The sequence below is a fragment of the Zea mays genome, chromosome 5 (assembly GCF_902167145.1).
Source record: "Zea mays cultivar B73 chromosome 5, Zm-B73-REFERENCE-NAM-5.0, whole genome shotgun sequence".
NCBI lineage: Eukaryota > Viridiplantae > Streptophyta > Magnoliopsida > Poales > Poaceae > Zea > Zea mays.
This window is the reverse complement of record NC_050100.1, coordinates 77,934,706-77,995,653: the sequence shown is the minus strand read 5'-3', so window position 1 is coordinate 77,995,653 and position 60,948 is coordinate 77,934,706. Positions and strand designations below refer to the sequence as shown.

The 60,948-nt window shown below is 47.4% G+C and overlaps 2 protein-coding genes and 1 long non-coding RNA gene across 3 annotated transcripts; 2 read left to right on the top strand and 1 right to left on the bottom strand.

The window, feature by feature from the left end:
* Positions 1 to 13,354: 13,354 nt before the first annotated feature.
* On the top strand, positions 13,355 to 14,448 carry LOC103626585 (uncharacterized). The gene is made up of 3 exons (XR_553014.4): positions 13,355 to 14,031; positions 14,159 to 14,222; positions 14,314 to 14,448. It is a non-coding gene; the product is annotated as an uncharacterized lncRNA (long non-coding RNA).
* A 3,299-nt stretch (positions 14,449 to 17,747) lies between these two features.
* LOC103626584 (cyclin-T1-1) lies at positions 17,748 to 22,904 on the top strand. Its single transcript, XM_008646994.4, has 6 exons — positions 17,748 to 18,234; positions 19,277 to 19,358; positions 20,508 to 20,642; positions 20,732 to 20,910; positions 20,993 to 21,141; positions 21,248 to 22,904. Exons 1-6 carry the CDS (start codon positions 18,044 to 18,046, stop codon positions 22,144 to 22,146), a joined length of 1,635 nt encoding a protein of 544 aa, XP_008645216.1. The 5' UTR covers positions 17,748 to 18,043; the 3' UTR covers positions 22,147 to 22,904.
* Positions 22,905 to 26,189: 3,285 nt separating this feature from the next.
* Positions 26,190 to 28,434, bottom strand: LOC100194105 (putative protein kinase superfamily protein). Its single transcript, NM_001139158.2, has one exon. It carries the CDS (start codon positions 28,330 to 28,332, stop codon positions 26,365 to 26,367), a length of 1,968 nt encoding a protein of 655 aa, NP_001132630.1. The 5' UTR covers positions 28,333 to 28,434; the 3' UTR covers positions 26,190 to 26,364.
* Positions 28,435 to 60,948: the final 32,514 nt, after the last annotated feature.

Sequence of the window (60,948 nt, the reverse complement as noted above, 5' to 3'; positions counted from 1 at the left end):
CCCCCCATGGGGGATCGGATGCCCATGTGGAGGGAGCGCGAGAACAACAAGTGCCAGGAGCGTCGCCGCCAAGATCTTCGCAGGCCTCCGCGCGCACGGTGGCTACAAGCACTAGACAATAACGAGCTGCTTAAGGCGCTATGCAACTAGGTCGGCTGGGTCGTCGAGCCCAATGGCACCACCTACCTCAAGGTATGCCGCTGTCGTTCCCCCGCTGGCAGATCTCGTCTCTTCCCGCAATCACGAAGCCACAACTTTCTAACATTGTCGATAACATTGTCGAGAGGATCTAGGAGTACGTCTTCCCTGTATGCTTGATTCAGTCCCCTATCAGAGAATACATTATTCATTTGTGTCAATCCCGACCTGTATGCTTGATATCATAGATCAATTTTGCTGCCGATACATGATAGCTTAAGTAGCAGATGTGATAGATCACTGCGAGTTTTAGTTAACATGTTGGATATCATTATTCATAGATTAAATAAATGCCTTCCAGTGGTGTGTTTGCTTTGGCTGGAAAGTGATGGTTACATTATGCAGGTTTTTGTTGTTGTTGCTCTAAAAAAGTTTATTAATGCTAACAGCACCCCTAGAGTTGTTAGTTGAAGCAACTGCGCGTTAGGGTGGTCGATGTCGCGCGCATGCTGGCTGTGCACGAAGGAGGGGACATGCTTGATCAAGCAACCGGGCGACACCTATGACGACTTCGCCAGCTCACTACGTCGTCTTCGACTTGGACTTGAACAATTTTTATGCCTGTGGGAGCAGTGGCGTGAGATGTAGTTGCACTTTCGTGGGACGTGTGGAACACTGTTGATCAGTTTTATATAAGCAGTGGCAAGGTTACTGATCCGCAGAGCCTGACTTATGTGAGATGCTAGCGATCTGTTAATTCTGGTGTGAATAGCATTAATTGTTGGGCCATCCATAGAATTTTCGCCTGATAGATCTAGGTTAAAAATGGACCTGTTTATTCCTTCTGTCATCCCAGCCCATGAGTTTATCCCAGAGAGTTCTTTCTTGGCAAAAGTTTGAACCATTTAGTAGTTTCAGAAAAAAGGGCCATGAAGCAGTTCTCTCATATAGGCACATAAACCATGTTAATGCATGACCTATCAGGTGGAAGAACGGTAGCAACATTTTTTTCTTCATTTTTCTGATATATAAAATAAGTTTTTTGCATCTATATAGCTAGGGTAAAGGGTCGTCTTTACCATAGTACTCTGGAAACAATGATTTATTGGAGTTTTGACTGCCATGTTGCATTCACACCCTGGCTCCTGATCCCTGCTGTCAAATTTATTATTCATTCCCAATCCCAGCCATCTGAGATTGTTTTGCTTTCCACAAGAAACTGATATCTTGAAAGGGAATTAGGCTTATACCTAGTTCCTAAATAATTTTGGTGGTTGAATTGCCCAACACAAATAATTGGACTAACTAGTTTGCTCTAAGTGTATAAGTTATACAGGTGTAAAAGGTTCACACTTAGCCAATAGAAAGACTAAAGTATTGGATTCAACAAAGGAGCAAAAGGGGAACCGAAGGCACCTCTGGTCTGGAGGCACCGGACTGTCCGGTGCACACCGGACAGTGTCCGGTGCACCAGAGGACTCCAACTCCGAACTGCTCACCTTCGGGAATTTCCAGAGGCAACTCCGCTATAATTCACCGGACTGTCCGGTGTACACCGGACATGTCCGGTGCTCCAAGGAAGAGCGACCTCCGGAACTCGCCAGCCTCGGGTCTTCACTTCTGCTGCTCCGCTAAAATTCACCGGAATGTCCGGTGTACACCGGACTGTCCGGTGTAACGGCGGGGCAACGACTATTTCGGTGCCAACGGCTACCTGCGACGCATTAAATGCGCGCGCTGCGCGCGCAGAGGTCAGGCACGCCCATGCTGGCACACCGGACAGTGAACAGTTCATGTCTGGTGCGCCACCGGACATCCAGACGGGCCCAGAAGTCAGAACTCCAACGGTCAGAATCCAACGGCATTGGTGACGTGGCTGGCGCACCGGACATGTCCGGTGTGCACCGGACTGTCCGGTGCACCATACGACAGACAGCCTCCACCAACGGTCAAGTTTGGTGGTTGGGGCTATAAATACCCCAACCACCCCACCATTCATTGCATCCAAGTTTTTCAGCTTCCAACCACTATACAAGAGCTAGCATTCATTGCAAAGCACACCAAAAGAGATCAAATCCTCTCCCAACTCCATACAAAGCCTTAGTGACTAGAGAGAGTGATTTGTAGTGTTCATTTGAGCTCTTGCGCTTGGATCGCTTCTTTTCTTTCGCATTCTTTCTTGTGATCAAACACTCACTTGTAATTGAGGCAAGAGGCACCAATTGTGTGGTGGCCCTTGCGGGAAGTTTGATTCCCAAGTGATTTGAGAAGAGAAGCTCACTCGGTCCGAGAGACCGTTTGAGAGAGGGAAAGGGTTGAAAAAGACCCGGCCTTTGTGGCCTCCTCAACGGGGAGTAGGTTTGCGAGAACCGAACCTCGGTAAAACAAATCCGTGTCTCTCACTTCTTATTTGCTTGAGATTTGTTTTGCACCCTCTCTCGCGGACTCGTTTTTATTTCTAACACTAACCCGGCTTGTAGTTGTGTTTATATTTGTAAATTTTAGTTTCGCCCTATTCACCCCCCCTCTAGGCGAATATCAATTGGTATCGGAGCCCGGTGCTTCATTAGAGCCTAACCGCTCGAAGTGATGTCGGGAGATCACGCCAAGAAGGAGATGGAGACCGGCGAAAAGCCCACTACAAGCCACGGGAGCACTTCATCGGAAGAGTCCCGAACCAAGAGGAAGGAGAAGAAGAAGAGCTCCTCCAACAAAGGGAAGGAGAGGAAATCTTCTTCTCACCACAAAGAGAAGGAGGAAAGATCTTCCTCTCACAAGCCGCATCGGAGTGGGGACAAGCACAAGAGGATGAGGAAAGTGGTCTACTACGAGACCGACACTTCATCAACATCGACCTCCGGCTCCGATGCGCCCTCCGTAACTTCTAAACGCCAAGAGCGTAAGAAGTTTAGTGAGATCCCCTTACACTATCCTCGTACATCTAGACATACTCCATTACTTTCCGTTCCATTAGGCAAACCGCCAACCTTTGACGGTGAAGATTATGCTAGGTGGAGTGATTTAATGAAATTTCATCTAACCTCACTCCACAAAAGTATATGGAATGTTGTTGAGTTTGGAGCACAGGTACCATCTATAGGGGATAAAGACTATGATGAAGATGAGGTGGCCCAAATCGAGCACTTCAACTCTCAAGCGACAACAATACTCCTCGCCTCTCTAAGTAGAGAGGAGTATAACAAAGTGCAAGGGTTGAAGAGCGCCAAGGAGGTTTGGGATGTGCTCAAAACCGCTCACGAAGGAGATAAGCTTACAAAGATCACCAAGCGGGAGACGATCGAGGGGGAGCTCGGTCGGTTCCGGCTTCGCAAAGGGGAGGAGCCACAAAACATGTACAACCGGCTCAAGACCTTGGTGAATCAAGTGCGCAACCTCGGGAGCAAAAAGTGGGATGACCACGAGGTGGTTAAGGTTATTCTAAGATCTCTTATTTTTCTTAACCCTACTCAAGTTCAATTAATCCGTGGCAACCCAAGATATACACAAATGACCCCCGAGGAAGTAATCGAGATTTTTGTAAGTTTTGAGTGCATGGTCGAAGGCTCAAGGAAGATCAACGAGCTTGATGATCCCTCCACATCCGAAGCTCAACCCGTCGCATTCAAGGCGACGGAGGAAAAGAAGGAGGAGTCTACACCAAGTCGACAACCAATCGACGCCTCCAAGCTCGACAATGAGGAAATGGCGCTCGTCATCAAGAGCTTCCGCCAAATCCTCAAACAAAGGAGGGGGAAAGACTACAAGTCCCGCTCCAAGAAGGTTTGCTACAAGTGTGGTAAGCCCGGTCACTTTATAGCTAAATGTCCATTATCAAGTGATAGTGACAGGGGCGACGACAAGAAGGGGAGAAGAAAGGAGAAGAAGAGGTACTACAAGAAGAAGGGCGGCGATGCCCATGTTTGTCGGGAGTGGGACTCCGACGAAAGCTCAAGCGACTCCTCCGACGACGAGGACGCCGCCAACATCGCCGTCACCAAGGGACTTCTCTTCCCCAACGTCGACCACAAGTGCCTCATGGCAAAGGACGGCAAAAGGAAGAAGGTTAAATCTAAATCCTCCACTAAATATGAATCCTCTAGTGATGATAATGATAGTGATGAGGAAAATAATTTGCGTACCCTTTTTGCCGACCTAAACATGCAACAAAAAGAAAAATTAAATGAACTAATTAGTGCCATCCATGAGAAGGATGATCTCTTGGATTCCCAAGAGGACTTCCTAATCAAGGAAAATAAAAAGCATGTTAAGGTTAAAAATGCTTATGCTCTAGAAATTGAGAAAGTTGAAAAATTATCTAGTGAGCTAAGCACTTGCCATGAGACAATAGACAACCTTAGAAATGAAAATGCTAATTTATTAGCTAAGGTTGACTCTCATGTTTGTAATGTTTCAATTACCAATTCTAGAAATAATGATGATGATTTACTTGCTAGAATTGAAGAATTGAACATTTCTCTTGCTAGCCTTAGGATTGAAAATGAAAAATTGCTTGCTAAGGCTAAAGATTTTGATGTTTGCAATGTTACTATTTCCGATCTTAGAACTAAGAATGACATGTTACAAGCTAAGATTGTAGAATTGAAATCTTGCAAACCCTCTACATCTAATGTTGAGCATGTTTCTATTTGTAGTAGATGTAGAGACATTGATGTTAATGCTATTCATGATCACATGGTCTTAATTAAACAACAAAATGATCATATAGCATTACTAGATGCTAAAATTGCCGAGCATAACTTAGAAAATGAAAAATTTAAATTTGCTAGAAGTATGCTCTATAATGGGAGACGCCCTGGCATCAAGGATGGCATTGGCTTCCAAAGGGGAGACAATGTCAAACTTAATGCCCCTCCTAAAAGATTGTCTAATTTTGTAAAGGGCAAGGCTCCCATGCCTCAGGATAACGAGGGTTACATTTTATACCCTGTCGGTTATCCGAAGGACAAAATTAGGAGAATTCATTCTAGGAAGTCTCACTCTGGCCCTAACCATGCTTTTATGTATAAGGGTGAGACATCTAGCTCTAGGCAACCAACCCGTGCTAAGTTGCCTAAGAAGAAAACTCCTAGTGCATCAAATGAACATAGCCTTTCATTTAAAACTTTTGATGCATCTTATGTGTTGACTAACAAATCCGGCAAGGTTGTTGCCAAGTTTGTTGGGGGCAAACACAAGGGCTCCAAGACTTGTGTTTGGGTACCCAAAGTTCTTGTTTCTAATGCCAAAGGACCCAAAACCGTTTGGGTACCTAAAGTCAAGAACTAAAATTGTGTTGTAGGTTTACGCATTCGGGGGCTCAAGTTGGATACTCGACAGCGGGTGCACAAACCATATGACAGGGGAGAAAAAGATGTTCTCCTCCTATGAGAAAAACCAAGATCCCCAACGAGCTATCACATTCGGGGATGGAAATCAAGGTTTGGTCAAAGGATTGGGTAAAATTGCTATATCACCTGACCATACTATTTCCAATGTTTTTCTCGTAGATTCATTAGATTACAATTTGCTTTCTGTATCTCAATTATGCAAAATGGGCTACAACTGTCTCTTTACTGATGTAGGTGTCACTGTCTTTAGAAGAAGTGATGATTCAATAGCATTTAAGGTTGTGTTAGAGGGTCAGCTATACTTGGTAGATTTTGATAGAGCTGAACTCGACACATGCTTAATTGCTAAGACTAACATGGGTTGGCTCTGGCACCACCGACTAGCCCATGTTGGGATGAAGAATCTTCATAAGCTTCTAAAGGGAGAGCACATTTTAGGATTAACAAATGTTCATTTTGAGAAGGACAGGATTTGTAGCGCATGCCAAGCAGGGAAGCAAGTTGGTGCCCATCATCCACACAAGAACATCATGACGACCGACAGGCCGCTTGAGCTACTCCACATGGATCTATTCGGCCCGATTGCTTACATAAGCATCGGCGGGAGTAAGTATTGTCTTGTAATAGTGGATGAATATTCTCGCTTCACTTGGGTGTTCTTTTTGCAGGAAAAATCTCATACCCAAGAGACCTTAAAGGGATTCTTGAGACAGGCTCAAAATGAGTTCGACTTAAGGATCAAGAAAATTAGAAGCGACAACGGGACGGAGTTCAAGAACTCTCAAATTGAAGGCTTCCTTGAGGAGGAGGGCATCAAGCATGAGTTCTCTTCTCCCTACACACCACAACAAAATGGTGTAGTGGAGAGGAAGAATCGAACTCTATTGGACATGGCAAGAACCATGCTTGATGAATACAAGACCTCAGATCGGTTTTTGGCTGAGGCGGTCAACACCGCCTGCTACGCCATCAACCGGTTATATCTACACCGAATCCTCAAGAAGACATCATACGAACTCCTAACCGGTAAAAAGCCCAATATTTCATATTTTAGGGTTTTTGGTAGCAAATGCTTTATTCTTGTTAAGAGAGGTAGAAAATCTAAATTTGCTCCTAAAACTGTAGAAGGCTTTTTACTAGGATATGATTCAAACACAAGGGCATATAGAGTCTTTAACAAGTCCTCTGGACAAGTTGAAGTTTCTTGTGACGTTGTGTTTGATGAGACTAACGGCTCTCAAGTAGAGCAAGATGATCTTGATGAGATAGGTATTGAAGAGGCTCCGTGCATCGCGCTAAGGAACATGTCCATTGGGGATGTGTGTCCTAAGGAATCCAAAGAGCCTCCAAATGCACAAGATCAACCATTCTCCTCCACTCAAGCATCTCCACCAACTCAAAATGAGGATGAAGCTCAAGTTGATGAAGTAGAAGATCAAGCAAATGAGCCACCTCAAGGTGACGACAATGATCAAGGGGGAGATGCAAATGATCAAGACAAGGAGGATGAAGAGCAAAGGCCGCCACACCCAAGAGTCCACCAAGCAATCCAACGAGATCACCCCGTCGACACCATCCTCGGCGACATACATAAGGGGGTAACCACTAGATCTCGTGTTGCACATTTTTGTGAGCATTACTCTTTTGTTTCCTCTATTGAGCCACACAGGGTAGAGGAAGCACTACAAGATTCGGATTGGGTGGTGGCGATGCAAGAGGAGCTCAACAACTTCACGAGGAATGAGGTATGGCATTTAGTTCCACGTCCTAATCAAAATGTTGTAGGAACCAAATGGGTCTTCCGCAACAAGCAAGATGAGCATGGTGTGGTGACAAGGAACAAAGCTCGACTTGTGGCCAAGGGATACTCCCAAGTCGAAGGTTTGGATTTCGGTGAAACCTATGCACCCGTAGCTAGGCTTGAGTCAATTCGCATATTATTGGCCTATGCTACTTACCATGGCTTTAAGCTTTATCAAATGGACGTGAAAAGTGCCTTCCTCAATGGACCAATCAAGGAAGAGGTCTATGTTGAGCAACCTCCCGGCTTTGAAGACAGTGAGTACCCTAACCATGTCTATAAGCTCTCTAAGGCGCTTTATGGGCTCAAGCAAGCCCCAAGAGCATGGTATGAATGCCTTAGAGATTTCCTTATTGCAAATGGCTTCAAAGTCGGCAAGGCCGATCCTACTTTATTCACTAAAACTCTTGACAATGATTTGTTTGTATGCCAAATTTATGTTGATGATATCATATTTGGGTCTACTAACGAATCTACATGTGAAGAATTTAGTAGGATCATGACACAGAAATTCGAGATGTCTATGATGGGGGAGTTGAAGTATTTTCTAGGATTCCAAGTCAAGCAACTCCAAGAGGGCACCTTCATTAGCCAAACGAAGTATACTCAAGACATTCTAAGCAAGTTTGGAATGAAGGATGCCAAGCCCATCAAGACACCCATGGGGACAAATGGGCATCTCGACCTCGACACGGAAGGTAAGTCCGTGGATCAAAAGGTATACCGGTCGATGATTGGTTCATTACTTTATTTATGTGCATCTCGACCGGACATTATGCTTTCCGTTTGCATGTGTGCAAGATTCCAATCCGACCCTAAGGAATCCCACCTTACGGCCGTAAAACGAATCTTGAGATATTTGGCTTATACTCCTAAGTTTGGGCTTTGGTATCCTAGGGGATCCACATTTGATTTGATTGGTTATTCGGATGCCGATTGGGCGGGGTGTAAGATTAATAGGAAGAGCACATCGGGGACTTGCCAGTTTTGGGAAGATCCTTGGTGTCTTGGGCTTCAAAGAAGCAAAATTCGGTCGCTCTTTCCACCGCCGAAGCCGAGTACATTGCCGCAGGCCATTGTTGCGCGCAATTGCTTTGGATGAGGCAAACCCTGCGAGACTACGGTTACAAATTAACCAAAGTCCCTTTGCTATGTGATAATGAGAGTGAAATCAAGATGGCGGATAATCCCGTCGAGCATAGCCGCACTAAACACATAGCCATTCGGTATCATTTTCTTCGGGATCACCAACAAAAGGGGGATATCGAGATTTCATACATTAACACTAAAGATCAATTAGCCGATATCTTTACCAAGCCACTTGATGAACAATCTTTTACCAAACTTAGGCATGAGCTCAATATTCTTGATTCTAGAAACTTCTTTTGCTAAATTGCACACATTGCTCATAAGTATACCTTTGATCATGTCTCCTTTATATATATGCTATGACTAATGTGTTTTTCAAGTCTATTTCAAACCAAGTCATAGGTATATTGAAAGGGAATTGGAGTCTTCGGCAAAGACAAAGGCTTCCACTCCGTAACTCATCCTTCGCCGTCGCTCCAAGTCACTCTCCATCTTTGGGGAGAAAGCAAAAGGACTTCGTCTTTGGTATAATCTTAACTCATTTAGTTATGACCAAAGGGGAAGAAAGTACTTCGAGGGCTCTAATGATTCCGTTTTTGGCGATTCATGCCAAAGGGGGAGAGAGTATGAGCCCAAAGCAAAAGGACCGCACCACCACCTATTTCAAAAACTTAGTTTTCCCAAAGAAGTATTTTTTCAATTGGTATCCTTTTTATGTTCAAAAGGGGGAGAAACTAGTATTTCAAAAATGATATATCAAAACCCTCTTGAACACTAAGAGAAGGATTTTATTTAGGGGGAGTTTTGTTTAGTCAAAGGAAAAGCATTTGAAACAGGGGGAGAAAATTTCAAAACTTGAAAATGCTTTACAAAATCTTATTCATCTACCTTTGTCTATTTGCAAAAGAACTTTAAAAAGGATTTACAAAAGAATTTGCAAAAAAAAAACATGTGGTGCAAGCGTGGTCCAAAATGTTAAAAATAAAGAAACGATCCATGCATATCTTGTAAGTATTTATATTGGCTCAATTCCATGCAACCTTTACACTTACATTATGCAAACTAGTTCAATTATGCACTTCTACATTTGCTTTGGTTTGTGTTGGCATCAATCACCAAAAAGGGGGAGATTGAAAGGGAATTAGGCTTATACCTAGTTCCTAAATAATTTTGGTGGTTGAATTGCCCAACACAAATAATTGGACTAACTAGTTTGCTCTAAGTGTATAAGTTATACAGGTGTAAAAGGTTCACACTTAGCCAATAGAAAGACCAAAGTATTGGATTCAACAAAGGAGCAAAAGGGGAACCGAAGGCACCTCTGGTCTGGAGGCACCGGACTGTCCGGTGCACCAGAGGACTCCAACTCCGAACTGCTCACCTTCGGGAATTTCCAGAGGCAACTCCGCTATAATTCACCGGACTGTCCGGTGTACACCGGACATGTCCGGTGCTCCAAGGAAGAGCGACCTCCGGAACTCGCCAGCCTCGGGTCTTCACTTCTGCTGCTCCGCTAAAATTCACCGGAATGTCCGGTGTACACCGGACTGTCCGGTGTAACGGCGGGGCAACGACTATTTCGGCGCCAACGGCTACCTGCGACGCATTAAATGCGCGCGCTGCGCGCGCAGAGGTCAGGCACGCCCATGCTGGCACACCGGACAGTGAACAGTTCATGTCCGGTGCGCCACCGGACATCCAGGCAGGCCCAGAAGTCAGAACTCCAACGGTCAGAATCCAACGGCATTGGTGACGTGGCTGGCGCACCGGACATGTCCGGTGTGCACCGGACTGTCCGGTGCACCATACGACAGACAGCCTCCACCAACGGTCAAGTTTGGTGGTTGGGGCTATAAATACCCCAACCACCCCACCATTCATTGCATCCAAGTTTTTCAGCTTCCAACCACTATACAAGAGCTAGCATTCATTGCAAAGCACACCAAAAGAGATCAAATCCTCTCCCAACTCCATACAAAGCCTTAGTGACTAGAGAGAGTGATTTGTAGTGTTCATTTGAGCTCTTGCGCTTGGATCGCTTCTTTTCTTTCGCATTCTTTCTTGTGATCAAACACTCACTTGTAATTGAGGCAAGAGGCACCAATTGTGTGGTGGCCCTTGCGGGAAGTTTGATTCCCAAGTGATTTGAGAAGAGAAGCTCACTCGGTCCGAGAGACCGTTTGAGAGAGGGAAAGGGTTGAAAAAGACCCGGCCTTTGTGGCCTCCTCAACAGGGAGTAGGTTTGCGAGAACCAAACCTCGGTAAAACAAATCCGTGTCTCTCACTTCTTATTTGCTTGAGATTTGTTTTGTACCCTCTCTCGCGGACTCGTTTTTATTTCTAACACTAACCCGGCTTGTAGTTGTGTTTATATTTGTAAATTTCAATTTCGCCCTATTCACCCCCCCTCTAGGCGACTATCATATCTGAATTGGGTCCTTTGTTGAATGTTGATGTTACTCCCCCTTTTAAAGTTCCTGTCAATTTTTGCAAATGAGAGGTCAAAGACTGATGAGCTTTCCTGATATGCTTGATGATCTCTAAGTTTTCTAGGAAGTTTGCTTTCTCTCATTGCCTTTTTCTTACCATACAGGCTTATTTAGTATTTTGCCTATTGTAGGTCAGTTTGAGTGCATTTGCATTCTTGTTCTCTGAGTTGGTTCAGTACAACCAGACTCAAGTTGACAACATTACTGAGCTAGAACGGAGGTAACTCTATTGTGTATCTATTTTTCTGATCTTGTTTGATGAATCTGTATTGAGGTTGATTGATTATTTTCTACCATGCCCCTTTGTTTATTTTGCTCTAATTGATATGGGGATATGTGGGCGTAGGCGTGTAGCTCTTAGTAGTCACTGGATGCTACTAACTTGTACCCAGATCAGATAAATTCTTTCAGTACATTGATTTATAAATCTCTCTGCGCTACATCTGTTGGTTTTTACTTATAGAAATAGCTTAGAACCCTGCTTTTAAAGGACAACGTATTGCAACAGAGTATGGCCACAATGACCCTGGCTGGGGATGCTAGCTTGCAAGTAGAATACCGACTGACACTCGCAAACATGAAGAATCATTTGATCAGTGTGGTCTAATAGAAAGAAAATAGTTGCATCAAAATTAATTAGGGCTCTAATGACAGCTATTTCTAATTGTTTCAGTTACGTTATTACTTAGTTCTCTGTATTTCCTATTTGTTTCACTGAGATCAAAATTTTGATATGTAATTCCATTTTTTCTATTAGATCCTTACTTACTATTTTAAAGACAACTAACTATATACTATTTCAAAGTTTTATGTGTTCTTTGAAAACAGCTATCAATACATCTGTAAACAATCCCAGCCATCTAAGATTGTTTTGCTTTCCACAAGAAACTAATATCTGAATTGGGTCCTTTGTTGAATGTTGATGTTACTCCCCCTTTTAAAGTTCCTGTCAATTTTTGCAAATGAGAGGTCAAAGACTGATGAGCTTTCCTGATATGCTTGATGATCTCTAAGTTTTCTAGGAAGTTTGCTTTCTCTCATTGCCTTTTTCTTACCATACAGGCTTATTTAGTATTTTGCCTATTGTAGGTCAGTTTGAGTGCATTTGCATTCTTGTTCTCTGAGTTGGTTCAGTACAACCAGACTCAAGTTGACAACATTACTGAGCTAGAACGGAGGTAACTCTATTGTGTATCTATTTTTCTGATCTTGTTTGATGAATCTGTATTGAGGTTGATTGATTATTTTCTACCATGCCCCTTTGTTTATTTTGCTCTAATTGATATGGGGATATGTGGGCGTAGGCGTGTAGCTCTTAGTAGTCACCGGATGCTACTAACTTGTACCCAGATCAGATAAATTCTTTCAGTACATTGATTTATAAATCTCTCTGCGCTACATATGTTGGTTTTTACTTATAGAAATAGCTTAGAACCCTGCTTTTAAAGGACAACGTATTGCAACAGAGTATGGCCACAATGACCCTGGCTGGGGATGCTAGCTTGCAAGTAGAATACCGACTGACACTCGCAAACATGAAGAATCATTTGATCAGTGTGGTCTAATAGAAAGAAAATAGTTGCATTTGCATCAAAATTAATTAGGGCTCTAATGACAGCTATTTCTAATTGTTTCAGTTACGTTATTACTTAGTTCTCTGTATTTCCTATTTGTTTCACTGAGATCAAAATTTTGATATGTAATTCCATTTTTTCTATTAGATCCTTACTTACTATTTTAAAGACAACTAACTATATACTATTTCAAAGTTTTATGTGTTCTTTGAAAACAGCTATCAATACATCTGTAAACAATCCCAGCCATCTAAGATTGTTTTGCTTTCCACAAGAAACTAATATCTGAATTGGGTCCTTTGTTGAATGTTGATGTTACTCCCCCTTTTAAAGTTCCTGTCAATTTTTGCAAATGAGAGGTCAAAGACTGATGAGCTTTCCTGATATGCTTGATGATCTCTAAGTTTTCTAGGAAGTTTGCTTTCTCTCATTGCCTTTTTCTTACCATACAGGCTTATTTAGTATTTTGCCTATTGTAGGTCAGTTTGAGTGCATTTGCATTCTTGTTCTCTGAGTTGGTTCAGTACAACCAGACTCAAGTTGACAACATTACTGAGCTAGAACGGAGGTAACTCTATTGTGTATCTATTTTTCTGATCTTGTTTGATGAATCTGTATTGAGGTTGATTGATTATTTTCTACCATGCCCCTTTGTTTATTTTGCTCTAATTGATATGGGGATATGTGGGCGTAGGCGTGTAGCTCTTAGTAGTCACCGGATGCTACTAACTTGTACCCAGATCAGATAAATTCTTTCAGTACATTGATTTATAAATCTCTCTGCGCTACATATGTTGGTTTTTACTTATAGAAATAGCTTAGAACCCTGCTTTTAAAGGACAACGTATTGCAACAGAGTATGGCCACAATGACCCTGGCTGGGGATGCTAGCTTGCAAGTAGAATACCGACTGACACTCGCAAACATGAAGAATCATTTGATCAGTGTGGTCTAATAGAAAGAAAATAGTTGCATTTGCATCAAAATTAATTAGGGCTCTAATGACAGCTATTTCTAATTGTTTCAGTTACGTTATTACTTAGTTCTCTGTATTTCCTATTTGTTTCACTGAGATCAAAATTTTGATATGTAATTCCATTTTTTCTATTAGATCCTTACTATTTTAAAGACAACTAACTATATACTATTTCAAAGTTTTATGTGTTCTTTGAAAACAGCTATCAATACATCTGTATGTACTAATGTATCTTTAAAGTTTCATAGTTCTATCAGTGTGACTATGCTCCCTTGTAATTGTTACATGCACCCTATACGAGCGGGGGAAGAGGGGGAGCGAGGGGAGCAGCAATGGCGGAGGAATTTGCGGCCCAAGCGGAAACGGAATTGGGGAGCAGATCATCGTGTTTCCAAACTACTTTCCTTTAGACAAATAGAACAATAATAAACTAATATATGTCCATTGATTTAGAAGAAATAACTTGATCCTCAATTTCATTTTGCAGGCTAGAATAGTAGGTGGGACAGGCACTGATGGGACACCTATTATTGCAGGGATTGCAAAGTTCATGGAATTATGTTGTTCAGGAAGCTATAATTGTTATCAAAGACATCTTCAGACGCTACCCTAACACGTGAGTTGCTTCTCAATTAATTTGTTGTATATTTTTGGACTATCAATCTATAAGAACTCCATTTCTGTTCTGCACAAGAAATGGTGTGTGTATATGATAACTGTTTTGTTCTCACTGAATTTTACAGGTATGAGTCTATCATTGCTACGCTTTGTGAAAGTCTGGACACTTTAGATGAACCAGAGGCTAAGGTCTTAGTCAATGCACATACCTTAGTAATCTATTGTATTTTTGTTTAGATGCTTAATTTTTTTATTCACTTACGTGTCTTAATTTTTCTAGGCATCCATGATTTGGATAATTGGAGAATATGCTGAAAGAATTGACAATGGCTAAGGATTGTATTATGGTCACACATTTTTGTTTTTTATGATTGGATATTCCAGCAGTAGCTAATGGAGAAGTTAAAGATGTCATCTGACGCCCGTTTCCTGTTTTTTGTCCATAGAGTTCAGTTTACAAACACAGTAGTGATTTTAGCTACAATTGATGCATTCAAAAAAGCTGATGTGTACCTTTTGATTTCTTATTTGGTCCGAAGGTTAAAACTTCTTTTGGAAGTTTTCATTTTCCTTTAGCCTATTAGATAAAATTTACAGCTTATTTCTATGTTTTTTTGTTAGTTTAGGCACAAAAGGAGTTGTACCTTTTCAATGCTTATATTGTAGCCACATTATTTTCTTATGCTCATTTTTATACATTTGCAAACTTGGAGACCTTCCGTTGATTCAGGAACTTAACAAGGTAGATGAAGGAATAAGGACTACATCAACATGGGTGAAATAATAAAGTTAATTGTGCATTAACTCAAAGGCAGCACAACACTTTTTGTTGGTTGACTGCATATAATAATCTCGCTTATCAGTTAAAATTGTGAATTTGCAGGGTATTTTTTTGGGTCGCTATCAAACATGTCAAGAATGAGTAATGTTGCAGATCTGCTCATGGATAGCTAGAACATGTCCATCAATTCTGCTCTTTAATTCTAATCTAATGGATATCACAAAATCTTGGGGACTTTTTTTTTCTCCATCAGTATGATAGCTAGAACATCTTCGACAGTTTTGTTGTCTTCATCAAAACACAGTTTTGTTGTCTTCATCAAAACAAGGTTACTTTCAATCTCTTTTCCCCCACTCTTCCTCAATCATCATTTTTTTCATTGCCTGATCTGGATACTTTCCCGTGCAAAGTCTGATCAAGGTCATTTCATCTAGGTAGTTTTGCAAGTCCTTGGAATTAATTACAATCTCCCCCTAAGAATAGTATCTGTGTTGGACTGTCTAAAGTCCCCTCAGAATGGTATTGTGTAAAGCTTGTTAGAAAACAGGGTTGTGCCAGTGACCCAGGTTACAAAAGGCAAGCAAATGTCATGTAGAATCTTGATTTTCTCAACTCATGATCTTGCAGAACCAATCAAACAGTACAAATTTATCTATTCCCCAGCTTCACTGGCCATTTTGCCGAGATTGAAAATGCTAAATAGTAAATACAAAGCAAGGCATCTGTTTTAAGTGAACCGAAGAGGTCATGGGTTTACATCAGAATGACCGGATATTAATTTGTGTCACATACTCAATTGTCAGTTGTGGGGGAGGGTGGTGGTCATGTTTTTGGGGTTATATGAGAGCGCAGAAAAGGTCACTGTGCCGGTGCTATATGCCTTATTAGGATTTATTAGGAGTACCACCGTGTTGAAACCTCTGCAGTTGTTGCATTGCAGCTGGGAGCTCTTCCTTGGTACTTATGGTTGAATCTGTTTCCCATTTCGTAGCTCAATGAATCCGTTTTTTTGCCGAATGTGCATCCTATAAATGTATTGATATGTCTTCTGGGCTCTAGCCACTGACTTTCTATTCCCACTGATGGAGCAGGTGACCCTGTTTTGGTCGTGCCTGCTGTTGTTTGGTGCCATCGAGTTCTTCAAGTGGACGCAGCTCCTCTCGACATGGAGAGGAGTGGCATTCACTGCCGTAGGGATGGCACTTGTGACGGGGTCATGCACGTCTTCATCATGTTCTCCCAGGCTGAGCGGTCGAGCTCAGCCTAGGCGGCACGGAACCGGGTCAAGAAGGAATGAAAATGGAGGGTGGAGATGTGATTCTGGGCTCTATTTATGGGCAGCTTTCAAAATGACTTGATTCATATTAATGTATACAACACCAAATTCCAGACATTGATATGCTCTGAAATAGGATGCTCTGCTCCTCTTGTATTTGTGTGCAGGAAAGAATTTTAGGGAGTTCATTTTTGCCCCCCTCTTTTGGGCAGAGGAACTGTAGGACATGAACTTGATGTTGGTACATTTGCCCTGTAGACATTGTGGAAGCCTTTCAGTAGTTCATTTATCAGTAAAGCTTGCATCTTTGGTCCATGTAGTTGTGCACCTTGTCTGTCACTCATCACAACGTTGTTGTGTTCTAACTGTTCTGTGATGAAAAGCAAGGGATACATTATGCTCTAGAAAGCAATAGAAATGTTTTGCGATTCATCACTTTAAGCCTCGGACTCCTAGCCCTGGCTACTGTTCGACTTTGAGGAAGAGCTATACCAAAATCCTGTTTGAATTCATGGACATTGGTTTTTTTAAGACAACAACTCTTGGCCACAAGATTGTCAAAACCAAAGAATTCCTTAACACGAGCATGAGAAGTCTGGATGAACACAGTGGGTTTCACCGCAAGTTGAAGCATTTTGCAGAGCAGTGCCAAATTGATGTTTCTTTGTTGCAAGAGGAAGAAAAGAAAATTCGGTCCTTGGTCAGGGGCACTGTTGATTATTTCCATGGGAGTACAGGGAAGGAGGAGGGCCTGCCGTTAGGATTAGTTGAAGTTCCAGTTTGATCATAGGCACCTAGGTCGATGCCTTTAGTAAGATGTAAGCAATCTGTCTTCTAGCCAGGTTGAGCAAGGCTTAGCTGCAGTGTATCAGTGTGGTACAGCTGATGTATTTATACTGTACAATCTAATGAGACTGTACTGATTAGAGCTATCAGAACCTGCACAAATATTTCACAATAAACTCTTAGGTTATATATTGCTCGAGACTTGTGAATATTTTGTTATTGCTTCCTGGTTCAAATCCATGATGCATGGTACACGCGCGTAATTATGACTTCTCATACAAGACGGGACGTCAAGACTCCGGTCTTTTTGGAGACATCATAACCTATTTGTTTAGTTTTAATCCATTCTGGTTTGTACTAATTATACAGTGCTTTATCCTAATTGTATCCGTGAACCGTGACAATTTATTTTGTTCAGAAAACCGTAGCGAAGCACGGGCATTTGACTAGTTTTTTTTGAAGAATAGAAGAGCAGTTGGAACAAGAAAATCACTATTCTTTACTGATATCGGTTTTGGATTGGTTTACACAATATTTTGGAGTTTCTCTTATCCGCTAAACTGTATCCGCAAAAATCGCGACGCCTGGCACGTCGAGCTGCCTCCGTGAGGTCCGCCAACTAAAACGCGTGCCTGCCGCAAGCCCGCAACAACCAGATGCATATGTTCCCCCCAAAAATCCAATCCAACATGGCATCGGGTGGTATCCGTCCGTCCCCAAGCTGGGCCCACGCGCCATAGACAGTATACACGCACGTGCCGCTGTGGAGGCGAACCTCCAACGAACCGCACCGGCATCCCGAGCCGTACGCTACGCGTCCGCGAGTCCGCGACTCTCTCTCCGCGTGGCGCAGCCGCCAAGTCAGGTCTCCTCCGCCCCGCCGCCTCTCTAGACGTTCCGTTCGTTAGCCCACCCGGACGAGACGACGAACGAGAGCCCCATCCCATCCGGTTCCGCTTCGGCGCGTCCCTCTGTTGCCTTGCCCTTGCCGCCAACCAACACCCCCGACCCCGAGAGCCGAGCCCCTCTTGCTTGGCCCTCAAGCTTTCGGTGCGTCACCCGCCGCCAACCCTCGACGAGACTCCGATTCTCTTTTCCCCTAGGCCAAGGTCTGGCCTTCCGGTCTTTCTTCACGCCGTTTGTGCGGTGCGGTGGCGATCGTCCGCGATGGGCGCCGCGCGGGGAGAGGAGGACGGGGAGGGGCGCTGCGGCGAGCGGTGCCCGTCGTGGTACGTGAGCCGGGAGGAGATCGAGAGCGGCTCGCCGTCGCGGCGGGACGGCGTCAGCGCGGCCAAGGAGGCCGAGCTCCGGGCCACCTACTGCTCCTTCATCCGCGACGTGTGCATCAGACTCCGACTGTGAGTGATCGATTGAGCTCTCCTCTCTCCCCCGCGGTTTCGTCTCTGGTTGATTTCAATCTGCTACTTGTGGTGTTATGGTGGTTTAGATGAGATACTCCATAATTATGCCAACAACAGCCTCATTGCATTGCCCTCGATCGCGGTTTCGTCTCTGGTTGATTTCAATTTGCTACTTGTAGTGGTATGGTAGTTTAGATGAGATACTCCATAATTATGCCAACGACAGCCTCATTGTATTGCCGTTGATCGCGGTTTCGTCTCTGGTTGATTTCAATCTGCTACTTGTAGTGGTGTGGTAGTTTAGATGAGATTATAGATGTCCAAACAGTGCGGGCTGCCCGTTTGGCCCGTGGCACGACACGAATTTAGCCCGGTCCAAACACGGCCCGGCACGACCCGTTTAGCGGGCCGGGTATGGACAGATTTGGTGGCCCGCGTGCTTTGGCCCGGCCCGACCCGATAAATGAGTCGGCCCGAAGACGGCCCGCATATTTATGTAAATACTAAATATATAAATACATTTAATTCTCTCATAATATGTAAATACTAAATACGCGACAAAACATATATAAAATGTATACATAAATATAAAATGCATACATAAATATTTTGTTGTCTTAATATATGTAAATAATATGTTATTATATATGATTAATTCTGTTAAATATATGTATTTATATACCGCTCTACTGTTGGTTCGGGCCAGTGCCCGGCCCGGCCCGGTCCGTTGAGGCCCACCGGGTCAACGGGCCGGCCCGACACGATTTTTCCCTGGGCGTGCCGGGTTTGGGCATGTCTCTAGGCACGTGGGCCAGCCCGACCCGGCCCGAAGCATCAACGGGCCGTGCCTGGCCCGGCACTATTCGTACCGGGCCGAAACGGGTTCGGGCCGGGTCCGTGCCGGGTGGCCCGTTTAGACATCTATAGATGAGATACTCCATTATTATGCCAACGAAGGCTTCATTGCATTGCATTGCATCCTGCTCTGCTCTGTCGTTGTTTCGCTGACCAATGGAGGCCCCCCTTTCTGCCGTTGCAGGCCGCAGATTACAATGGCCACGGCGATCATGCTCTGCCACCGTTTCTACCTCCGCCAGTCTCATGCCAAGAACGAGTGGCAGGTAATGACATGTGCAATGTAATGCATGGCTACTTACTTGCCTGATGCCTTCGTCGCATCACCCAATATCCATATGAGGTTTTATATGCATCCTACACAAAGGGGGCGATTTTCTTTTGTGTGTGTGTGTGTGAAGTATGATTGGTAAGAGAATGTAGATCACTTGCCTTATCTGAAATCACCAATTCAGGGGACAAACTGTTATTTATCACTAACGATAACGAATTATGACCATTCATCCTTAAGCTATATGTTTGGTATATTATATATTAGTGGGTCCTTAAATGACAGGAGCAACCGAAGGAGGAAGTTTACTATATATATATAATAATTTTTAATATATAATAATCCCTACCTTTGCTGCAACGGCTTTCACATTCATTGGGTAGAACCAATCCTGTACTTGCCTATTATTTTCCAGCATGGCCCCTAACTGACCTTTTCACTTTATTTTCACGGATACATTAACTACTTAAGGACTAGTTTGGTAACACTATTTTCCCAAGGGATTTCAATTTTTCCAAGGAAAAATGAACTAATTTCCCTTGGGAAAATTGGGTTTCCAAACTAGCCCTTACTTCTTTTTCCTTCTGTAGATGCTTTGAACATGTTTTTCGTTACGGCTATCAGACCCTAACATTACCTGACTATGTACCTTTGTTGGGGGTTAGTCGAGGGCAGTGTGTCATAAGGAAAGCACACAAGATATGTCCTCATGTGTGTACTTTACTCGGGTACACATGAAGTGGTGTACTGGTCGCTCAGGTGGTATAAACTGACTCACTGACTGCCATAATGGTTCTTTTTTTTAATAAAAAAGGAAAAGGAAAAATGTGAAATATGAGTTTGTAATCGGGTCTGGGTGTGAGTTTTAGTTAAAGCACAAGCACTCTACCCAGAACCTAGATTGCAATGGTGGACGAAGGTGTCATTCTTTTGGAGCAACTTATCAAACTGGGCGCAGCACTTTCTAATAATACTCGTTTCAGTAAGTATTAGCAACTTGTTGCACTACCATCTAATTACTTTGTAGTTAGTAAATTGTATTGAACTTAGTTTCCATATTTTTTTGTTTCCCTAAAATATTGAGTGATCTATTTACATGTTTGCTACAATTGAACATTACTTACCAACCCTCTATTTCTTTCAGACTATTGCAACTGTCTGCATATTTCTTGGGTCAAAGATAGAAGACACACCTTGTCAATTGAAACACGTGGTCATTGTGTCATATGAAACAATGTACCATAAAAATCCGGATGCTGCTAAGAGAATCCACCAGGAGGTATCTAATTATGCTCATCTTTTGCACTATTATCACTCCTTGACGGTGTTTGATTTATTTACTAAACAAGTTTTGTTTTCAATGAAAAGCATGAAGTGCTTGCGAAGCAAAAGGCACTGATTTTGGTGGGGGAGACACTGCTGCTTTCAACAATAAGGTTTGATTTCAATATACATCATCCTTATGAACCTCTAAAGCTCGCGCTGAAGAAGCTGGGCATTGCCGAGACGGAACTGAGACAATCTGCTATGAGTCTCATTAACGATACGTAAGTTATCTGGTCTATTCTGTCAAATATTCTAGCTATTATGTTAAAATATTTCTCCCCTCACACGTATACATACGTGCAGGCTTCCGTCAACTCTAGTCATCCAGTTCAAACCACAGTATATTGCTGCGGCATCACTGTGGTTTGCTGCCAAATTTCACAACGTTAATCTTTCCCAGAATGGGACAATATGGTGGCATGTGTTCGATGTTGCTCCAGATCCGTTGAGAGGTACACAGCAGATGAAGTTATTTTCCTTTCACCGTTCACTGAACTATATCAGTTATGTATTCTCACTGACATCATGAAAATGTCTGATGATCAAACGCATTTGCAGTTGTTGTGCAGCAAATGTCTGAGCTCTTTGAGAAAAGAGCCCCATGCTCCGTGGGTCCTGTTACCAAGCCAGTACCAGCTTCAAGCGCGACGGATAAACACCAGATCAAGCCGGCCCCAACTCATACTCCAATGGATAAGCATCAGATCAAGCAGGTTCCAGCTCCAATGAATAGACATCAGATCAAGCCGGTCCCAACTCCAACTCCAATGGATAAGCATCATATCAAGCAGATCCCAGCTCCAGCTCCAACGTGTAGACATCATATCAAGCCGGTTCCAACTCCCATCCCAACTCCGATGGATAAGCAGCAGAACAAGCTAGCTCCAACTCCGATGGATAAGCAGCAGAACAAGCTAGCTCCAACTCCGATGGACAAACAGCAGAACAAGCCGGCTGCAGCTCCAGCTCCGACGGACAGATGTCAGAGAGTAAGCACCCCGGTTCCTGCACCGAGGGACACGCAATCTTCAAGGAGAAGCTTTAGCAGCAGCAGCAACACAGAAGCTCCTAGACGTGTGCCTGCAGGCCGTTCATCTAACGAGAAGCCCAGAGACAGGTCGCCAAGGCATGAAGGGCACTGGTGCCGAGGAAAGGATGGAGAGAACCAGCATTGTCAAAAACACAGAGACCATAACTCTGAGCAGAGGCCAGAAGAACGGTCTAATCAGAGAGCTCTGAAGTCTGGTCTTGCTTACCTTGTTCGTAGTGGTGGGCCGAAGGATACAGGTGCAGCAACAGAGATCAGGAACCTGACCAGACGGAAGAGAAGGATCCAGGAGGTTGGAGGGCTCCCAACTCCTGTTTACACGTCGGATACGGATGCTTGGAGGCAAGTTAGCGCTGTAGTTCTTTTTGGAACGAAGGGACAGAAAAGGCCGAGAGGAGATGAACCGTAGGAGTTGCCGCCTTTTTTATTTGGTATTTTGCAGAGAAGGTCGAGAGAAGATGAACCGCGTAGGAGTTGCCGTTTTCATTTGGTATTTGGCAGAGACCGACGGCTGGTCTTTGCTGGACTGATGATACTTTGAGACAAAGGTGTCTAATGTGGACGGGGTCTGTGAATTAAGTTCACTCGTGCGCATCAGATGCACCCAGCTTGCACTGAAAATGACACGCTATTGTCTCCATGGACCAGGCTGTTCCGGTTCTGTAGGCACGGATGGACAGTGATGGAGAGAAAGCTGGTTTTGGGCACCACCTGGTGCCAGCCATCTTTGTTTTGGACTGAGCTGTATGGCTCAAAACAAATTTTGTAGTGTGTGTCCATGTGTATATTAGGACGGTGTTCTAATTCTGTCTCAGATCGTCCAGTGCTATTTAGTTATTTACACCGTGCCTGTCTGTCCTTCGAGTTCTCAGTTTTTAGTGGCTTATTGGTGAAAATTTGTTATCCGTTTGAAATTTCTCATGCGAACGAGGAGGAGATTTGACAGTGCCTTGGCCGTCGACACAATCCGCCAACACATTTGATCATTACCAGCTTCTGCAATATGCTCTAGAGAGCCTGGTTTGTACAAATAAAGGGAGAACAGACAGATTTTTGTACAGCCTGATGGCATAGCGTTAGCCATTGTATCATATACAAGGACTGGCCCGAGCGAATACGCTCCTGGAGTCCTTTTGCACAACGAGAGCACCACAGGATGCATTCGTTTGTGATTGTCTGCAATAGAAATTGCGATGCTTCCAAATTTTCCAGACCGCCGGTGAAATGAGCTTAGTACGGTCCTTGATTGCTTGGAAATTTGCCCGATATACCACTAGCAGATTAGTGGACTGTTTGGTTTGCTGCCTAACTTGTCATAGTTTGTCTAACTTTAAGGTTAGTTCTTCACTTAGAACGACTAATTTTAGATAAAGTGTGATATAGTTAGACATAAACCAAAAGTCCAGAAACTGTATTTCCTCCCAACCACCTGTGAGACCGCAACAGGATGTGTTCCTGTTCCCCGCTACCAACTATGGATTCGACCGCAACCTTGAATACTAGTATTTGCATAAGGTATTTAGTTATTTATGTGTGCTTTTGTCTCCTAGTCTATCTCCCCTTTGTTCTAAACCAGCTCTTACCTCTTAGGAAGATCAAAACCAATCATAGAGTAAATGGGTATACCGGTCAGAACCACCATTACTGTAACAAGACGGCCTGCTGGCTTCATAAGAGAAGCTTTCCATTTTGGGAGGTAATTAGCCACCTTGTCAACCTGTTTTAGCGAATCTGCTTTAGAGCTTGTTCGGTTATTTGTAATTCACGTGGATTGAAGGAGATTGACATAGATTAAGAGATATTCTGACTAACTAGAGATTTAAACTCACCGAATCCTCTTCAATCCATATAAATTAGGATAAAAACGGTCAAGACTTTAGAGGCGTTCGTTTTTTTCCGGAATGGAGGCATAGAACAATTACTAAAATGTTTGCTTCTCTAGTTCGAATAAGACCTTAATGATTTTTCGGATGCTCAAAGGAAGACCAAGCAAGAAAAATCCTTGATTTCACAAGATAGAATGTTGGAGACTAGTAACCGATCATCATCCGAACATTGACTTGGAGATACTGAGTTCATGGCAATATTGGTCACTAGTCTAGAGACCTAACAGCTCCTTGATGAAGTTAATATCATTAGTGTTTCTGTGTTTGGCCGTAAAAACAAGATAACGTCATCAGAACAGAAGCCATTTTTGACAACATAAGGTTTATTTTTGGCAGTTCATGGCATTATTTTCGGCGGCAGTTGCAGACCGCCGAAAATAGCTCTTATTTTTGGCAGCCAGGGCCTGACCGCCGAAAATAGCCTTGGCCGCCAAAAATGTTTACTGTTGCTATTGTGATAGAGATACATAAATCCCCAACTAAGTGGCACAGTAAATGAGTGAATTTAGAACATCCATAACCAATATAAACCTAATGTGGCTAACCTTTCATCCGCCACATCATAGTTACACCTATCAAAGAGCAGAAGTTAATTAGACTTTTACAACATCAACAAAACATTTTAGTCCTAATCAAGTTGGGTAGGCTAGAGTTGAACCCAACATAAACCACAAGTAAACTATAAGCTAATCACTTTTACATCAACAAAATACACAAAGTGTTGATTTGGGGTGTGTCACTCTCTACAACCAGAGCACCCACACAACTTATATTACACAATATACAAGCAGGTCATCAACACTCTCCCTTTAGATGGGCTAAATTTATTCAACATTCTCATCTTGTTACATGTCAACTCATTATCCTTAGAACCTAGACCTTTCGTGAGACTGCTAGCTGGTTACAAAACTTGACATACTTCAACTTCAAAACCGCAGCATCAATCTTCTCCTTAATAAAGAATCTATCGATCTCTACATGTTTCATGCCGTAAAAGTAAAACTGGACTGAATTATTTGCTATGTTGATTGTAGCTACATTATCACAATGAAGTAACATAGTCTTAAATGCTATTAACCTAGACACTAGCATTGCACCTAGACATACGATTATTTCCAATAAAGGATACAATAAATAACACTAGGTGTTGCTATGGTGTAACACAAAATATGCGTGTGTTCATGAATATGGCATCGGTACAAGAAGGGGGAAGGTGGGAAGGAAAGGAGCAAAGAAAGAAGAGCACATTTCTATTTTGACATTTATGTTAATAAGTAGGCACTACCAATCTCCGTAGACAGAGAAATTAATCCTTCAAACAAAGATTAGAGCTATAAAAATGCAACACCAAAAAAATAAAAAATAAAGGAAAAGGAGAACACACTCACCTAAAGATCATAAGGAGCCTAAACTCTAGCGAATGATGATTGAACCACTGTAAGCCAGTATATGCTTTGTTGACCCCACCAACAGTAAAGGTGGGCATAGATGCAAGAAACATGGAACTTAGTTGGAAAAATATTCCATACAGTATATGAAAGGTAGAGTAAACAAGGACGTTATAATAGAAATCACATGGTACATGCTCTCAGATCACGCAAACCTCAGCTGGTTTGTAGACAAAAAAATGTCCTCAAGAAAGCAACTGAAGTTTTATTCAATTTCAGTGTTGCTGGTCACATTAAAAAATGTTATTGCATCTAGTTTGTATGTCATTTAAACACAGTTGCATCTAAACAACAGGTATGACGAAAGGGGCTCTAGCCGAGTTGGTTAGGTGCTCTGAGTAGAGCTCCTCAGATCCTGAGTTTGATTCCCAGTGGAAATAAATTTCAGGTTGGGTTTAAAAAAATCTCAAGAATCTTCTTCTTAGTATAATAACCTGGACCGTCTTACCCCACAGGTCGATTTTTTTAAAACAAAAGGTATGGTTTATATACACATTACAGTTAAGGTATCAGGTATGTGTGCCTTACATTGCATTTATCAAGTATTACTTAGCTTTCCAAACAATAACTACTACAACAATATTTTGGCTACTACATTAGTAATGTATCATGATGTCTCTAGTGGTTATGTCAGTGCTTAAATTGATAAATAAACGACAATATCAATGCTGATGTTTCTACTTTGGTTTGGTTACTTTATTTACCTTAATGCTACATACATGCATCAGAGATTTGTGTTACAAAACCTTAAATCAGAGAATGTTGGTGCTGTTAATAATAAAGCGTCGGGTCCAAAAGCTTATCCTTTGGCATTTTTCTTGGCAATTGTAAATTGCGTCTCAGGCAAATAACTGACATAAAACCTTGATACTGCTAAAAACAATTTAACAGACATAGTACAAGACAATGAATTTGGGTTTATGTTTCCTCATATCTTTATGCCATAAAATACATAAGCTGATGAAATCTTCTATCCAAAAGATTGGCATGCTCTTCCGACAAAATGATATGACTATATATGGTCATATGGAGCTATGAGTTACCCTTCAACATCCCAATGAACAGTTACTGGAGATTGGAAAGTTCAATATGTAGCAATGGAAATGTCACCAAAAAAGTTCAATGAAGTCACCCAAGAACTTCAGTTTTTGTGTTGGGGCAAAACTACAAATTGATATATACAATATTTGCCATGAGTTTGTAAGCCGATGGAACAAAATCGAGCAAACAAAAACAAATATGGTACACAGTGAATTATAGTGATATCATCTCACTAATTGTCTAAGTAAATTGTCATGTGTCATTTGGAGACACCAGAGCAGCATCCTCATTTGCATGAATAAAAGATCGGAAACCAGAGGGGCTAAACAGCTGACCTGATCCACTGCTGCTGGCTGACCTCTCAATCTCGGCCAGGTTTGCAACAACAGGGATTGGCCTCTCGGGAATAATCAAAGGACTTGGTACTGAATCAGCCTCAAGTATCTTCAGCGCCTGCTCCATTGTCGGCCTTGCATGCAACTGGGGATGTGTGCAGAGTGCACCAACAAGCACGTACTTCTCCATCACCTTAGTTGGACCAGGATCAACCATTCCCTCTTGGATCACCTCCACTGTCCTCCCCCTTCGCACCAAAGACCAAGCCCAATCAGTGAGCACAAAGCTCTGTCCCTCGCTGAGAGAAATGAATGCCTTCTTTCCACTCAGAAGCTCAAGAAGCACAACACCAAAGCTATACACATCGCTCTTCTCAGTCAATTGGCCGTAGAGTGCATACTCTGGGGCAACATAACCTAGTGTTCCGGCAACCCTTGTGCTCACATGCGTCATCCCTTCAGGTGCAAACTTGGCCAGTCCAAAATCAGCCACCTTGGCCTCAAATTCATCATCAAGCAAGATGTTGCTCGCTTTGATATCCCTGTGAATAATGGCTGGCTGTGCACCGCGATGCAGGTAGGCCAGCCCTCTTGCCATGCCAATGGCAATCCTCTGCCGCACCGGCCACGCTAACTGGCATTCTCCGGCAGCAAACAGATGGTCATACAAGCTGCCATTATGCATCAGGTCGCAAACGATCATCCGCTGGTGGCCTTCTCTCTGTGTGGTGGCAATGCAGTACCCACGCAGCGCAACCAAGTTGACATGGCGCACGCTGGCCACCACTTCCACCTCATGGGCAAAGGCGGCGTCCCCAGCCGCGGAGCAGTTCTTGAACCGCTTCACCGCCACCTCAGCACCGTCGCGCAGCACCCCCTTGTAGACATTCCCAAAGCCACCCTGGCCAATAATACTCTTCCTGGCGAATCCGTCGGTGGCAGCCTTGATATCGTCGTAGGTGAACTTGACGAGCGTGGTGCTGGCGCTGATGGACTCCATGGCCTGAGAGCGCTTGCTCCTGCTGTCCGCAGCCAGGGCGGCAGCGGCATCTCGCGCCTGCCTTCGCCTCACGACGAAGCAGCATCCCAAGGCTGCGGCGAGGAGCAGCACTGCCGCGAGGGAGCCGAATGCGACGCCGTAGACCCAGGGGGCGGCACCGGAGCTGTGGGACTGAGGCGGGTTCGCCTTGAGTAGAAAGAGGCAGTAGGCAGTGGCCGGGTCGGCGGGCCCGTGCGGGCTAGCCTCGGCGCCAGCGTAGATGGAGGGGTACTGCACGCACCCGGTGACGTTGTTACTCCTGGCGCTCGGGGATCCAGCCAGGAGATAGGCCGCGGCGGCCTTGCTGAGCGCGGTGGAGCAGGCGGTGCAGTCAGGGACGGCGGAGAGGTCGCGGTCGCAGCTGGCGTCGATGTCCCCGCGCGAGCTGGGCGGGACGAGCGCGTCGAAGTCGGCGACCGTGGAGACGTTGCCGCAGCCCGGGGAGGCGAGGGCGGCGTCGAGGCCCGAGAGGCCGCAGGCCGACGCGGGGAGCGGGTAGGGGAGCGCGGCGCGGAGCGGGGACAGGCAGGAGGAGGCGTCGGGTGGGAGCACGAAGGACGATGTGGCCGCGAGGTGGAGCGAGAGGAGAAAGGCGACGGACTGCGTGGCGACCGCGCAGCGGGAGGCGTCGTCCGACGGCAGCGGCGGCGCGAGGAAGGGGAGCAGCGCCGTGAAGTTGAGAGCGCATTGCAGCGCCGGAGAGGGGGCGGCCGGTTGGGACGCGTGTGGGATGGGGCGGAGGAGGAGGAAGAAGGGAAGGAGGAGACGGAGGCGGCACATGGGAGGCGGAAGGGGATGGAGATGAGGCCGCGAGATGGGGCGGAGGAGGAGACGGAGGCGGCACATGGAGAAGATCAGAAGAGTGGGTGGGGGTGGGGGTGGGGTGGGGGCGGTTGGTGTTGACTGCTGTTTGGCGGCCGTGGCCAGGGAAGAAGAAGGATGGTGGATAAGCTGCGCCCGTCACGTTACTGTACTAATGGTCCGAGCATTTTCAAACATCTGTCTATTGTCGCGAAATTGTACCGCTAAAACCCGGTCCGACGTTGTAAATTCTGCTAACATAGATAATCTCTTTGTCCGCGGCTCTGTTGACTGTTGTAGGGAGCTGGGCTTGTTTGTTCGCTGCTTACCATATATCGTCTGAATTTTTCTAAGGTTGGTTTTGTTTGGTTCGTAATTTATCATAATTTTTCTAACTTTTTTTCTATGATTAGTTCTTCAATTTATTTGACTATATTAAACTTGTTGATCTTATATTTAACTTATTAATATTTGCATTCTTACCTAGGTGTCGGCGTTTCGGACCTGGGGACCCTCCACCGAGCCGACCAGTGAATTTTATCGCTGCATGCCCCTGCCCAGATGAGTTGGCGCAAGACGAAACACAAGGGGGGAATGCGGCTTGTATTATCTCGCACCGGGGGTGCTCGTAGTAGGGGTTACAAGCGTCACGAGAGGGAGAGAGAGCCTGTTCGTTTGCTCGTCCCCGCGCGACCCCCCGCAGGAAGGCCCTGGACCACCCTTTTATAGATGCAAGGAGAGAGTCCAGATGTACAATGGGAGTGTAGCTATGCGCTAACGTGTCTGGCAGAGAAGTGCCTGAGCCCTGTGTACATGCCAACGTGGCTGTTGGAGGAGTGCTTGAGCCCTGTGTGCACGATAACGTGGTCGTCGGAGAAGTGCCTGAGCCATGTAGAAGCACAGCTGGCGGTGCGGCTGGAATCCTGCTGACGTCTCCTTGTTTCCGTAGGGGGCAGAGAACCACCGACGTCATGGACGCACGCGGGGAACCATCATTACCTGTTACCGGGGTGAGCCAGATGGGACGCCGGTTTTGTTCCCTCGTAGCCTGAGCTAGCTAGGAGTAGGGTAATGATGTATCCCCTGTGGCGCGGTCGGTCCGAGCCCAAGGTCGGGCGAGGCGGAGACTTCTCCTGAGGCCGAGGTCGGGGTCGGGCGAGGACGCGATTCCTCCCGAGGCCGAGGCTGAGGCCGAGTCCTGGGGTCGGGCGAGGCGGAGACCTCCTCCCAAGGCCGAGGCCTAAGGTCGGGCGAGGCGGAGCTTTCTGTTGCGCCCGAGGCTGAACTCGGCTGTTGTCAGTCTTACCCCGGTGGGTGGCGCAACAGTCGGAGCGGGGCAAGCAGCGCTGTTTTCTTGTCAGGTCGGTCAGTGAAAGGGCGAAGTGACTGCGGTCACTTCGACCTTGCCGACTGCGGCGCGCGTGTCAGGATAAGGTGTCAGGCGATCTTTGCATTGAATGCGCCTGCGATACGGTCTAGTAAGGCGATTTGGCCAAGGTTGCTTCTCAACGAAGCCTGCCCGAGCTAGGCTTCGGGCGAGTCGAGGGTGCGCCCACCGCCTGAGGAGGCCCTCGGGCGAGGCGTGAATTCGTCCGAGACTACTATTCCCGCCCGAGGCCGGGCTCGGACGAGGCGAGATTGCGTCCCTTGGTAGACGAGGCCTTGACCTGAACCGTGCCCATCAGTCTTTGCGGTGAGTGCTGAGGGTGGTTACCAGCCGTGTTTAGGAGTGTTGGGGGTACCCCTAATTACGGTACCCGACAGTAGCCCCCGAGCCTCGAAGGGAGTGTTGGTACTCGCTTGGAGGCTTTGCCGCATTTTTTGTGAGGGGACCGGCCTTTCTCGGTTATATTTTGTTCCGGTGGGTACGCGCGAGCGCACCCGCCGGGTGTAGCCCCCGAGGCCTCGGAGGAGTGGTTTGACTCCTCTGAGGTCTTAATGCTTTTTGTGATGCCTCGGCCGGCCTGGTTGTTCCCTCATGCGGCCTGGTCGTAGCCCGGGTGCATGGTCAGGTTCCGAGTTTTTAGGCTGGTTTGTTGACGCTGTCAACAGTTTGGCCATAGCCGGGTTGCGAGAGCAGCCCCCGAGCCTCTGCACGGAGCGAGAGAATGATCAAGGACTGTCTCGACTTTTATTATACGCCCCTTCGTCGCCTTTCCGCAAGGAGGAAGGGGGGAAAGCGCCATGTTGCCCTTGGAGGGCGCCGAACATGGTGTTTCCAGTGAGTTGCTAACGGGTGATCCGAGTGGACGCCCGTGCCCCGTTTGTTAAGGGTCGGCTAGTGGCACGGAGGCGTGCTCCAAAAGTACCTGCGGGTGATTTGCTGGACCCGGACCCTTTCGACAGGGTCTGAGGGCTCGATGCCTCCCTCCGGTGGGATTCCATTACAAATCGTTCCCGCTGATCTCAGAAATGTCCTAGGGTACCTCGGGAGCATAGCCCGAGCCTCGGCCATGTAACAGACGTACCCAGGGTCATCCCTCACTCTGCGTGCTCTGGGGCGGCTGTCGAACCCTTCCGAGGGGCTAGCCTTCAAACCCCTGATCAGTAAAGGGCGCGAAGCCCGAGTGCTCTGGGGCGGCTGTCGAACCCTTCCGGGGGGCCAGCCTTTGAACCCCTGATCAGTAATGGGCGCGGAGCCCGAGTGCTCTGGGGCGGCTGTCGAACCCTTCCGAGGGGCCAGCCTTCGAACCCCTGATCAGTAGGAGGGCTCGGGGCCCGCTTCCTTCGCTGAGAAGGATCCTTTTCGAAATATCCTCTTTCCTGATCCATGTGGCAAGAGAGAGAGAGAGAAAAAGGAAAAGGATATGAATTTAAATAAGGTGGCGCACCTTTTTTGACGCGGTCATCATGGCGGAGGTGAAACGACGCCCGCTTCGCCTGCCAGAGGTGTCGCTCGCCCTGCCAGGGAGTTAATGCGACGGGACGGGTGATTCGCGGGGCGGCCGTTGCGCGTGCGCGAGTCGTTCGAGGAACAGGCGTTTCACCTTCGAGTTTGAATTTCGCGGCGAGTTCGGGCGATGTTTTGAATGGATCTCGCCTGGGCTTTTATATACCCGGAAGAGGGGCCGGCGGTGGTTCTCTACTCTGCCATTTGCGCTTGCCTTCTGCTTTGGTTTCCGCAACCTAAGAGAATAGCCAGAGAAAAGAAAACCGCGCACCTTATCCCCCCCCGCCTCCACCTCCTTCGTTCAGCGATGGCTGACAAGGTGACCGTCGTTCCGCCGCGTGACCCGTGGCCTTTCTCCACCGTTGCTGTGGAGGATCTGGAGGCCCTTGTTGCCGATGGTTTGCTCCGTCCCCTCTCCGATGGGCCGCAGCCAGAGTGGATGGCCCCCGCGAGCGAGGCCGACCCGACTCCGCCGCCGGGGTATGTGGTTAGTTTCATCCCCTTCCACGAGCGGGGGTTTGGAGTGCCAGCGAGCCGTTTCATGCGGGCGCTCCTGCACTACTACGAGGTGGAGCTGCACAACTTCAACCCCAACTCCATTGCGCAAGCGGCCATCTTTGCGGCGGTTGCGAGGGTTTCTTGGGGATTGACCCCCACTGGGATCTGTGGACCCATCTCTTCTCCACGGAGCTCTTTGCCTCGACGACGGAGGCAAAGAAGGTCCGTATGGCGGTGCGGGCCGGTGGCTGCACCCTCCAGCTGAGGCCGGGGCGCATGCAGCAGTACATCCCCGCCACCCTTGTGTCTTCGAACAAGGGGTGGCAGCGCCGGTGGTTTTATCTCCGGAATGACGACGGGAGGCTCCCGTCGTTTTCTCAACGAGTGGTGACCGCCGCCGGCGTTAACTGGCGCTGGGGGGCCACACGCGAGAAACAGGAGATGCTCCAGCCTCTTCTGCATGCCTTGCAGAAGTTAAGAGATGAGGGGCTCACCGCTGCGGGGGTTGTCGCCGCCATCCATCGCCAGAGGGTGCTCCCTTTGGCAGAGCGGCGGTTGCAGCTCTCGGAGATGAAGCCGAGGGTTGCCCCGCTGCCGATGTCTGATCCTGCCGGAACAGTTTGTCTGAAGTATGCGTATGTTTTTCGCGGCCGCTGAGGCCTAAACATTTTTATCGTCGTATCATAAAGCTGCGTTTTCTTTCCTCTTGTTTCGAGCATTAGGACTTGTTCGTCGGTAACAGAATCGCTTATCCGAGCGAGAGTTACTTTTCGCGGAAGGTGATGAGTGAGGTATCCGTATCCCGGAGGCGTAGGAGTCCCTCGGCTCGGTCGGCCTTGCCGCTTACGTGCTCTCTTGCTCGTTTTTAGGGTTCCGTTATCGATATAGTCGAAAGTCGTTTTGGTAGAGAACTTTTCCGAGGAAAATTTTGACGCAGAGGGGGTTCCCACCTTCTAGCCCCCGAGGGAGGGTCAGGCTTTGCCGAGGCAAGGCTAATCCTTCCTTGACGGTTAGACTTTATTTACGTATGCAAAGAAAAACGAGGTACATGAACGACTTGAAACATTTTAAGGGTAGAAGCGACGTAGCTGTTGGATGTTCCAAGCGTTGCTGTAGACCTCGCCTTGATCGTTGGCCAACTTGTATGTCCCGGGCTTCAAAATCTTGGCGATGATGAACGGCCCTTCCTAGGGAGGAGTGAGCTTGTGGCGTCCTCGGGCGTCTTGCCGCAGCCGAAGTACCAAGTCTCCCACCTGGAAGCCTCGGGGCAAATTCGTGCGTGGTAGCGTCGCAGAGACTGCTGATACCGCGCCGAGTGTAGTAAGGCCACGTTCCGAGCTTCTTCGAGCTGGTCCAGTGAATCTTCTCGGCTGGTCTGGTTGCTCCGGTTGTCGTACGCCTTTGTCCTCGGGGAACCGTATTCTAAGTCCGTGGGTAGGACGGCCTCGGCCCCATATACTAGAAAGAACGGCGAGAAACCCGTGGCTCGGCTTGGCGTTGTCCTTAGACTCCAGACCACCGAGGGTAGCTCTTTTATCCACCGTTTGCCAAACTTGTTGAGGTCGTTGTAGATCCTCGGTTTAAGTCCCTGCAAAATCATACCGTTGGCACGCTCCACCTGCCCATTCGTCATGGGGTGAGCTACGGCGGCCCAGTCCACACGGATGTGGTGGTCCTTGCAGAAGTCCAGGAACTTCTTCCCAGTGAACTGCGTGCCATTGTCGGTGATGATGGAGTTCGGGACCCCAAAGCGATGGATGATGTTTGTGAAGAACGCCACCGCCTGCTCGGACCTGATGCTGGTTAAGGGTCGGACCTCGATCCACTTGGAGAATTTGTCGATGGCGACCAGCAGGTGCGAGAAGCCCCCGGGTGCCTTCTGCAAGGGACCGACGAGGTCCAGACCCCACACGACAAACGACCAGGTGATGGGTATTGTCTGTAGGGCCTGAGCGGGCAGGTGCATCTGTCTCGCGTAGAATTGACACCCTTGGCAGGAGCGTACAATCCTAGTGGCATCGGCCACCACGGTCGGCCAGTAGAAACCTTGTCGGAAGGCGTTCCCCACGAGGGCTCAAGGTGCTGCATGGTGACCGCAAGCCCCCGAGTGTATCTCTTGCAACAGCTCTTGTCCTTCGGCGACAAATATGCATCGTTGGAGAATGCCTGAGGGGCTGTGGTGGTAGAGCTCCTTTTCATCACCCAGTAAAACGAACGACTTGGCGCGCCACGCCAGTCGCCGGGCTTTGGCCTTGTCGAGGGGCAGCTCTCCTCGGAGGAGATATTCTAGGTATAGGGCCTGCCAGTTCGGGTTTGGCGTGACCCCATTCCGCTCTCCCTCGACGCGCAGGGCCTCACCCTCAGCGGCCGAGAGTACCTCGGGCTGGACCGAGGCCTCCTCGGGCTCGGGCATGTCGTCGATCTTGACGGAGGGTTGATGTATGTCCCTGGAGAAGACATCCGGGGGAACCGTCGTGTGGCGGAACTGCCCGAATTATTCCGACTTAAGTGCCTAAGTCTCGCCTTAGATGCTAGACCACACTTAAATGGGAATAACCCGTCAATCCCTCGGATCTAGTCTGACGAGGCCACTAACAGGATCAAGTACCACAATCTCACTCGATGGTGAGTCACAGAGCAAATACAATAAAGCATAAAACCATACATTAAGGAGTATTAAATTATTACATCATCATCGGAGTTTTTGCAAAAGTAGCTGTCATTGTTCTAAGTGCAGCGGAATACAACTAACGATAACTAAATGGAGGGATGGGGAAGCCTGTCCCATCACTCCTCATGCTCCTCCTCAGCCGAGGCGGGGTCCCACTCGACAGTCCAACCCGGTGGCAAGATGGACGGCCAAGTCACTCCAGCAACCATGTCCTCCAAAGAACCTGTAAAATTGTGCCACAAGCAAGGCTGAGTATACTAATACTCAACTAGACTTACCTGGTGTGAGGAGTCTACTCCTCTACCTCTAGACATGCAGCTGTTTGGCTGTGGGGTTTGGTTGCCAAAAGCACTAGCTGAGTTCTAAATCAAGTTTTAGCTTTGTCAAATTTAAGTGTGACTCTCTTAAGGCTAAATATGTACTATCTACTCATACATAGTAGCAAACATTTTTAGCAATCAACATCTTGTATCAACTCATCATATTTCCACTTGTTACTCAATGCAGTACAATGGATCAAGCAATCTCATTAGCTGCGAGAAGCAGACGATTCGAATCGAGTTTTTATCCTTGCAAGGTAAACCTAAACACACGACATGGCGAGGCACTCCGTCCCCACACACATCAACCGTCCCCATCGATTCCCCGTCAGCAGAGAGGGGCTCACCGCCTTGGCATACAATGCCTCACTGACCCCGACTGCCGTCGTGCAGTGACTGCACTTGTACCCACCATAACCGGAATGGGAGACCACGTCTCAGGTCGCATGAGGAGGGCAATCTGCTGCCAGGTTCAATCAGGTACTAGGCTTACCGATTTACCATATTTCTCGGTATGTGTTTAGTATGTTCAAACGCTTGACATAGGTATCCGCACGTTAATCCTTATTCCAATTTCCCATCTCGTAGACAACCAATCCCCATGGATTGTTGTCCACCGACTAGTATCATGATGATATGAAAGTGGGTACAACCAATTTCTGATCTCGCGCGAGTGCTAGAAAAATCACTCGTCTTCTATCGAGATCCTAATTAAATAAAGCAGCTACTCGACCTAGCATACTAGTATCCATCTCAAAAGGATTCCTGAGATCATGCAACTAGGGTTTCAAACAACTCCTACACCTAAGTGCACATTCAATCCTACTATCATTAAGTATAGTAAAATAGCATAAATAACAGGTTATGCATAAACCGGGGCTTGCCTTCCAAAGCCGTGGCAGGCAGATCCTCTGGTGCAGGCTCTGGTGCTGGATCCGGGGCTACATCCTGAGCAGCTCCTTGCTCCGGCACGAGGACGTACTCTCCGTCAGCGAGGTTACAGTCTATCGAAATGCAATGAATATGTATGTCATGATTATGCAGGATTTAATAACATTATGCTAAAGGAAGAAAAACTAAGTTAATGAGTAACTTAGGGTTTCTTGGTCATACGTGGCTTTTAGTGGTTTATGCTTATCACTCTAGGTTTAGGTTTTGTTAAGGATAAGCATAGTGGATTGGTATTTCCTTTATACATTTCAGTGGACAATTTACAAAGGGTTTTAGGATGACACTAATTTCCATTATTCATTTTCCTTTCTTTATTTTCTATTTATGAATTCTAGTGGAGGTTTGAACTACAACAGTGGCTTAATTTTTTTCAAAAATTCTGTAAAAATTACAGTGGGTTGCCCTTGGTCACTATAGCCCATTCTAGGAATTTGAGGTTCAAAATAAAAAGGCTATGCTTTAGACAAAAAATAACAAAAGGTGTGTAAATGGGCCACTTTGTACTACAACTCTTAACTAGGGGTGGGTTCTGTCATAAGGGTTATTTTTGTTGGTATCTAACAGTAATGATAAGCTTCTGTGTCAAAAATCACAGAAAGCTAAGGGATGGTTATTTAGTTGTGATTTTCCAAAGTTTAATGCTAAAAAGGTACTTTCCACTACCTTGTTATTTGAAAAATATCAAACAGCAAATTTCATATTTTTTCTATGTTCTTCATAACAAAACATTAATTATCCCAAAGGTTGGGGTGTTTTCACCTAGGGGTTATTTTTGTAGGCTTTTTCTAAGTTTTACTTGTTTTCTTAAAATAAAAGGTATCCTATTCATTTTATACTAAACCAGGGTATAATAGATTTTTCTAGTGAACTACACTGAATAAGGGGACTAACAAAAATATGAGTGCCCCCTGGTTCCTTCTTTAAATTACCTTTCCTATTTTCTTTAACTTTAAGCATAATGTGAATTAAATGGCAAACTCTACCTTAATGGGGTGTACAGAGGGGTTTATCATTTTTAAATAGGTCAGTAAGTGGTCATGCACTTCTCCAAATTTTCTTAACCTCAGTTAAATAGTGCAACTATTTTTCTTCCTATTATTTAGCTTTTGGCCAAAATAATAATTAAATCAGAACCCTAAAGTTTTCTGTAGCACTTAGGGGTTTTATATTTTTCTTAGGTAGTTTACATTATTTAAGACTTGGCAAAATTGGTTTGACTTGATTTGGGTGAATAAAACAGAAGATATGAATTATTCAAGTTCTGTTTAAATTTTAAATCAGATTTAATAAAAGGTTTCCTGGAAAACCACTTTGCACTGAGGTCCTTGGGTTATTTCCAAACCAACTTTCTCAGTTATACCCCCGCGCTACTATTTCTCTGAGTCACTGACATTGCGCAAAACCCCCTAGCCTTCTCTTCTTCTCCCCCGCGGTCCCTCCCTAGGTTTAAACAGTACCCGCGAGAAAGAAAAGGGTGGCGCGGCTTACCGGCGGCGAGAGAGGTCCGGCGAGGGGCAGGGTTGGCTCCGGGAGGTTCTGGCGGTCACAACGGTGTACGGCTCGACGGCGGGGGTGGCCGGAATCGCCCGGTCCACGTGCGCAGGCGGGTGCTCTCGTCGGCGGCGGGTGTGCCAGCCAAACCACGGCGACCTAGTTTAATCCAATGGCACAATGAGCTTCACGGGGTGACGTAGAGGCTGTGTGCACAAGGAATCGAGGAATGGAGCAGAGGATTACCCGGTCTACGCTCGCCGGCGGTCGGGTGGAGTCCGGCGACCGTGGACTGGCCTCTCCGGCGAAGCAAACTCCGATTCCTCGCTCGGGGAGCTTCACCGAGGTGTGCACAGTCTTCTCCGAGGGTCGGACGGGGTTGGGAAGGGTTCTGCTGGCCGGTCTACGGTGGCAGGGGGATCGGGCGGCGGTAGACACGCCGTGCACGGGCAAACGCCGGTGGGTTTGAGCTCCGACGAGGTTGAGCGCGTGCGGAGGGGTACGGTCAAGGTCCCTGGGCGTTTTATAGGCGCGGGCGTGGGCCATGGCGCCGGCTTGGCTTTGGCGCGACGCGAGGCACGCGGGGGCGCGTGCGAGCGTGCTCTGGCGAGCTCAGAGCGTGTCGAACACGTGGCTCTTTGCTTCTGCCCGTGTTCTTCCCTCTGCTGACGTACGAATCTTGCCCTAGAGCCTGTGAGAGATCTCTTCCCTGCACCTAGAGCTACCTAGTTCATGTGAGTTCCAAGGGTAGATGTGGTCGGGTTAGAGAGATATGGGGGTGGGAAGTCGGCTATGTCAGATATGTCCAAACCGAGACAAAAATGGTGCCAAGTCGTGTCAAACGTCTTAGGGTAGGTGTCAACTTTTTCCAGGGTATTCTAGGGTTTTGGGCAATTCTCCCCTTTAGATGTGCATGATAAGTTAGGGTATGATACCCAAGATGGGTTGCACTTGCTTAGGACCTTGAATTCAAAGTTTGAGGTACTTTGCTCAAACTAACCCACATGTGATAGTAGGTTTAAAAGGTGTAGCCCTGGGTGGACACCCTGAGTAACACCTGGGGTGTTATAGCCCTCCCCCCTTAAAGGAATCTCGTCCCGAGATTTAGGTAGAGTCCCTTGGAGGGGTGTGTGAAGGTGTGTTGGTGTGCTACCCCTTTCTTTTACCCAAGTTTCTCTTGTTAACTGCTCTTCGAATGTCATTCTCTTTGCAACTTCAGAAGGAAGTCCTTTCTAAGTTAAATCCACAACTTAGACTACCCTTGTTATCTAAGTTTTTCTTATAATTGTATTCAAAGGGCAGGTGGGGGTGGGGTTTTGGGGTTACGTACCGACTCCTTTGGGCAGAAAGTTGGGGAAGCGAGAGCGTAGAAAATCCTCAGTCTCCCATGTAGCTTCTTCTACTGAATGGTGACTCCACTGAACCTTATACATTCTGATCGACTTTGCCCGTGTTGACCTCTCCTTCTGATCCAATACCTTGACGGGGTACTCTTGATAGGATAGGTCTGGTTCTATCTCAATGTCTGGTTTAGGTAGCACTTCAGTGGGTAGGCGGACACATTTCCGCAGCTGAGATACATGAAACACATCATGAACTGCTGACATGCGAGGTGGCAATTCCAATTGATAGGCTACGGGTCCACAACTTGCTTTGATCTCATAGGGTCCAATGTAGCGAGGAGCTAACTTGCCCTTGATCCCGAATCTCTGGACACCCTTGGTGGGTGACACCTTAAGATAAACATGATGTCCCACTTCAAACTGTAGAGGCTTCCGCCTCTTGTCATGATAGCTCTTTTGCCTGGCCTGAGCAGTTTCTAAGTTCTTTGTAATAACTCTGACCTTTTCCTCTGCTTTAAGTACCAAGTCTGGTCCAAATATTTCCCTCTCTCCTGCTTGAGACCAATTCAGCGGGGTTCTACATCTCCTCCCATATAAGGCTTCAAAAGGTGCCATCTTCAGACTGGACTGGTAGCTGTTATTCTAAGAAAACTCTGCCAAAGAAAGACACTTGTCCCAATCCTTTCCGTAGTGTAGTACACATGCCCGCAACATGTCTTCCAAAATCTGATTTACCCTTTCCGTCTGGCCATCTGTTTGAGGATGGTATGCTGAGCTTCGTATTACCTGGGTCCCAAGTGATTCTTGCAGCTGCTCCCAAAAGCGTGCCACAAACAGTGCTCCTCTGTCAGATACAATGGTCTTTGGAATACCATGCAACCACACTATTTTATCAACATAAATTTCTGCATACTTCTCTGTCTTGTGGGTGGTATGCACTGGTAAGAAATGAGCGGTCTTGGTCAATCTGTCCACAATAACCCAAATGGAATCATGGTGCCTGGAGGTATTGGGCAATCCCACGATAAAGTCCATGCAAATGTCCTCCCATTTCCAAGATGGTATGGGAAGGGGTTGCAAGGGGCCTGCTGCCTTCAAATGACTGGCTTTGATCCTCTGGCAGGTGTCACACTCGGATATGTACTTGGCAATTTCCCTCTTCATTCTGGTCCACCAGTATAAGGATCTAAGATCACGGTACATCTTGTTGCTACCAGGGTGCATGGAGAATTTGGAAAGGTGAGCTTCATCCAATATCCTCCTTCTGAGCTCAGGGTCCTTGGGAACAACCAGTCGATCTCCAAACCATAAAATCCCCTTGCTGTCCTGACGGAAGCACTTGTATTTCTCCGCCTTCCGCTTGATCATTTCTTTGATAACCTGTACACCCTTGTCTTCAATCTGTGCCCTGACTATTTGCTCTTGCAGTGTGGGCTCCACCGAGATATAATTTAAATCACCCAAAGAAACAACCTCCAGGTTCAATTTGCACAACTCATCACACAGGGTGGTAACTCTTGCATCCATGCTCATACAATTGCACTGGGCCTTTCTGCTCAAGGCATCTGCCACAACATTGGCTTTGCCAAGATGGTAATGCACCTCCAAATCATAGTCCTTGATTAATTCTAACCATCTCCTCTGCCTCATGTTCAGATCTTCCTGAGTGAAAATGTATTTGAGGCTCTTGTGATCCGTGTAAATGTTACAGTGAGCTCCCATCAGGTAGTGTCTCCATATCTTGAGAGCATGAACCACAACTGCTAACTCCAGATCATGTGTAGGGTAGTTCTGCTCATGGGGTCTGAGTGCTCGGGAGGCATAAGCAATTACTCTGTTATCTTGCATTAATACACATCCCAATCTAGTACCAGAAGCATCACAATAAACTTCAAAGGGCTTGGTGTTATCAGGTTGAGCCAGCACTAGGGCTGTTGTCAAATGTTGCCTCAGTGTATGAAAAGCATCTTCGCACCTTTGGCTCCAATTATATTTGACTCCCTTCTTTAATAGTTCAGTCATTGGTTTGGCAATTCTGGAGAAGTCCGGAATAAACCATCGATAATACCCTGCCAATCCCAGAAAACTCCGAATCTGCCTCACTGTAGTCGGGGGTTTCCAATCCATTACCTCTTGTACCTTCTCAGGATCAACTGATATCCCATCCTAAGAAATTGTGTGACCCAAGAATTTAATTTCCTTTAGCCAGAACTCACATTTAGACAACTTAGCATAAAGATGATGATCGCGCAGTCGCTGAAGCACGATGTGCAGATGCTCAGTATGTTCGTCTTCATTCTTGGAATAGACCAGAATATCATCAATGAAAACGACCACGAACTTGTCTAGCTCTGGCATGAATACTGAGTTCATCAAGTACATAAAATAAGCCGGGGCATTGGTTAGCCCAAAAGACATCACCAAAAACTCATAAAGCCCATATCTGGTTGAGAAGGCCGTCTTGGGAATATCGCTGGCACGGATCTTGATCTGATGGTAACCCGAGCGAAGGTCTATCTTGGAGAACACTTTGGCTCCCACCAACTGATCGAACAAAACATCAATGCGGGGCAGTGGGTATTTGTTCTTGATAGTCACCGCATTGAGAGGGCGGTAATCAACACACATTCTCAAACTCTCATCCTTTTTCTTCACAAATAAAGCAGGACATCCCCATGGTGAAGTACTTGGGCGAATAAACCCCTTGTCCAACAACTCCTGCAGTTGCTTTTTCAATTCTGCCAATTCCGCGGGAGGCATCCTATAGGGCCTCTTGGAGATAGGAGCAGTCCCGGGTTGCAACTCAATGTCTCTATCCGGTGGCATTCCCGGCAATTCATCCGGAAAAACATCTAGGTAGTCACAAACCACTGGGATCTTTTCCACTGGGGATTCTATCATAACGAAAGCACAAGAACGGGTACAACCCTGATCAGGCAAATATAAAACAGTCTCGCCATAAGCAGGGGAGTGAATTTCAATGGCCCTCGCTGCAATATCCAATACTGCCTGATGCCTGGTCAACCAGTCAGTTCCCAATATAATATCCACGCTATCCAATCCTAAGATGAGAAGGGTGGTTCTAATCACAAGACTACCAAATTTTATAGGCACTTGCCTGTTGATTTGGTAGGTGGCAACCCTGCCTCCTGGTGTTGAAATTGTGATACCCCCATTGGTGTGGTGAAAAGGTAACTAGCACTTGGCACTAAATTTGGCACTGATAAAACTATGCGATGCACCAGAATCAAAAAGAATAATAGCAGGATAATTCAAAACTGTAAAGATACCAGTCATGACGGGTGCTCCCTCTGGAATATCAGCCATGGTGGTGAAGTTCAGCCGGCCTTGCCTCACTTGCACCTTCTGTCTCTTGCCTTGGTTCTGGTTAACATTCTACCCCTGCCTCTGCTGGTTTCTGGGGTAATTCTTGGCATAATGTCCGGTGTTGCCGCATGTGAAACACCTGTTGTCATTTGCCTGGCGATACTGCTGCTGCTGTTGATTGTTCCTCTGAGATGGAAACTGGGTACGGTTGGGTGCCTGCTGCTGCTGCTGTGGTCAGATCACCCATCGTCCTTGCTGCTGCTGAGGCCCCCTGTTCTGAGTGTCAGACACAATCCTGAAACGCTGTGGCTGAGCTGAAGGTCCTGCCACAGGGGTCTTCCTCTTCTTTTCTGCCTGACGAGCTGTGATACAGTCCTCCTGGGAGATGGCCATATTGACCAACTCATTATAGCCGTTGGCCCTAACGGTGTTGAGACGGTCACAGAGCTTAGTGCTGAGCCCCCTCCTGAACCTGTCTCTCTTCTTCTCGTCCGTATCTGCATGATATCTGGCATACTGGCACAGGTCATTAAAAGCCTGAGCATATTGTAACACTGTCCTGTTGCCCTGAATGAGTGCCAGGAACTCGTTGAGCTTTCAGTCCATAATTCCGGCTGGTATATGGTGCCCCCTGAAAGCTGCCTTGAACTCTCTCCATTCCACCTCTCGGTCATCTGGCTGCATAGCAAGAAAATGGTCCCACCAAGTCCTTGCGGGTCTGCGAAGCTGCTGGGTGGCGAACCTGACCTTAGTGACCTCTGAGCAAACTCCATGGAGTAGCGGGAATTTGGATTCCACTACTCTCAACCATACATCCGCATCAAGTGGGTCCTCTGCCCTGGTGAACAATGGAGGCTGGGTACTGAGGAACTCCTGGTAGGTGGCTGCCGCGGGGTGACGCTGATGATCTCCACCACCATAGTGCTGAGGTGGTGGCTGACGCTGAGCTAGCTGCCTCAAGATCTCATTCTGCTGAGCCATTAGCTCCTGCAGAGTGGGAGGCGGTGGCGGCGGTGGAGGAACGCGCTCATTCTGGCCACGACACGCTCTCCCGGCCATCTGAAAAATCACATATTTTCTTAATAACACATCTTCAAGTTTCAAGGTTCAATCGCGAAGAAAAAGTCAAAAGGCGAAGTGATAGATTCTTGCATAAACATAAAGGATTTCACAAGGCATAAACTTTTCTTCCCAAATTAAGACTAACATCATCCATCAACCATGCTTCCAAAAGAGTGTATCATGATTACATCAATGGCCCAAAAGACTCGACTCTATCTAGCCTAGTACCCCAAGGGTGCCAAAGCTAAGCTAGCTTTGAGGAGTCCCACCATTACCGACTTCTAGCCTTACTCCTGAACCTAGTGAGCGAACGAGGCAACACTCGACTCGGGGGAAGGTGGTCTCCCTGAGCCAGCAGTGTCCAAGCTGGAGGCAGGCTCCTCTCCTCCCTCAATGTCGACGTCCTCGTTGGCCTCCATGTCCTGGATCTCCTGGTGATGCATATCCAGGTGCTCATTAGCCTCGGCAAGCTGCTGCTGGGTGTTAATAAGCTGATCCTCGAGAACCTCGATGGTGTTCTCCCTGGTCCCCACTAATTCCTCCAGCTCTTGGATCTCATTGGACAGCTGCTCCACCTGCAAGTCCTTTTCCACCATCTTAGTGGACAAATCAACCACAAGCTCCTCTCTGTTGTCCAGGGTGATCTTTGTTGCCTCCAACAATGCCATCAGATGGGACATCGCCTCACCGCGCATCACTTGCAGACGGTACATGGCATTCATGCACCGCACTGTCAAGTGAGCAGTCTGACCTGGGTAGATAGCCCAGATGTCCTTGGCATGCTCCACCCGATCCTTCCACATTGGGTCGTCCTCCCTCTCCGCGGGGAACAAGCCAATGGGGTGGGTGGACAACTCCAAGGGATGGAATCCGTAGAAAGTGGTCAACCCGTGCAGAGCAATCGCCTCAATCGTGTCCTCATCCCGGTATCCAAAGGACTCAGAGTCCAGCGAACGCCAGCCTGGCTGCAGGGGATGAGGCTCCAAGGTCATCCTCACCCTACAGCGGGGCACTCGGTGCTTCTCAAACTGCTGCACCGCGTACTGAGGAGGTGTCGTGTATCCGCCCCCCTGAAGTACCTCCCACAAAATGCAAGGAAAGCCCTCTCGTGCAAGCCCGTCAGTGTGGGACAGTGCATTCCCGTCGTCTGAGGATCCGTGGGAAGTCATCTGTGTACGGTTAAGCGTAAGTAAAAGAAAAAGAATTATAAAAAGAAAAAGGAAACACAACTCAGCCTCTCTCTCTAATTATAACAATGGTACTGGGGTACTTAGTTGGTCATCATTTTGTATTAAAGTCCTTACTCAATTATCCATTTGTTTAATTAAGAATGCATGCATGCTCGTCCTGAACGACATCACATCAATGTAAGGGAATAGGGAAGGACTCCCATCCCTTATAGTAGCCTATAGGGCTTAATCACTTAGCCACCTAACTACCCCTCTATCATCCGAAGGCTTAACGTCCTAGGTCTATCCTGATCGTCCTACGATCTATCCAACATTGTTTCTGTCAAGTTTTACTTCGGAAAAGGATGGTATTTATATTTTATGGATTCCTCTGTGGTGGTACAAGCTCCGATACCAGCTATGGCGGAACTGCCCGAATTATTCTGACTTAAGTGCCTAAGTCCCGCCTTAGAGGCTAGACCACACTTAAATGGGAATAACCCGTCAATCCCTCGGATCTAGTCCGACGAGGCCATTGACAGGATCAAGTACCACAATCTCACTCGATGGTGAGTCACAGAGCAAATACAATAAAGCATAAAACCATACATTAAGGAGTATTAAATTATTACATCATCATCGGAGTTTTTGCAAAAGTAGCTGTCATTGTTCTAAGTGCAGCGGAATACAACTAACGATAACTAAATGGAGGGATGGGGAAGCCTGTCCCATCACTCCTCATGCTCCTCCTCAGCCGAGGCGGGTCCCACTCGACAGTCCAACCCGGTGGCAAGATGGACGACCAAGTCACTCTAGCAACCATGTCCTCCAAAGAACCTGTAAAATTGTGCCACAAGCAAGGCTGAGTATACTAATACTCAGCTAGACTTACCCGGTGTGAGGAGTCTACTCCTCTACCTCTAGACATGCAGCTGTTTGGCTGTGGGGTTTGGTTGCCAAAAGCACTAGCTGAGTTCTAAATCAAGTTTTAGCTTTGTCAAATTTAAGTGTGACTCTCTTAAGGCTAAATATGTACTATCTACTCATACATAGTAGCAAACATTTTTAGCAATCAACATCTTGTATGAACTCATCATATTTCCACTTGTTACTCAATGCAGTACAATGGATCAAGCAGTCTCATTAGCTGCGAGAAGCAGATGATTCAAATTGAGTTTTTATCCTTGCAAGGTAAACCTAAACACACGACATGGCGAGGCACTCCGTCCCCACACACATCAACCGTCCCCATCGATTCCCCGTCAGCAGAGAGGGGCTCACCGCCTTGGCGTATAATGCCTCACTGACCCCGACTGCCGTCGTGCAGTGACCGCACTTGTACCCACCATAACCGGAATGGGAGACCACGTCTCAGGTCACATGAGGAGTGCAATCTGCTGCCAGGTTCAATCAGGTACTAGGCTTACCGATTTACCATATTTCTCGGTATGTGTTTAGTACGTTCAAACGCTTGACACAGGTATCCGCACGTTAATCCTTATTCCAATTTCCCATCTCGTAGACAACCAATCCACATGGATTGTTGTCCATCGACTAGTATCATGATGATATGAAAGTGGGTACAACCAATTCCTGGTCTCGCGCGAGTGCTAGAAAAATCACTCGTCTTCTACCGAGATCCTAATTAAATAAAGCAGCTACTCGACCTAGCATACTAGTATCCATCTCAAAAGGATTCCTGAGATCATGCAACTAGGGTTTCAAACAACTCCTACACCTAAGTGCACATTCAATCCTACAATCATTAAGTATAGTAAAATAGCATAAATAACAGGTTATGCATAAACCGGGGCTTGCCTTCCAAAGCTGTGGCAGGCAGATCCTCTGGTGCAGGCTCTGGTGCTGGATCCGGGGCTACCTCCTGAGCAGCTCCTTGCTCCGGCACGAGGACCTACTCTCCGTCAGCGAGGTTACAGTCTATCGAAATGCAATGAATATGTATGGCATGATTATGCAGGATTTAATAATATTATGCTAAAGGAAGAAAAATTAAGTTAATAAGTAACTTAGGGTTTCTTGGTCATATGTGGCTTTTAGTGGTTTATGCTTATCACTCTAGGTTTAGGTTTTGTTAAGGATAAGCATATTGGATTGGTATTTCCTTTATACATTTCAGTGGACAATTTACAAAGGGTTTTAGGATGACACTAATTTCCATTATTCATTTTCCTTTCTTTATTTTCTATTTATGAATTCTAGTGGAGGTTTGAACTACAACAGTGGCTTAATTTTTTTCAAAAATTCTGTAAAAATTACAGTGGGTTGCCCTTGGTCACTATAGCCCATTCTAGGAATTTGAGGTTCAAAATAAAAAGGCTATGCTTTAGACAAAAAAGAACAAAAGGTGTGTAAATGGGCCACTTTGTACTACAACTCTTAACTAGGGGTAGGTTCTGTCCTAAGGGTTATTTTTGTTGGTATCTAACAGTAATGATAAGCTTCTGTGTCAAAAATCACAGAAAGCTAAGGGATGGTTATTTAGTTGTGATTTTCCAAAGTTTAATGCTAAAAAGGTACTTTCCACTACCTTGTTATTTGAAAAATATCAAACAGTAGATTTCATATTTTTTCTATGTTCTTCATAACAAAACATTAATTATCCCAAAGGTTGGGGTGTTTTCACCTAGGGGTTATTTTTGTAGGGTTTTTCTAAGTTTTACTTGTTTTCTTAAAATAAAAGGTATCCTATTCATTTTGTACTAAACCAGGGTATAATAGATTTTTCTAGTGAACTACACTGAATAAGGGGTCTAACAAAAATATGAGTGTCCCCTGGTTCCTTCTTTAAATCACCTTTCCTATTTTCTTTAACTTTAAGCATAATGTGAATTAAATGAAAAACTCTACCTTAATGGGGTGTACAGAGGGGTTTATCATTTTTAAATAGGTCAGTAGGTGGTCATGCACTTCTCCAAATTTTCTTAACCTCAGTTAAATAGTGCAACTATTTTTCTTCCTATTATTTAGCTTTTGGCCAAAACAATAATTAAATCAGAACCCTAAAGTTTTCTGTAGCACTTAGGGGTTTTATATTTTTCTTAGGTAGTTTACATTATTTAAGACTTGGCAAAATTGGTTTGACTTGATTTGGGTGAATAAAACAGAAGATATGAATTATTCAAGTTCTGTTTAAATTTTAAATCAGATTTAATAAAAGGTTTCCTGGAAAACCACTTTGCACCGAGGTCCTTGGGTTATTTCCAAACCAACTTTCTGAGTTATACCCCCATGCTACTATTTCTCTGAGTCACTGACATTGCGCAAAACCCCCTAGCCTTCTCTTCTTCTCCCCCGCGGTCCCTCCCTAGGTTTAAACAGTACCCGCGAGAAAGAAAAGGGTGGCGCGGCTTACCGGCGGCGAGAGAGGTCCGGCGAGGGGCGGGGTTGGCTCCGGGAGGTTCTGGCGGTCACAACGGTGTACGACTCGACGGCGGGGGTGGCCGGAATCGCCCGGTCCACTTGCGCAGGCGGGTGCTCTCGTCGGCGGCGTGTGTGCCGGCCAAACCACGACGACCTAGTTCAATCCAATGGCACAGTGAGCTTCACGGGGTGACGTAGAGGCTGTGTGCACAAGGAATCGAGGAATGGAGCAGAGGATTACCCGGTCTACGCTCGCCGGCGGTCGGGTGGAGTCCGGCGACCGTGGACTGGCCTCTCCGGCGAAGCAAACTCCGATTCCTCGCTCGGAGAGCTTCACCGAGGTGTGCACAGTCTTCTCCGAGGGTCGGACGGGGTTGGGAAGGGTTCTGCTGGTTGGTCTACGGTGGCAGGGGGATCGGGCGGCCGCAGACACGCCGTGCACGGGCAAACGCCGGTGGGTTTGAGCTCTGGCGAGGTTGAGCGCGTGCGGAGGGGTACGGTCAAGGTCCCTGGGCGTTTTATAGGCGCGGGCGCGGGCCATGGTGCTAGCTTGGCTTTGGCGCGACGCGGGGCACGCGGGGGCGCGTGCGGGCGTGCTCTGGCGAGCTCAGAGCGCGTCGAACACGTGGCTCTTTGCTTCTGCCTGTGTTCTTCCCTCTGCTGAGCGGCCAAAACGTACAAATCTTGCCCTAGAGCCTGTGAGAGATCTCTTCCCTGCACCTAGAGCTACCTAGTTCATGTGAGTTCCAAGGGTAGATGTGGTCGGGTTAGAGAGATATGGGGGTGGGAAGTCGGCTATGTCAGATATGTCCAAACCGAGACAAAAATGGTGCCAAGTCATGTCAAACGTCTTAGGGTAGGTGTCTACTTTTTCCAGGGTATTCTAGGGTTAATTTGGCACCACTTTGTCAATTGGGTCGAAGTGTTTTGAAGTTTGAATGAGGGTGAACATGTGTGATCTTTGGCCAAAGGTTAGTTTTGGACTTAGGCATTTTGTGATTTTTCTTTTGTGCTCAAACCTTTGGTGAACCTTTTGGGGTTTTTCTGAAATCTTTTTGGGGTTACTTTCTTACTATTGTTTGTAGGTTATTAAGTGTACTACAACTTTTATATTTGGCCCAAGCCATGATCATAAGGTTTTCATGACCTTTTGGTCATACTTACATCTAGGGTTCCCATTGTCCAAAGGGGTTTGCTTTAGGGTTTTGGGCAATTCTCCCCTTTAGATGTGCATGATAAGTTAGGGTATGATACCCAAGATGGGTTGCACTTGCTTAGGACCTTGAATTCAAAGTTTGAGGTACTTTGCTCAAACTAACCCACATGTGATAATAGGTTTAAAAGGTGTAGCCCTGGGTGGACACCCTGAGTAACACCTGGGGTGTTACACGTCGTTCGCCCCGAGGCTATTTTAGCCAGCTCATCCGCAGTCTTGTTGTACCGCCGAGCAACATGGTTGAGTTCCAGCTTGTGGAACTTATCCTCCAAGTGCCGAACTTCGTCGCAATAGGCCTCCATTTTTTGATCGCAGCAGTGGGAGTTCTTCATGACTTGGTCAATGACAAGCTACGAGTCGCCACAAGCGTCGAGGCGCCGAACCCCTAGCTCGATGGCGATGCGCAACCCATTAACCAGATCCTCATACTCGGCTACATTGTTTGACGCCGGAAAATGGAGGCACAACACGTAGCGCACATGTTTCCCGAGGGGTGAGATGAAGAGCAGGCCAGCACCTGCTCATGTTTTCATCAGCGACCCATCGAAGTACATGGTCCAAAGTTCGGGCTGGATTGGAGCTGTCGACAATTGGGTGTCGACCCATTCAGCCAGGAAGTCCGCCAAGGCTTGAGATTTTATGGCCTTCCGAGGAGCGAATGAAATTGTCTCGCCCATGAGTTCCACAACCCACTTTGCTATCCTACCCGAGGCCTCTCGGCACTGGATGATCTCCCCCAGGGGGAAGGATGACACCATAGTCACCGGATGAGACTCGAAGTAGTGTCGCAATTTTCGCCGCATCAGAATTACTGCGTACAGTAGCTTCTGGATTTGCGGGTAGCGGATCTTGGTCTCGGATAGCACCTCGCTGATGAAGTAGACCAGCCTCTAGACGAGCAGTGCATGCCCTTCTTCTCGTCTCTCAACTACGATCGTGGCACTGACCACCTGAGTGGTTGTGACTACGTAGATCAAGAGGGCTTCTCCCGCAGCGGGGGGCACAAGATGGGCGCGTTGGTAAGGAGTGCCTTTAAGTTTTCGAGGGCTTCCTCGGCCTCGGGGGTCCAAGTGAAGCGCTCGGCCTTCCTTAAGAGGCGGTACAAGGGAAATCCTCTCTCGCCGAGGCGCGAGATGAAGCGGCTCAGAGCCACAAGGCATCCCATGACCCTCTGTACTCCTTTCAAATCTTTGATCGGTCCCATGTTGGTGATGGCCGCGATTTTTTCCGGGTTGGCCTCGATGCCCTGCTCAGAGACGATGAACCCCAGGAGCATGCCTCGGGGGACTCCAAAGACACACTTCTCGGGATTGAGTTTCACGCCTTTCACTCTCAGACACTTGAATGTCGTTTCAAGGTTAGAGAGGAGGTCGGAGGCTTTCCTCGTCTTGACAATGATGTCATCGACGTAAGCCTAGACCGTTCTGCCGATGTGCTCCCCGAACACGTGGTTCATGCACCTTTGGTATGTCGCACCTGCATTCCTCAAGCCAAATGGCATAGTAGTATAACAATACATGCCAAAGGGTGTGATGAAAGAAGTCACGAGCTGGTCGGACTCTTTCATCTTGATTTGGTGATAACCTGAATAGGCGTCAAGGAATGATAGGGTTTCGCACCCGGCAGTGGAGTCCACAATTTGATCGATGCGAGGCAGAGGGTAGGGAACCTTCGGACATGCTTTATTCAACCCAGTGTAGTCGACGCACATCCTCCATTTCCCACCTTTCTTTTTCACAAGCACAGGGTTAGCTAACCATTCGGGATGGAATACCTCTTTGATGAACCCTGCGACCATTAGCTTGTTGATCTCCTCGCCTATGGCTCTGCGCTTTTCTTCATCGAAACGGCGCAGATGCTGCTTCATGGGTCGGGCTCCAGCTCGGATATCCAGTGAGTGCTCGGCGGCATCCCTCGGTATGCCGGGCATGTCCGAGGGACTCCACGCAAAAATTTCGGCGTTTGCGCGGAGAAAGTCGACGAGCACTGCTTCCTATTTGGGGTCGAGCTCGGAGCCGATCCGGACCTTCTTGTCGGCGTCGTTGCTGGGGTCGAGAGGGACGAACTTAACCGCCTCAGCCGGTTCAAAGTTGCCAGCGTGGCGCTTCGCATCTGGCGCCTCCTTGGAGAGGCACTCTAGGTTGGCGATGAGGGCCTCAGACTCGGCGATGGCCTCAGCGTACTCTACACATTCCATGTCGCATTCGTACACGTGGCGGTACGTGGATCCAACGGTGATGACTCCGTTGGGGCCTGACATCTTGAGCTTGAGGTACGTGTAGTTGGGGACGACCATGAACTTGGTGTAGCACGGCCTTCCCAACACCGCGTGGTAGGTCCCTCGGAACTCGACCACCTCGAACGTGAGGGTTTCCTTTCGGAAGTTGGAGGGAGTTCCGAAGCAGACAGGCAAATCGAGTTGTCCAAGGGGCAGGACACACTTTCCGGGGACGATCCCGTGAAAGGGCGCCGCACCGGCCCGGATCGTGGACAGATCGATCCCCAAGAGCCCGAGGGTCTCGGCGTAGGTGATGTTGAGGCTGCTGCCTCCGTTTATGAGGACCTTGGTGAGCCTGGCGTTGCCGATGACGGGGTCGACAACGAGCGGGTACCTTCCTGGGCTCGGCACGCAGTCGGGGTGGTCGCCTTGGTCGAAGGTGATGGGCTTGTCGGACAAGTCTAGGTAGACTGGCGCCGCCACCTTCACCGAGCAGACCTCCCGGCGCTCCTGCTTGCGGTGCCGAGCCGAGGCGTTTGCCACTTGCCCACCGTAGATCACAAAGCAGCCGTGGACCTCGAGGAACTCCTCTGCCTTGTCGCCCTCCTTCTTGTTGTTGTCTTGGCCTTTGCCATCTCCCGCCGGGGACCTGGCTTTATGGAAGTAGCGTCGAAGCATGACGCATTCTTCAAGGGTGTGCTTGACAGGACCCTGGTGATAGGGGCACGACTCCTTGAGCATCTTGTCGAACAGGTTGGCCCCTCCGGGAGGCTTCCGAGGGTTCCTATGCTCGACAGCAGCGACAAGATCTGTGTCAGCGACGTCGCGCTTTGCTTGCGCCTTCTTCTTCGTGCCGCGCTAGGCGGACGCCTCAGGGACGTCTTCCTGCTGCCGTCCCTAAGGCTGCTTGTCCTTCCGGAAGATGGCTTCGACCGCCTCCTGACCAGAGGCGAACTTGGTGGCGATGTCCATCAATTCGCTCGCCTTGGTGGGAGTCTTGCGCCCCAGTTTGCTCACCAGGTTGCGGCAAGTGGTGCCGGCGAGGAACGCCCCGATGACATCCGAGTTGGTGATGTTGGGCAACTCGGTGCGTTGCTTCGAAAACCGCCGGATGTACTCTCGCAGGGATTCCCCTGGCTGCTGGTGGCAGCTTCGGAGATCCCAGGAGTTCCCAGGGCGTACGTACGTGCCCTGGAAATTTCCAGCGAAGGCCTTGACCAGTTTGTCCCAGTTGGAGATCTGCGCAGGAGGCAGATGCTCCAGCCAGGCCCGGGCGGCGTCGGAGAGGAACATGGGGAGGTTGCGAATGATGAGGTTGTCGTCGTCCGTTCCTCTCAGCGGCATGCTAGCCGGTAGTCCGCAAGCCACAACTCCGGCCTGGTCTCCCCTGAGTACTTGGTGATGGTAGTCGGGGCTCGGAACCGGGCCGGGAACGGCGCCCGTCATATGGCCCGGCTGAAGGCTCGCGAACCTGGTGGTTCGGGCAAGGGACTTCGATCCTCCTCACTATCGTAGCGTCCTCCACGCCTGGGGTGGTAGCCTCGGTGTACCTTCTCTTCGAGGCGGGCTCGACGGTCGCGGCGGTGGTGCTCGTCGCCGAGGCGATCCGGGGCTGCAGTCGTCCTGTCCCGCGTGCGCCCGGTGCGGACCGAGGCCTCCCGCACGAGTCGGGAAGTCGTTGCGCGATGCTCCGAGGGGCACCCTTGCCTTTGGGAGGCAGAGCTTTCGGCCCGTCGGACCGCGACATCCTCCAGGAGATTCTTGAGTTCTCCCTGGATACGCCGCCCCTCGGTGGTGGATGGCTCCGGCATTGCTCGGAGTAGCATTGCCGCTGCAGCTAGATTCTGGCCGACCCCGCTGGAGGCCGGGGGCAGCCTTGCCCTGGCATCATCAACGATACGGCGTTGGACGTCCCGGGCCCGATGACGTGCTTCTCCGGCGAGTGCTCGGCCTGCCCTCTCCTGCTCGATGTTTTGCCGGAGCTGCACAAGTTGCCCTGCTTCCTCGTCGAGCTTGGCCTGCATCTCGCGGATTTGCTCGAGCTGTGTGTCCTAACCCCCCGCAGGGACTGGGACCACAGCTAGCTCCCGCGGGATGTCAACGCGAGAAGCAGGCCTAGGGGGATCGTCATCCTCCGGCATACCGAGGTGGTTGCCTTCGTCACGACCCCCCAGATCGACGTGGAAACATTCGCGACTTGGGCCACAACCCTCGTCGTTAAGGCTGTGGCCATCATCAGAGCAACCGGAGAGGCAGTAGTCACATGCGGTCATGAAGTCTCGCATGGCACTGGGATCACGAAGCCCGGAGAAATCCCAACCGGAGTCGGGATCATCTTCTTCCTCGGAACCCGGGGGCCCGTAGGTTGAGATGGCCGTCAGTCAGTCCCAAGATGACCGCATAGGATACCCTGGAAGGTCAGGGTATGCCCTTGCGAAAGCGCTCACCGAAGCGGGGTCGCTTGGTGGATCGATGCTGAATCTAAAAGGGATAAGGTGGAAAACGGACGGTACCTCTTGATCGATGGACGGTGGTGAAGTCGCGTCGGGGGCGGAATGCACCGTCATCTCAGGTACGAGGCTAACGCCTAACAAGTCCTTCGCGAGAGTGCTAGCGTCATCAGTCCGCTTGGGGTTGGCACGTCGCGAGGAAATGACATCCGTCGTTGTCTCAGGTGCGAGGACAACACCCGACATGTCCCCCGCTGGGGTGCCGGCGTCGTCGACTCGCTCTGGACCGACAGCCGACGAGGTGCCGCCTCCTGCCTGGCCACGGTTGCCCTGTCTCCTCCTGCGGCGAGGAGGGTGGCGAGGCAAACCCGGATGCTGCTCTTCCGCCACGGGGGGAAGACGTCGTCGAGTTCGCCGCAGCCGGGCGAGCTGACGACCGTCGTTGTTGTCGTGCTGCAAGGGGAGGAGTACCATGTCGTAGCTGCCGTCGAGGGACATGAACTCGAGACTCCCGAAGCAGAGAACCGTCCCAGGCTGAAGAGGTTGCTGAAGACTACCCATCTGGAACTCAACGGGAAGGTGTTCGTTAACACGTAGCAGGCCCCTACCTGGCGCGCCAACTGTCGGCGTTTCGGACCCGGGGGACCCTCAACCGAGCCGACCAGTGAATTTTATCGCTGCGTGCCCCTGCCCAGATGGGTTGGCGCAAGATGGAACACAAGGGGGGAATGCGGCTTGTATTATCTCGCACCGGGGTGTGCTCGTAGTAGGGGTTACAAGCGTCGCGAGAGGGAGAGAGAGCCTGTTCGTTTGCTCGTCCCCGCGCGACCCCCCCCGCAGGAAGGCCCTGGACCTCCCTTTTATAGATGCAAGGAGAGGGTCCAGATGTACAATGGGGGTGTATCTATGCGCTAACGTGTCTGGCAGAGAAGTGCCTGAGCCCTGTGTACATGCCAACGTGGCTGTTGGAGGAGTGCTTGAGCCCTGTGTGCGCGATAACGTGGCCATCAGAGAAGTGCCTGAGCCCTGTAGAAGCACAGCTGGAGGTGCGGCTGGGATCCTGCTGACATCTCCTTGCTTCCGTAGGGGGCTGAGAACCATCGACATCATGGACGCACGCGGGGAACCATCATTACCTGTTACCGGGGTGAGCCAGATGGGACACCGGTCTTGTTCCCTCGTAGCCTGAGCAAGCTAGGGGAGGGTAATGATGTATCCCCTGTGGTGCAGTTGGTCCGAGCCCAAGGTCGGGCGAGGCGGAGACTTCTCCTGAGGCCGAGGCCGGGGTCGGGCGAGGACACGATTCCTCCCGAGGCCGAGTCCTGGGGTCGAGCGAGGCGGAGACCTCCTCTCGAGGCCGAGGCCTAAGGTCGGGCGAGGCGGAGCTTCCTGTTGCACCTGAGGCTGAACTCGGCTGTTGTCAGTCTTACCCCGGTGGGTGGCGCAGCAGTCGGAGCAGGGCTAGCGACGTTGTTTTCTTGTCAGGTCGGTCAGTGAAAGGGCGAAGTGACTGCAGTCACTTCGACCTTGCCGACTGCGGCGCACGTGTTAGGATAAGGTGTCAGGCGATCTTTGCATTGAATGCGCCTGTGATACGGTCGGTTGGTAAGGCGATTTGGCCAAGGTTGCTTCTCAATGAAGCCTGCCCGAGCTGGGCTTCGGGCGAGTCGAGGGTGCACCCACCGCCTGAGGAGGCTGTGACACCCCAGTGTCACCAAGGGTTTCTCTCAAAAGACTAACCCAAGAACCCTCATTTTATGTGAACCAAATTGAGCATGAGCATCAAATTGACTTAAGAGTGAAGAACCCACCAAGCATATACTTAAAAGTATCATGATCAAAACAAATGGGTCTTTCAAAAAGGTAATAATGTTGCAACCCTAATAAAAACCCTAAGTGAGCCCTATGAGCAAAATTCAAGAAAATGGGGAAAAGGGTATAAAAAATTTAAAATCATGGCTTAGGCCAATTATAAACATTGAATTATATTCATTAAGCAACAAGAAAGATTGAGGAAGCTTGGCCAAAATAACTCAATTAAAACCCCAAAACAAGCTTCTCATGTGGGGACTCAATGGGGAATTCTGAATTTCAGAATTCTGAATTTCAGACCTTGAGCCAAAGATCAACCATGTTCACCTTGATCCCTAACTCAAATCCTAAAGGCCCCATTAACAAAAATGTGCCTAACTAACCCCTCTGTCGTGTGCCAGAAGATGGCATTGGGACGTGAGCCCTAGACACGACAAAACCCTAGATTTGCCTCGGGTTTGAGCAGGGAGACAGACCGGATTTCCGGGCTCTATATCTCTGCAACCAGTAGGCAAAATCCTATGACCCCCACACAAGATCGGTAGCTTGTAGGGAGGAGAAGAGGTTTTGTGCACTGACCAAGGCGAGAGCAGGCTCGGATGGGCGACCACATGCGCCAGAACTTGGGCAGAATGCACGGGCACACGTGTTCGACCCTGGTCGGCACGCCGGCGCTCGCCCAACCCGCTCGTGCGCTCGCCCCGGCGTTCGGTCAAGTCCGTCGCGCACCCTTGCCCTCGGCCGTGCCCGCCCGTGCCTATAAAGCCTCCCCGAGTGTGCCTCACTTCACCCCGCGCTCACCATCACCGGCCAACCACCCCTCCTTAGCTCCGGTGAGCTCTTTTCCGCCCGCCACTGCCGCCAGAGCCTCGGCCACCATGGCCAGCCCGCTCCAGCCACCCCCAAGTCGCGCCAGTGCTTCGGCTAGCTCCGCCAGTGGCCCGTGAAGCTTTCCAACCCCTCGGACCCGGCAGAACTTCACCGGAAGCCCGAGATCGACTTCACCGGACTTCGGTCGCCCGCCTGCGCGCGTGGACCAAGCTCTCCGGTGAGCCATTCTTGAATTCCTCGCGCACACCCCTTCCTTGTTCCCTGGTGAAGCTCTCTGACCCGTTCAATTGAATTATCGCGCCGTGAGTAGGCCGGACTCCTCGCCACCGACGAGCATCTCCACCTGCGCTCGTGGACCGGCCGACTCCGACCATCCCCGACTGCAACCCGCACATCGCTGTGATCCCCGAGACCTCCCCTACGTCCTCGACCACCTCACCGGAGCAATCTCGCCGCCGGTAAGCCCCTCCACCCTTTCTCCCGCCGCGGTTACTGTTTAAGTTAGGAGAAGGACCTCGTTAGGAGTAGAAGAACCCGGGGGGCTTTCTGCAATGTCAGTGACTCATTTGAATAGTAGCCCAGGGACTGATCCGTGAGGAAAACTTAAAACACTCGCCAGGGACCCTAGTGCAAAGTAGTTTTCCATTTAATCAATTCTGTTAATCTTTTTAAATAACCAGAGAACTTAGAAAATCCATAACTTGATGAATTCTTAATCAAAAGTTGTCAAACTAATTTTGCTAGATCCTAAATATTATGAGCTATCATTTAAATATAATAAACCCTATGCTTTCTGTTCTAATTTTTAGAGTTTAAAATTAAAAACAGAAATTGACCAAACCTCGTTTAATTAAGGAAAATTAGTTTTTCTTCTGTGCTAAACCTAAGAAAATTTGTAGATATTCAAACCTCATTTAGACACTGTTTAAAAATGGTAGAAACCCCAGTATTGAAGAATATAGTGTAGATATCCATTTAAAGCTATTTTGCCCAAAATTTAGAAAAAAAATCAGAAAAGCATTAGAAATTAATGAAAAGTGAGTGAAATTATTTTTCCTAGTTTGCTTAAGTAACAGAGAACCTAGGAAAAATAAAGAGACCTTTAATCCAGATCAGTTTTAAAATGAAATGTTTTATTTAGCATTATTCCAACTAGAAATCAAATATTAGAATTACAAAACCAGACCCAAAATTGATAATAAAAATTCATTGGACTTGTAACCATCAGAACCCCACTGCAAAAATAATGAACACCTCAGCCCAACATTTTAAGTAGGATAAACAAATATAATATGATAATGAGGCATTTCCAAATAAATCATGAATAACCAATAATAATGCAATAATGGGCAACCAAAATTTTGCTAAGTCAATAATAAGATAAACCACCAGAGAAAAATGCAAACCCATTGAAATGATGCAAAATAATACCTATTGCTAATATCTTATAAGAAAGGCCATTTAATCCAATTAATGCATACCACCCCTTCCCTTAAGCAAAAAGATGCCAAACTTCAGAATGATTGCTCTTGCGCAAAATAGAAGCTAAGAAAAATCAGAAATATGTTGTTTGATATTTTTCAAATATAGTGGTAGTAGAAAGCACATCTTTGGCTAGAAACTTAAGAAAACCCTAGTAAAATAACTAATATGTATTAATGACCAGAAAATTGTGCCAAGTCATGTTATAGCACCTAAAAGCCAGCAAAAATAAGTTTTAGAGAATTACCTACTGTTGAATAATAGTTGTAGTTCAAAGCACCCTTCTGCCCTAAAAATTGATAATTTTGTCCAGAGACAACTATTCACTTTCTGATCCCCAAATTTTGAGACAGAGAATTATACACCAGTAATAAGCCACTGTAATTTTTGCAGGATTTTTGGAATTTTATTAAAGCAACTTGTAGTTCAAACCCACTCCAAAACATTAAAGAGAATAAAGAAAAAAGAAAAAGAAGAAGAAATAAACCTCACTCCAATAAGTCCAACTTGAATTCCTGTCAAAACTCACTAAGGCTTAAAAAGAATTCAGTGGAACCCCAAAATAAAACCTACCACTCGCCTTAGCTAAGTTAACCCAATTTACCAGATATGCCACCCAAAGATCTTACATAAGTAAGGTGTAACTCTATCTAACTCAAGTAGATCATGAAGTTGTAATTTCTAAAGCACGTATCATGTCATGCATCTACCTTATGCATTGCATTCATTAGATTGTAATCTTGCCGACGGAGAGTACGTGCTCATCCCCGAGCAAGGATCTGTCCAAGAGGAGGACCAGGAGCAAGCTTCCGAGACTGCTGTTGAGGATCTCCCCGCAGCCCCAGCAATTGAAGGCAAGGCCCGGTTCATATGCATAACCGTATTATTATATGCTACTTTACTACACTTAATGCTTGTAGGATTGCAATGTGCACTTAAGTGTAGGAGTTGCTTGAAACCTCTAGTTGCATGAGCTTAGGATTCCTTTTTGAGATGAATACTAGTATGCTAGGATCGAGTAGCTGCTTTGCTAATCAGGATCTCGGTAGAAGTCGAGTGATTTTTGTAGCACTCGCGCGAGGTCAGGAATTGTTTGTATTCATCTTGATAACAGGATCTATGTTAGTCTATGGACTTGGATCCAGGGAGGATGCCTTGTCCATGAGACGGGAAAAAAGAATTAAGGATGAATGTGTGGATACCTGAGTCAAGCTTTTGAACGTACTAAGCACATGCCGGGAAAAATGGTAACCGGTAAACCTAGTACCTGAGTGAAGTCGGGCGCAGACTTTATCCCTCATGCGACCTGAGACTGGGTCTCCCATGCTAGCTATGGTGGGTACAAGTGCGGTCACTGCACGGCGGCAGCCGGGGTCAGTGGAGCATTGTATGCCAAGGCGGTGAGGCCTGGACGCGAACGGGGAATCGATGGGGACGGTTGTCATGTGTGGGGTTAGAGTACCCTGACATGCCGTGTGTTTAGGTTTACCTTGCAAGGTTAAAACTCGATTCGAATCGTCTGCTTCTCGCAGCTAATGAGACTGCTTGACCCCTTGTACTGCATCGAGTAAGAAGTGAAATGAGGTTACATGAGATAATTTGTTTATTGAACTAAATGCTTGTTACCATGTATGCTTAGAAGGAGCAAATCTAGCTAAGTTAATGAGGATAGAAATTTGAAAAGCTAAAAATTGATTTTAGAAACAGCTAGTGCTTTTGGCAAACCAAACCCCCTCAGCCAAATAGCTGCATAGTCTAGAGGTAGAGGAGTAGACTCCTCACACCGGTTAAGTCTAGCTGAGTATTAGTATACTCAGCCTTGCTTGTGGCATAATTTTTGCAGGTGCAATTCAGGAAATGGTTGATGGTGTGACTTGGCCTACCACCCTGCCACCGGGTTGGACGGTCGAGTGGGATGTTGCTCCGACAGGAGAGGAGCACGAGGAGTAGTGGGCTAGGCCTTGCCCATTTCCTCGATACCGACGACATCGATTATCCGCTGCATTTTATTCTGTGAACTCTTATTTGCTACTCAAAAACTCCGATCTATGTAATAATTCAGCACTTAATTTGAGGTTTCCTGTTTTATTGTATTTCTTCTGTGACTCACCTTCGAGTGAGACTGTGGAATTTGATCCTGGTTAAGTGGCTCTATCAGACTAGATCTGAGGGACTGACGGGTTATTCCGATTTAAGTGTGTTGCGACCCTTGAGGCGTGACTTAGGCACTTAAGCTGGAATAATTCGAGCGGTTCCGCCACAGCTGGTATCGGAGCAAATTCCACCACAGAGAAGGACAATAAACCATGAATACCAAATTTCAAAATTTAAAACCTGCCTAGAAACTGCTATGGATCGTCAGGACTAGACCGCTAGACCTAGGACGAAAGGCCTTAGGCATAGAGGGAGAAATAGGTGGCTAATTAATTAGGCCCCGTGGGCCAGTACTTATGTTTTTAAGGATGCCCTAAAAGCACCCTATTTTTGGAGAGGCAACGTTACTTTCAGCATGCATGCATTATAAACACAAAGAGGAATTAAAAACTTGAGCTAACCCACCTTCTTTAAAACTATCCGGGCTCTCTTTTCCTTTTTCCTTCCACCATAATCTTTACCTTTGGTTCCCTTCCGCAGATGAATTCACCTACCCCCGCCAGTGGAGGAGACACTCGTTTCAGTTCTGACTTCCTTTCTCGCGATGGCTTTCCTTCCATCTTGTGGGAAGTGCTTAACTCCGCCGGTTACCCTACGCCCCCTTTGTACACGGTGCAGTTGTATGAGGAGCATCGGGTACCTCATTGTCGGGTCTGGCTAACTTTGGAGGCTCATCCCCTTCAGCCAGGTTGGCGTTCTCTTGATTATGAGACAATTGGACTCAGGACGGACGACACCGTTGAAGCAGCAGCCATGAAGACTCTGACGACTTTCTGTGGCTACCATCCCCTGGAGATGGTGATGCACCCCTTGGGACTAGAGATGGCAATGGGTAAAAACCCGCTGGGTATTGTTTGCCCAAACTCATACTCGCGAAGAAAAAATACGCCCGCTAAAAAATCCATACCCATGACGGGTATAAAATTTTGCCCAAACCCATACCCATGCGGGTTTCGGGTACCCAACGGGTTTCCCATACCCACTAACATCAACATAAAAAATAATTCATCATGTAAATGACAATCAATACATTAATAAGCTAGCATAAAAGGAACAAGTGATAACTAATTTTAGCTTATAATTTGTTACATGAAGTTTATTTTAATTAGAACATATTCAATTAATAATATTATGAGACATATTTATAAGGAATGTTGATTTTAAGGTGGGTTTAAAAAACCCATGGGTTTGCGGGTATGGGTAGGGGAAGAACAAACCCATGCCCACGTACCCGTTGGGTTTCTATTTGAACCTATTAACAAACCCGTGGGTACATAAATTGACCCAAACCCATACCCTAATAGAGCAAAAACCCACCGGGTTTCGGATAGCGGGTACCCATTGCCATCTCTACTTGGGACTCTTCCCTGCTGAGAAGAAGGATGATCCTATGTG

Coding starts and splice junctions, on each gene's coding strand:
- LOC103626584 (XM_008646994.4), top strand. CDS start 18,044: ATGGGCGCCGCGCGGGGAGAGGAGGACGGGGAGGGGCGCTGCGGCGAG. Junction 19,359..20,507: donor ATGCCAAGAACGAGTGGCAG/GTAATGACATGT, acceptor TATTTCTTTCAG/ACTATTGCAACTGTCTGCAT. Junction 20,643..20,731: donor CTAAGAGAATCCACCAGGAG/GTATCTAATTAT, acceptor TTCAATGAAAAG/CATGAAGTGCTTGCGAAGCA.
- LOC100194105 (NM_001139158.2), bottom strand. CDS start 28,332: ATGTGCCGCCTCCGTCTCCTCCTCCGCCCCATCTCGCGGCCTCATCTC.